Below are 72,089 nucleotides of genomic sequence, written 5' to 3'. Positions count from 1 at the left end.
GAAATGTAAAACTTTAGAGTACATCTCCAACTATTTAAATACACTGTGCTCTGTCCTATGTTCTGTTCATGATGAGTTCGGCAAGATAATACTGTATTGAGGTATTCCAATGGAATTAAGAGGTAACTGGATTGCATCCCATATCAACATTCCAAAAGAGTTAGCGTTAGACAGTTAGTGTAAGAGTTAGTATTAGATAGTTAGTGTAAGAGTTAGCGTTAGATAGTTAGTGTAAGATTTAGTGTTAGTGTAAGAGTTAGGGTTAGATAGTTAGTGTAAGAGTTAGGGTTAGACAGTTAGTGCAAGCCATTAGATAGTTAGAGTAAGTGTTAGAAAGGGGATCTTAGAATTGGTCGAGCGAAGTCGAGAGGCCTCCTGGCGAGGTTCCTCCCCTAGGATCGTACAGACGAGTAATCACTCCACTACAGATGGACACCACACAAGGATAGATTCTTAACGTTTTTATGAACAATTAAGGCAGGTAATCGTAACGGTACAGGTTCAACTGGACCAAGGGGTCCTCTCGGGTTTTAGTCACGGAGGGAAGGGGGTAGCGGGACAGTCTTGGTACCAGCCTGGTACGGGGATACCCTTCGCTCAGCTCTCAATCCTCGAGCCGGGGAGGGTTCCTCCAGGTCGGGCCGCTGCAGCGCCAGCGGGCTCCAAGGATGGTTTCAATGAAGAGGGGCTGCGGCAGCGCCAGCAGGGCTCCAGAAGATGGTTTCAACGAAGATGGGCCGCGGCAGCGCCAGCAGGGCTCCAAAGGTGGTTTCAACGAAGATGGGCCGCGGCAGCGCCAGCAGGGCTCCAGAAGGTGGTTTCAACGAAGATGGGCTGCGGCAGCGCCAGCAGGGCTCCAGAAGAGGGTATCAACGAAGATGGGCCGCGGCAGCGCCAGCAGGACTCCAGAAGATGGTTTCAACGAAGATGGGCCGCAGCAGCGCCAGCAGGGCTCCAGAAGGTGGTTTCAACGAAGATGGGCTGCGGCAGCGCCAGCAGGGCTCCAGAAGATGGTTTCAACGAAGATGGGCCGCAGCAGCGCCAGCAGGGCTCCAGAGGTGGTTTCAACGAAGATGGGCCGTGGCAGCGCCAGCAGGGCTCCAGAAGGTGGTTTCAACGAAGATGGGCCGGGGCAGCAGGGCTCCAAAAGGGGGGTTACGGGTTTCACGTGGATGAGTTCGTCTCGGGGTCTCTCAACTCCAGGATACAACTGCCGACCTGCTCCAGGGCTGCCCCAGATATAGTTCTGGTGTTCTTTGATGTCCGGACCCTCGCACCTGGGGGGTCGGAGGGGCCGGGAAGAGTGTGTCCATCGAAACCCTTCTCCTCATTGTTCCGTCAAGTGGCCGCTTTACCACCTGGTTGGAACTTGGTGCCTCGATGTCGGGGCTTCGCTGGGCCCGCGGCCGAGGTCGGGTTGAGGCCACGGGGCCTGGTCGTGGAGGATCCAAGATGGAGTCGGGGTCTGAGGTGGCGGTCCGGGATAGGGGTCGGACCCGCAGAGTGGGGCGAGTAGGGGTTGCCGAGTTCTAGAGAGGGGGAGAGCCGGCGGTCGCCCGAAGGGCGGCTCTCGTGAGGGTTGGAGGGTGTCGCCCTCGGCCGGAGGACAGTGGTTGATGTCATCCCAGGCCTGTCATGCGGGAGGAGTGGGACCACGCCACGAGGCCTGGTCCAACAGTCAGTGTTAGCGTTAGATAGTTAGTGTAAGAGTTAGGGTTAGATAGTTAGTGTAAGAGTTAGGGTTAGATAGTTAGTAGAAGATTTAGGGTTAGATAGTTAGTGTAAGATGTAGCGTTAGATAGTGTTAGATAGTTTAAGAGATAGGGTTAGATAGTGTTAGGGGTAGATAGTTAGTGTAAGAGTTAGTGTTAGATAGTAAGTGTAAAAGTTAGCATTAGATAGTGTAAGAGTTAGGGTTAGCTAGTGTAAGAGTTAGGGTTAAATAGTGTACAAGTTAGGGTTAGATAGTGTACGAGTTAGGGTTAGATAGTGTAAGGATTAGCGTTAGATACATAGTGTAAGAGTTACCATTAGATAGTTAGTGTAAGAGTTTATGTTAGATATTTACTGTAAGTGTTCGCGTTAGTGTAGTTAGTGTAAGTTTGCGTTAGATAGTTAGTGTAAGAGTTAGGGTTAGATAGTTAATGTAAGAGCTACGGTTAGATAGTAAGTGTAAGAGTTAGGGTTAGACAGTTAGTGTAAGAGTTAGCGTTACATACTTAGTGTAAGAATTAGCGTTAGTTACTGTAAGAGTTTGCGTTAGCGTTAGTGTAAGAGTTAGGGTTAGAAAGATAGTGTAAGAGGTAGTGTTAGATAGTGTAAGTTAGCTTTAGATAGTTAGTGTAAGAGTTAGAGTTAGATAGTGTAAGAGTTAGGGTTAGAAAGATAGTGTAAGAGGTAGTGTTAGATAGTGTAAGTTAGCTTTAGATAGTTAGTGTAAGAGTTAGAGTTAGATAGTTAGTGTAAGTTAGCGTTAATCAATCAATCAGGGTTTTGTAAAGCGTGCTACTCACCTGCGAGGGTCTCAAGGCGCTGGGAGGAGGAGGGTGCAGCTCCGGATCAGTTGAAAAGCCAGGTTTTGAGGCTCTTCCTGAGGTGTGCAGAATAGGGGACCGTCTGATGTTGACTGGGAGGTCGTTCCAGGTCTTTGCAGCGACGTAAAAGGTTCTTCTACCTGCTGGGTTCTGCGGATGCGTGGGGTCACTGTCAGGGCGATGGTTAGCGGAGAGGAGGTTCCTTTTGGGTACGTGGAAGGCGACTCTCTCGTTGAGGTATTTGGTCCGATGTGGTGGAGGGATTTGTAAGCGTGGGTGAGTAGTTTTTTAAAAATAAATATTTTTATTTGCAGTTATATGAAACAAACAAAACAGGCATGTCACATACAATCACCGTCCACTTCCCTCCCACCCTCCATCCTCCTCCCTTCCACCTGCACACGATCTCCTCTTCATCTTGACAGGACTACACCTTGTTTGTGCACAAATCCCTAAAGTGTGGAAATAAAAACCCCCTTCCAATTCCGCCCCGTCCTCAGCCAGTGTGCCTCTCCCACCTTAGTTTACAGACCCCCATCCAGCCCATGGTATCGGCGCCATTTCCCCCAAACTCTGTTGAATTTCTTGGGGCATCCTCTAGCCTTATACGTGACTCTCTCCGCCGCCATATTCAGATCCATGGCCCTTCTCCAGTCATCTAGACCCCGCGGCGTGGGGCCCCCCATGCCCGGCCACATCCCTCTTAGCCACCACTAATGCCAAAACAACAAATATGAGAAGTGGGTGACCCAAGTCCACGTCATTTGTTACTCCCAGCAGCACCAATTTGGGGTCCAACGGCAAATCAACCTCCATCACTTCTCCCAGCTCCCCCAGAACCTCGGCCCAGTATGCCTGTATTATGGGACATGTCCAAACAGTATGGTAGAAGTCTCCCTGCCCCGAGCACATCTTAGACAGTTTGTTCCTCCAGCCCGGCCCATGCGATGTAGCCGCACCCTGTCATTGTACACCCTGTGTAGGATTTTGTGGGTGAGTAGTTTTTAGGTTATTCTCTTCTCGCCGGGGAGCCAGTGGAGGACTCATAAGTGCTGGGCCATGTGCTCTTGCCAAGGGGTTCAGAGGAAGAGTCTGGATGTGGTGTTTTGGATGGTTTGGAGCTTGTGAAGCAGGGTTCTGTTTATTCCAGCATAGAGGGAATTGCCGAAGTTCAGTCTGCTAGTTACAAGTTCATGGGTGACGGTCTTTCTGCTTTTGAGGGGAATCCACTTGAAGGTCTTGCGGAGTATGCAGAGGGAGTTGAAGCGGGTGGAGGTGACGGCATTGATCTGATGGGTCATGGAGAGGCAGGAGTCTAGGATGATGCAGAGATTACGGGCATGGTCTGACGGAGTGGGTGGGTTTCTGAGGGCGGGAGGCCACCAGGTGTTGTCCCAGGCGGTGGAGGAGGGTCCAAGGACAAGGACCTCTGTCTTCTCCGAGTTGAGCTTTAGGCAGCTGTTGTTCTTCCAGGCTGCGATGTCTTTCATTCCTTCCTGGAGTCTGAGTCTGGTGTCTTAGGGGTTCTTCCTGAGGGAGAGGATTAGCTGGATATCATCTGCGTAGGATACTATGCTGAGTCCATGCTGTCTGATGATGGAGGCGAGGAGGGCCATGTAGATGTTGAAGACCTAGGGATGAGCGAGAATCCTTGTGGTACTCTGCAGTTGATCTCTGTGGGTCCAGAGAGGAAGTGTGGAGTCTGATCCTTTGGGTTCTACTGGAGAGAAAGGAGCGGATCCAGTTGAGGGCGGTTCATTGTAAACCGGCGTTGTGGAGTCTAGTTGCGAGAGTGCGGAGAGATTCAGTGTCAAAGCCTGTGGAGAGGTCTAGTAGGATGAGGGCCGCAGTGTGGCCTTGGTCAAGTAGCATGCAGATGTTGCCAGTGGTGGCAAAGAGGGTGGTCTTGTGCTGTGGTTGCTGCGAAATCCGGACTGGGAGGAGTCGGGGATGGCGTTCTCTTCGATTAAGGTGGTCAGTTGGGCATTGATGAATATCTCGGTGATTTTGGCTGTGAAGGGAAGGAGAGAGATGGGCCAGTAGTTCTTAGGTCCGCCAGGTTGGAAAGGGTTTTTTGAGGAGGGGCTTGTCCTCTGCCTGCTTCCAGATGTTGGGGAAGATGCCAGATTCGAAGGAGGCATTAAAGGTCTGGCCTAGCTCAGGTGCTATGGTGGCGGCGGCTCTGTGGTAGATATGCAATAGGTTGGGGAAGTGGGGGCTCCTGAGTAGGTGTTCTTCATGGTCATGGCGGTGTCTTCGTTGGTGGCAGGTGTTCAGGTGGTGATGGTGGGCTGGTTGTTGGTGGTGGGGCGGGGGTTGGTGTCTGGAGTTGGTTCGCTGAAATTGTCATAGAGGGCCTTGATTTTCAGGTGGAAGTAGGAGCTGAGCTTGTTGCAGAGGTCCTGGGATGTTGCGAAGTCTATGGCTTCGCTGGATGGTTTGGTGAATTGCTGTATGTATTTGCGTTACTGGTGTTGGTGTGGATTTTGTTCTTGATGAAGGTCGGCTTGCTGGCTCTTATGCGCTGGTGGTATTCAGTCATGGCATTCCTGTAGGTGTTCTGATCTTGGTGGTTTTCCTGTTCCTCCATAGGTTCTCAAGGCTTCTGCAGGAGCGCCTGACTTTTTGGAGGTGGAAGGTGACCCAGGCGGCTTTCAGGGGGCGTTGTTTGACAGGGTGGCGGAGGGGTGTGAGCTTGTCTGTGCAGCTGGAGATCCAGCTGTGTAGTTCTTTGGCTGCGGAGTTGGCATCGGTTGTGGCAGAGGGGGGTCATGGAGGAGGGTGTGCTGGGGTGTTCCTCTGTGATCTTACTTCAGTTCCTTCATGGCAGGCACGGGGCGGGTTTGGGTGCGGTGGTGGTGTTGAAGTTTAAGTGTACAGAGTGGTGGTCTGCCCGGAGGGGCTGTGTGGCGTGGATGAAGTGGATGTTTGTCCCTGCTGCGAAGATGGGGTCGAGGATGTGTCCATCTCTGTGGGTGGGGGTGGTGACGAGCTGTTTCAGTCTGAGGTTGGCGAGGTGGTCAAGGAGGGTGGTGGAATCAAAGTCGCTGTGGTTGTCGAGGCGGAAGTTCGGATGTCCGATGAGCATGTAGTCCGTGTAGGCCATGGCATGGGGTGTAACACGGTCGGCAATGGTGGTGGCGGAGGAGGCACGAGGCCTGGGTGGTTTGTAGACGAGGGTCCCGTGCAGTGTGGTTCTGGGGCTGGTCTGGAAGCGGAGGTGCTCTTTGTTGGAGAGGGGGGTGCTTGTGCTGGAGATGAAGAGTCAGAGGGAGCTCTTGTGCTCGATTGCGAGTCCTCCTCCTGGTGGGGGAGGTCATTACTCTGGATCTTGTATCCGTCAGGGATGGCAGTGGCGATGTCAGGAGCAGAGGAGACATTGGTCAATGTTTCGGTGAAGAAGGCGATATCTGGCGAGAGGGTGTTGAGCAGGTCCCAGTTCTCTATGGCGGGTCTGTGTATGGACTGCAGTTAGTGTAAGAGTTAGGATTAGAGAGTTAGTGTGAGAGTTAGGGTTAGATAGTTAGTGCAAGAGGTAGGGTTAGATAGTTAGTGTAAGTAAGCGTTATATAGTGTAAGAGTTAGGGTTATATAGTTAGTGTAAGAGTTAGTGTTTGAAATGTTCTAAAATGATAATTTGGAACCTGAGAGCAATATTCTATGTGAGGCCCGGAGGCTCGGATTATGCTTCTCTACCAAAGAGCTATTCAGCATAATGAAGGAACTCTCTAACCCCAGCGCCAACACCAACAACATCCCACCCTCACAAGATCTGTGCGACTCACTGGCCACCTTCTTCCATCGCAAGATCACCGACATCCACGACAGCTTCAACACCGCGACCGCCCCGACCACGGCAGACCTCGCCCCCTCCACGAACACCACCTGCAACAACCGCCTGACCTCCTGGTCCCATGTCAAGGAAGACGCGAAGATCATGAACTCTATCCACTCAGGATCACCGTCTGACCCCTGCCCACACCACGTATTCAACAAAGCCGACACAACCATTGCACCCAAACTACGGAAGATCATCAACATCTCCTTCGAGACAGCGACATTCCCAGAAAGCTGGAAACATGCATGAATCAATGCCCTCCTCAAGAAGCCCAAGGCAGACCCCAAGGACCTAAAGAACTTCCGGCCCATCTCCCTGCTCCCCTTCCCGCCGAAGGTCATTGAGAAAATCGCCAACATGCAACTAGCCCACCACCTCGAGGACAACAACATCTTAGACCCGTCCCAGTCTGGAATCAGACGTAACCACAGCACCAAAACCACACTCATCACCACCACAGACGACATCAGGCACCAACTAGACAACGGCGAAACATCAGCCCTCATCCTCCTGGACCTATCAGCCGCCTTCGACATGGTCTGCCACCGCACACTAAAGACACGCCTGCAAGAAGTCAGAATCCAGGAAAAGGCCCTGGACTGGACCACATCCTTCCTCTCCGGCAGAACACAGAGAGTCCGCTTTCCACCCCTCCGATCCGAAGCCACCAACATCATCTGCGGCGTACCCCAGAGCTCATCGAGAAGCCCAACCCTGTATAACATAGACAGTGCCACCCTCGCACAAGTAGCCCGCCAGTATGACCTGAACATCATCTCCTACACCGACGACACCCAGCTCATCCTCTCCCTCACCAAAGACCCGCACACCGCCAAAACAAACCTCCACCTGGGAATGAAGGTCGTCACTGAATGGATGAAGAGCAGTCGTCTGAAACTCAACTCGGACAAGACAGAGGTCTTCATCCTCGGACTAACCCCCTCTGCCTGGGATGACTCCTGGTGGCCGACCACACTGGGAATGGCACCGTCACCCACAGACCACGCACGCAACCTAAGATTCATCCTCGACTCCTCCCTCTCCATGTCGTAGCAGGTCTGTCAGGATTCCCCGGCCGCTGGTAGATCACTGCCTGCAGTTCGAGTCCATAACGGGGTTCGAAAACTACAATACCCATGATTCCTAGCGCGGCGCGTTGGGATGACGCTATGCGACCGGAAATTGGATAACACGGCACTCGCGGAGAGACGCGCTGCCGATTATTCCTCCTGGCGAGCAAGAGTGGATTGCTCGAGTTACCAGTACTTGGCTGTGCTTTTGATGTGGGCTGAGGTAAACTCACGCCGTCTGTCCGTGGGATCATTTGGATTACTTTGGAGGGGCTTAGGAAGCACCCGTGGTGTTCTTAGCAGGGTGCTCGCTTCTTGGAGATTTCGAGTGGGGCTCTGTTAACTCACGTGTCGCCTCGAACGTTGTGCCACATAACCCTGGATTACGTTGGAGGGGCTTAGGAAGCGCCTGCAGCTCGTGTTGGAAGCCTCGGATCAGGTTTACTCCGTGGAGGTGCTTGTTTTGTGTACATTCTTTCAAACAACCTTTTCCTCTGTCCTGAAACCAGATAGGGGTTGGTTTCTGTTCCTGCCGGACACCTAGGTTTTGGGTGCCCTTTGACATGTGAGGAAGTTTTGTCCATGCTTTAACCTTGCAGAGACGTATCTGCAGTGAAGCAGAGTTCTACTCCATTTGTTTTGTGCTGGGCTGCTTTTCTTTTGTTGGCTGATAAAGGAACGTAAAGTACAGTCTCCATTATAGGTGGTGTATGAATCGTGAAGGGTGTTTGACTCCTATGCGCATACTGTTCTGACCCCTGATTGTGCTGATCATTATTCCACCTCGGAGGGGAGTATATGAAACTATTGGTGTTGTTACCCAGTACGTTCCGAGAAACTACCTGGAGAAGAGTAATAGGTGATCATAACATTGGTCCTTTGGCTTCCAGGTCTTCCTCGTTCCCATTTGGGTAGGTGTCCCTCCATATCCTATTCACTTGAAATACTGTCACCAGAGGTGGGATGGAAGTTGCATATTTATGTTCTTATTTGTTTATTTAAGTAGGAAAACCTGGGGAATGAGAAGAAGCCTATTCTATTACTCTCTGCTTCAGTATTCCTGTTTGATATTACAGGTGAGGAAAGGCTTAGCATATTGTGTAAATAGGTTATCAGCCTAGGGTGACAGCTCCACTTATCCCATGCTTTATATATTTTCAGGTCTTTAGTTCCAGCCGCCCAGCTGTTCCCCTCCGGACCTATTTTTCCCCCGCTTGATCTCCTTAATAGTCTGTGAGCCTGATAGCCAGACTTGGGATGATCTAGAGGAGGGCCCCCTTTATAGCATCAATCCAATCCCGAGGATCAACAACGAAAGACCTGACAAGGTCAACGCCGGATAACTGAAATAATATCGAGGGACAAAATATCGGCTTGCAAAAATATCGTGGACAAAATATCGACAGTCAAAATATCGAGTTTGTATCTACAAACAGGTAAGTACAAAAATATTGAGTACAAAATATCGTTTACAATAATATAGTTGTAAAAAATATCGACTTTATTAAAAACAGTGTTAAATTAAATTAATATTAAAATTTAATTACTAAAATATACTTAAAAATACTTACATTAACTTATAATAATTAAATAATAAATGAAAGTAATACATTTTTTTTTACAATATTATTTGTTAAAACATATATATATAGTAACATACTATAATTAAATAAGATACTGAAAACTGACCCTGAACCCTAAAAATACCCCTTTACCCAAAAACCCCAAACTGACCCTGAACCCTAAAAATACCCCTTTACCCAAAAACCCCAAACTGACCCTGAACCCTAAAAATACCCCTTTACCCAAAAACCCCAAACTGACCCTGAACCCTAAAAATACCCCTTTACCCAAAAACTGAAAACTGACCCTGAACCCTAAAAATACCCCTTTACTCAAAAACTGAAAACTGACCCTGAACCCTAAAAATACCCCATTACCCAAAAACTGAAAACTGACCCTGAACCCTAAAAATACCCCTTTACCCAAAAACTGAAAACTGACCCTGAACCCTAAAAATACCCCTTTACCCAAAAACTGAAAACTGACCCTGAACCCTAAAAATACCCCTTTACTCAAAAACTGAAAACTGACCCTGAACCCTAAAAATACCCCTTTACCCAAAAACTGAAAACTGACCCTGAACCCTAAAAATACTCCTTTACCCAAAATTAATTAATATTATTTAATTACCAATTAATTATTAATTAACAATAACAATAAAGTAAATATATTAGCACATTAGCTGTAATTAATTTAATTCAATAATTAATATTATTTTTCCCAAATAATTAATTAACAATAACTAAAAATTATATATATAAATAAATTACTCTAATTAATGTAATTAACTAATTAATATTATTTAATTACCAATTAATTACTAATTATAAATATGTACAAAATTATATTAATTAATTAACTAATTAATATTAATTAATTACCAATTAATTAATAATTAAAAAAAATTACAAACATATATTAATTAATTAATTATTATTAAATTACTCCCCACCCTTATCCCCTATTAACCCAACATCCCGCTACTAAACATTAACTACAATTTATATTACTATTAATAAAAAATTGTTATTTTTTTAACCTTTTTTCTACATATTATTGAAATTTTTTACTTTGACTATTTATATATATTTTGTCGATATTTTTGTACTCGATATTTTTTTAACATTATTTTAATCGATATTTTGACCAACGATATTTTTGTGATCGATATTTTATTATTATCAATATTTTTAACTCGATATTTTGTCCATTCGATATTTTGGAGTCGATATTTTGTCTGTGCACCGTCAACGCCATCTCCTCCTCCTGCTACAACACCCTCCACATGCTTCGCAGGATCTACAAGTGCATCCCGTCCGAAACCAGAACAGTGACCCAAGCCCTCTTCAGCAGCAGGTTAGACTACGGCAACGCACTCTACGCAGGAATCCGGCCAAACACCTACAACGACTGCAACGCATCCAAAACGCAATCGCCCGCCTGATCCTCAAAATCCCTCGTCGCAGCCACATCACCCCCCACCTATGAAACCTGCACTGGCTCCCCGTCGACAAAAGAATCACCTTCAAGCTCCTCACCCACGCACACAAAGCACTCCACAACACCAGACTAGCCTACCTGAACAGCAGACTCAGCTTCTACACCCCCACCCACCACCTCCGCTCCGCCAGCCTCGCCCTCGCCGCCGTCCCCCTGCCTCCAACAAACAACTTCTGGTGGCAGATCCTTCTCCTTCCTCGCCGCCAAGACCTGGAACACACTCCCATACCATCTGCGGCAGACCCAAGACCTGCTCACCTTCAGAAAGCTCCTAAAGACCTGGCTCTTCACCCCTCAGCGCCTTGAGGCCCTCACGGGTAAGTAGTGCGCTTTACAAGTATTCTGATTGATTGATGCGTTGATCTTTTTCTTTTTTTTTACTGAATTTTCACAGCTGCCAATCATAATGCAGTAATCTCAAAAGTCAGATGTATATACTATATATTAGTAACCACAGCCTACCAATCACTGCCCTTTATTCTCCTCAAATATGGCCAGCACCATCTTGACTGCCTCTTTTTTGCTACTCAGCAGCCAAAATGAATGCAGAAGTATTTGAGTGCAGACGTTATTGTAGGACTGCACCCCTTTTTGACATGGTCACCCCTACTTCATCTAGTATTTGATGCGATTTTGACTGGAAGTGCATTGGGTTCCTGCTAACCAGGTTCCCATTGCCAGATCTCTTTCCCAAAACTGTTCAATTGTTTCCACAAATGGCAATACCTTTAGCACCCTCTGTAAGTCCTTAGTAAATGGTACCCCGGTACCTAGGGCAAGGAGGCTAAAGAGGGTACCTAAGGGCTGCAGCATAGATTGTGCCATCCTAAGGGACTCCTCAGCAAAAACATACGCACTGCCACAGCAGGCTGCATGTCTTGGTGCAGACAAAAGTGAAAACACCACATCGCTCACCTCCCTGTCTGCCATGCCAGCATACACTGCATGCAGTGTGGATAAGTCTCCCCTACAGCAAGACTTACAGCCCTAAGGCAGGGAGCACTATGCTACATGTGTGGACATATCTGTATGAGCAGATATGGCGCTGTGTTGGTCAGTTCCATTACCGCCTGTAAAAGTGAAAAGGGAAGCCGTTTTAAGTGCATGTGCAGAACACTGGGGAAAACGAGTTCCCCAACTACATGATAGTATCAAACATCTCGTATTAATAAGCCCACGCTGATTCCAGTGGTGATTTATTAATACATGCACCCGGAGGGCACCTTAGAAAACCTACCAACTACCAGTGTGCTACGCTGACTGGTCCTAGCCAGCCTGCCACCGCAGACAAGGTTCTGGCACCCAAGAGTGACGGCCTTTCTCTCAGTAGGACTGAAACAAAGCCCGCTCAGGCAGAGGGTGTTTACAACCCCTCCCACAGGATGACTTGTGAATTAGCATTCCAAGTCAGGGAGCTTCAAAGAGCCCACCGTCTTTGGGAACCTGGCTCCGCTCACAGGAGAGGATGCAGATTCCCCTTGGCCAGGGTCTGCTCGGCGCCTGGACAAGGTGGGAAAATTAGTAGTCAGACAGGTGTGTTCACCTTCAGGATAGTTCCACCCCTAAGATGGGCTACCTGAGTGAACGTGAAATCTCAGAGTCATCTTTGTGATGACAGAATTAGGAACTCTGGGACAGAGTTATGCCCACTTCTCTCAGGACTCTTTGGCTACTACCCATCACTCCCCTAAATCTAGTATTTAGGGGAGTTCCTGGCACCATGAAATCAGATCCTGATGACCTGAAACAAGAAGACGGTTGTGAAGATTCGCAAGAAGGAACAGAAGACACTAACTTACTTGGTGCCAACCGGATTGCTGTCCTGGACAACTGCGACAAAGACCACTTGTTCTGCAGCTGCTGTGTCTGCAGAAGCCTGAGAGAAGTGCCAGCACTTCACCCACAAAGGAGTAGTTTCTGTCCTGTAACTCCAGTTCTGTAGTAGGGGTATCTCTGTTATAGTCATAATCTAGTGAATAGTCCCGCCCATGTGCGTGGACCCCGGCAATCAAAAATAATCTCTTAAGTTGTCAAAATAATGCAGAAACTGCAAGACACTTAAGAGAGAATTTAAAGACAAATAATGCAGCCTATATCCACAGGCTACACTGTCCAGTACTTCAACTAGAAATTCCACCAAAAATCACCACACACAGCCCAGCCTGCTAGTTTCTACCATAGAGAAACCTGCCTCCCCCAGTCAAAGACTCAGGAATGATAGAGAGGAAGGTAGGGACAGACAAGCCCCATAGGCTGCCATTATGTGGCTTAAATAGGATACTGTGCCTTTAAGAGAACTTTCCAGACTTCTCCCAGTATCCCAGAATGCATAGCAGGTCCAACTTACTTTCAGTTCTTTTTGAAGGCGTATAAAACGCCAGACCTGCAGCATTGTTTACATGAAGAATTCTCCACCGGGGAGGAGGGAGGGCGCTTATGACTATAACAGAGATACCCCTACTACAGAACTGGAGTTACAGGACAGAAACTACTCCTTCTGTAGTAGGGGATCTCTGTGTATAGTCATAATCTAGTGAATAGAATGGCAAGCCCATCCCCACAACAAAGCGGCGGTGGAGAGTAAATACATAATGCCACTATTGTACGAACAAATTCCGCAGCGAAGCCTGTCCAACCTGAGCGTCTGCCCTGGCGTCAGTGTCCAGGCAGTAATGCTTAGCAAAGGTATGAACCGACTTCCAAGTGGCTGCCTTGCAGATTTCAGCAATCGGCACATTACGGAGCAGAGCCGTCGTGGCAGCCTTGCCCCTGGTGGAATGAGCCTTAGGCTTACCTCCTAAGGTCTTATTAGCCTTCTGATAACACAATTGTATGCAGGACACAATCCACCTAGAGATGGACTGCTTGGAGGTCGCAAGACCTGTCCTGACCGATCCATAATTGATAAACAACTGGTCAGACCTACGAATATCTTTGGTTTTATCCAGATAAAATTTCAACACCCTCCTAACATCCAGGGAATGGAGAGACCTCTCCGCTGGGGATGAAGGGTTCTGAAAAAACGTAGGCAAAGTTATAGTCTGGTTGAAATGAAAATCAGAAATAACCTTGGGAAGAAATTTAGGGTGAGTACGCATAACAACCTTAGCAGCATGAAATACAGTATAAGGTTCATTACAACACAACGCCTGAATTTCACTCACCCTGCGGGCCGATGTAATGGCCACGAGGAACGCCGCCTTCCAGGACAGGTGCTGCAACGAAGCCTTATGAATAGGTTCAAAAGGTTCCTTCATCAATCTGGACAGCACCACATTCAATTCCCATGAAGGCGAGGGAAGCCTGACAGGAGGGAATACTTTCTTCAATCCTTCCAGAAAATCTTTGATCACAGGGATCTGGAAAAAGGAAGTCTGTGAAGGGCATTTCCTGTAGGCAGTCAATGCAGCCAGATGAACCTTAATGGAATGCACATTAAGGCCAGACTGCGCCAAATGTAAAAGGTAAGGAAGGATGACATCTTCCTTACAGGTCGTAGGATCATGGTTCTTAGACTGGCACCAGATACAAAACCTCTTCCACTTGTAAGCATATGAAGTCCGAGTGGAAGGTCTCTTAGACTCCTTCAGTATGTCCATGCAATCATCGGGCAGATTCAGATGGCCATATTGCACTATCTCAGGAGCCATGCCGCCAAACTCAAAGACGAGAGGTTGGGGTGTAACATCCGTCCCCCGAACTTCGCGAGAAGGTCCGGCCTGCACGGCAACCGAATGTGAGGAAGGAGAGACCGGTGAAGTAGGTCCGTGAACCACCACTGCCTGGGCCACTCCGGGGCGATGAGTATCATCCGAGCCCTGGACCGGGCCAGCTTGATGAGCACCGCCGGAATCAGGGGAATGGGAGGAAAGGCGTACAGAAAGTTGTTCGTCCAGTCGATCCATAACGCATTCCCCAGCGTCCCTTGCTGGAAGTACCTGGAGGCGAAGTCTCTGCACTTGCTGTTTTCGGCGGTGGCGAACAAATCTACGTCTGGAGTTCCCCACCTTGCGAAGACTTCTCCTAGTACTTCGTCGTTTATGACCCATTCGTGGTTTTCCTGAAGCAGTCTGCTCAGTGCGTCTGCCTGAACATTCTGCACACCTGGTAGATTGGTGGCCGTTATCGTCAGTCCTCTGGCCAGGAGCCAGTGCCAGATCGCCTGCGCCTCCTGTGACAGAGTGCGCGATCTCGACCCCCCCTGCTTGTTGAGGTAATACATCGTGGTGGTATTGTCCGTCTGTACAAGCAGAGAGTTGGTCCGGAAGGACGGAAGAAAGGCCTTCAGCGCCAAGTGAACAGCTCTGAGTTCCAGGAAATTGATGTGATACATGGCCTCCATCGGTGACCACGTGCCTTGAATCTGAGTCCCGGAGTGCGCTCCCCATCCCAGAAGAGACGCATCCGTCACGACAGTCTGCGTGGGAATGTCCTTGTGAAAGGGAACCCCTCTGAGGAGATTCTCCGCCGAACACCACCACTTCAGGGACTGAAGAGCATGCAGCGACAGGCGAATCTTGTCGTCCCAAGATCCTTTCCTCTGATCCCACTGGTCCTCCAAGCACTCCTGCAACGGTCTCATGTGCAGCCGTGCGTGTGGCGTCAGGAAGATACAAGAGGCCATCGATCCCAGTAGAGAAGACACCGTCCTCACTGTTGTAGAAGGAGTCGTCATAAGAGCCTGAGCCTTCCGAAGGAGTGATAATCGTCGCTCTTCCGAAGGAGACACACTTGCTGACAGCGTATTGATGGAGGCTCCCAAGTACTGTATGCATTGGACCGGAGTCGGGACAGACTTGGCCATGTTGATGTGCAACCCCAGCTTGTTCAAGAGAACGCACGTCTTCTGGAAGTGTGCTCGCGCTTCCGAGAAGGAGGATGCCTTGATCAGCTAATCGTCCAAGTAAGGGTAGACGAACACCTTGTTCTTCCTCAGGTGTGCCGCCACCACCGCCATGCACTTCGAGAATGTCCTTGGCGCAGACTTCAGTCCGAATGGGAGTACTGTGTATTGATAGTGATTGGTGCCGACTTGGAACCGCAGGAACTTCCTGTGTTTGTGTGCAATGGGCACATGGAAGTAAGCATCCTGTAGGTCTATAGCGCACAGCCAGTCTCCCTGTTGCAACTGAGGGTAGATCTGGTGCAACGACAGCATGCGGAACTTTTCTCTGCGAATCCACTTGTTTGCCTGTCGCAAATCCAGAATGGGCCTGAACTCGTTCTTGTCCTTCTTGCGAACCAGAAAGAACCGGGAGTACAGACCTCTTCCTCTCTGAGACAGAGGTACGTCTTCTATCGCCCTTTTCCTCAACAGGATATCCGCTTCCGCCTGAAGCTCGCGCAGCTGAAACTGCGAGCCGACCGGGGGAATCGCTGGAGGAGGGCTGGTGAACCGAAGACTGTATCCATTGCAAACAATATTCAGCACCCACTTGTCCTGAGTAATTTTTCTCCACTCTGCCAGAAAAAGTTGGATGCTTCCCCCTACCGGAGTGGGTAACGGATCCGGGGGAAGTAAGTTCCTAGGGCCTAGACCCCGCCTGGCCCTTGGGCGCCGGAGCCGACTGCTGGCCTCCTCTGCCCTTCTGCCGCTTCTGGAACGGCTTCCGGAACGGCTGCTGCTGCTGCGAGTGCCCCGAAGCCTGTCCCCGTCCACGGCCTTGTCCTCCGAACCGCCGTTGGAAAGGGCGGTACTGTTTCTTGGTCTCCTTGGGCTTTTCCAGGCCCACAGCCGTCAGTGTTTCGGCCTCCGCCTTCATGCGGGCCATTTCATCATCTGCGTGCTTCCCGAAGAGGGTCTCCCCGGAAAACGGCAGATTGGCCACCCTCTGCTGTGCGTCCGGTTTCAGGGACGTCAGCCGGAGCCATGCGTGGCGCCGCTGGTTGATCCCGTGGCAGAACCCGTGAGCAGCCAACAGGGAAGAGTCCGCAGCCGCGCTGATTATCTGGTTGGCTACCAGCATCCCCTCACTCAGGACTTCCATGAAGTCTTCACGCTGCTCCCGAGGTAAATGCTCCGCAAAGCGCTCGAGGGAGTCCCAGAGGGCGCGGTCGTAACGCCCCAACAGAGCCGTGGCACTCGCCGCTTTCATGGATGTCGCGGAAGTCCCACAGATTTTTCGCCCCGCCGAGTCCATCCACCTAGACTCCTTGTCCGGGGGAACCGTGGAGGTCGGAGTGGTGGCATGCTGCTTGCGGGCCGCCGTGACGATGACGGAGTCAGGCGGAGGCTCCGCTCTCAAAAAGGCCGGATCCGAGTCGGGAGCCCGGTATTTCTTCAGCAATCTGGACGGGGCCGCTCTCGTCACCGCCGGGGTGAGAAACAGCGCCATAGCCGGTTCTTCCAGGCCCGGCACCAAGGGCAGGAGGGGACGAGACATGTGCCTCTGGTGTAGAGTCTCGAAAATGACGGACGTCTTCGGAGTAGGCACTGTGAGTGTAATGCCTAGCTTCGCCGCGCCCCTCAACAGGACGTCCTGAAAGGCAACCAGGTCATCTATCGGGGACACTCTGGTGTCCGGCGACCCCGATAGCGTAGGTGAGTAGTCCCTGGTCCCAGATGATCTCGTGCGAGAGCGAGATTCGCGCCTCCTATGGCGGTGTCTCGACTTCGTGGAAGATCTGCGCCTCGAGTGAGAACGAGACCTGTCAGCTCTAGGGCGCTCCTTCGGTTTGCGAGGAGGGGTCTTCCGTGGTTCCTCACGGGGCCTCTTCGGATCCTCCCGGGGCTTCGGTTTCGGGGTCCCCTTGGGAGGAGCAGGCAGGGACGGCAGTGAAGTGGACCTCGGCGGAGGGACCACCGGATGCGGGGTGGGACCATGCGGAGGGACCGGAGGTGGAGCAGGATCCCCTGCAGGAAGTGGTGGCAAGGGCGGAGGGTCCTCCTTAGGTACGGGTGGAGGAGTAGGAGTCCTGGGTCGAGACGGAGTGTACACTTCCGAGTACACCGAGCCCGGTGACCCTTTAGGTGACGGGTGCGGAGATCCATCCCCATCCGCAGGCGACCGCTTCCTCTTGCGTCCACTGGAAGCGGCGTGACTCCTGGGGCTAGAGCCCCCTCTGTGTCGTTTTGGAGAGGGTGACCTACTCCTTGACGCTGACCGCAGTCTGCTGGACGCAGAACGACGCTTCTCCGGCGTCGAATGGCGCTTCCTGGACTCCGGCGTCGAACGTCGTCCCCTCGACGTCGACCCTCTCATCCTCGGCGTCGAACGTAGACTCCTCGACGTCGATCTCCTCTTGCGCGACCTCTCACGTCGCCCTCTCGACATCGGGCGGTCCGCCCTCGACGTCGACCGCCGTCGTCTTGATGTCCTCGACGTCGACCGCCGTCGTCGCCTTGATGTCCTCGACGTCGAGGAGCCCCTCGACGTCGATCGGCGGTGTCGCCTCGACGACGACCGACGGTGACGCCTCGACGGCGAGCGTCGGTGCCGCTTCGACGGCGAGCGTCGATACACGTCCCTGCGCCTTCGGCGTCGGTATGAAGACCTTGACGAAGACGATGACGTCGACGGCGGCTTCGACGTCGGCTTCTCCTTCGCCGTCGAGCCGTCACGCCGTCTCGACCCGGAGCCCCGGGGAGACGGGGAGCACGCCGTCGTCATCCCTCTCGACGCCGTCGTCGAAGCCCTCGACGTCGACGGAGAATGGGATCGTTGGCTGGACTTCCTGCCCCCGGGGAGCCCCCCAGGGGCCTCAGCAGAGGCAGAGGGATCCCTCCCAGGCTGCCCAGACCCACCTGCAGCGCGTTGACGCCTATCCTCCAGGCCAGCCAGCCTGATCTTCCATCTGTCCCTGAGGGTCCTAGCAGAAAGTTGCTGGCAGATAACACACTCCTCAGGGCCATGATCTTCTGGAAGGCACACGATGCAGACATCATGGGGGTCGCTTTTGGCCTTCTTCCTCTCACATGCTGGGCACTTAACAAAAAGGCCAGGCATTTCGGAGCCCCAAAACGCCTAAAAAACAGCACAAAAGTGAGAAGTGAACACCAAGCAGTAACTGCAACACTTTTAAAGTCAAAAAGTGCAAAAACGAATTCAATAAACCCTTGAAAAACGGAGAGCTCAATGCCAGGGTCCTGTAAGCAGGAGCCGGAAAAAAGAACTGAAAGTAAGTTGGACCTGCTATGCATTCTGGGATACTGGGAGAAGTCTGGAAAGTTCTCTTAAAGGCACAGTATCCTATTTAAGCCACATAATGGCAGCCTATGGGGCTTGTCTGTCCCTACCTTCCTCTCTATCATTCCTGAGTCTTTGACTGGGGGAGGCAGGTTTCTCTATGGTAGAAACTAGCAGGCTGGGCTGTGTGTGGTGATTTTTGGTGGAATTTCTAGTTGAAGTACTGGACAGTGTAGCCTGTGGATATAGGCTGCATTATTTGTCTTTAAATTCTCTCTTAAGTGTCTTGCAGTTTCTGCATTATTTTGACAACTTAAGAGATTATTTTTGATTGCCGGGGTCCACGCACATGGGCGGGACTATTCACTAGATTATGACTATACACAGAGATCCCCTACTACAGAACCAGGATCGCCCATGGAGCAGCAGAGCTGCTTCCCTGCAGCCTGCAGGCAGCCAAACAGGACTGAGAGGACTCCGGACACCAAAAACCCAACACAGCATGCACCGTTGGCAAAGAGGACCAAAGGTGTCCCTGAGTATCATAAGAGCAGAGTCCACCTGCTGATTCAGCCTGACTGGCCTCCCAGTCCAAACCCGAAGCATTTGTTCAACCAGACCGATCCCCGTAGATTAACATTGGGCACCAGATGCTGAATTGCACCACTGCACCCAGCCGCCCTAGTGCCCCTGAGGGTGACCTGTTGGTGCTGCCTTGGACCTTGCCCCATACTCACCTTAAGACCAAGAGAGTGATCAGGTGAGTTGCTGTAAAGACTTTGTATGCAGCATTTGTTTTTCTTCCATAGGATAGCATTGACGCTTATGAAAATTGCACTGTTACCTGATCGTATTGATTCTGGTGCCTAAATATATATATCAAGGGTTATATATCTCCTTATTGAGTCGTGTGTACCATTTATTGACTCTGTGCGTGTAACGCAGATGTCTGACACTCCTCTCTGCTAAGCCTAAGGCTGCTCGACCTCACTACTCCCTAGAAGAGCACCTTGAATATTGCTAAAGCAAACCCCGTCCACTCATTAGGGAACCCCTGTGCTCCATGCACAGTATACCTCTTTTTGGTTTTCTTTATAAAGAGCCAGTTTCCCACAGTTATCATTCATATATCTGTTTGTGGTCAGATCTTCTTATATACGCTTATGTACGGTGTATTTGCTTCTTGATTGATTCTTTTATTTGATTGTTAATGTAATTGAAAGAGAAGCTGCTACACTTGTCTGCCGAGTGATGCAATCGGTGGGTAATTGTCACAGCGTTTTCATCTGTGGAGCAGTAGATTTGGGTCAGACTGCACACTCTCTGGTCGGAGGAGCGCAGCCCTCTACTTCCTACTTTGATGCGCGCGCCCCAGTGTGCCCTCTCTGATTGGAGGAGCGCAGCCCTCTACTGCCTGCTTTGATGCGCGCGCCCTTTTGTGCCCACTCCACTTTGCACGAGCGATAAGCCCATGGCCGAGCTGTGATAATTAGACCCACAAGACACGTTCAATATCACCTCATACACTGATCGAGGGACACGGAGGGCCTCATATACCAAGAACTGGCATCCAGCAGCATCGCAAGTCTTTTTTGGTGCCCTGCTCTGCACCAATCGAAAGGGCAGGAATGCACCGTACAGGACACAGTGCATTACTGGCCTTTCAGGCGCACATTTTGCAGCCGAGCACCAACACAAACACACTTGCACCATGGTGCACTGGGGTCTATGTCTGCTGAAGAACGTGGCACACATGAAAAGAGGAATGAAAGAGGAGAAATGAAAACATTTCTCCTCATTATGCCGCTTTGGGGAGGTGTAAGGTGTAAGGTTTTGGCATTGCCCCAGGTTTGCAGGAGTGTCTAGATCTGGGGCGGTGTCAAAATAAATGGGTGTTTCATGGGAAAACCCACAGCAACACCCATGGAACGCCTCCTTGATGCAGAGTAAGCCAACGCAGCGCTTTGAGCTGCCTAGCCTCACTCCATATCTATGAAGCGCTTTGCGTCGCCTTGTAGATGTGATTCAGAGGCCGACACCACCCGAGCTTTAAAAAAACGTGATGCTCCAGCTGGGCAGGACTCTTGGAAATGAGGCCAGAGTTTGCATCAGCAAGAGTAAAACTATGTGTCTACAGAGAGTAGCTGACAAGTACTAGGGTACTCGGCCCCTGATGCCCTTACCACTGAGAAGGACTACAATAATTCAATTAAGGGGGGACCACCCAGAGCGAGACCTCCCTCCATGCTTATTTTTCAGGGTATAGATCATTCCATGTCAAATAACATTTGGGTGGGGGGAAAAGTGAGGTATTTCTTTAACAACTGGGACATGTTGTCTCAAGACACCTGGATACTAGACAAGGTAACAGATTTCAAGTTGGAGCTTTACAGCTCTTCAGCTGAGTGGCGTTTATACAACTATTACAGTGTTCAGGTTAGACAAAGAAGGTAATCCCATCTAGGACCCGGATATTGTGGTTGAATTGTTTGAAACTGAGCATACTCAAATACGAGGCAGTAAGATGGTGCTGGCCATACCTGAGCATAATGGGCAATGATTTGTGGACTGTGGTTACTGACATCATGGGAAATGTAGTTTTTAAGTGTACTGTTGATTGGTTGCTGTGTAAATTCAGTAAGAGAAAAAGAAGCATTATTCCCACCAATATGTGCTTAATAAATTTTTTAATTGTTGACGTGATAGATCAAATAAAATTTCTCTCAACACTTATATACAGATACATAAACATTAGGTCTGGGCGGTGAACTCAACCCGTTCGTAGACTTTGTGGAGTCTTTCCATACTCCGCAGAGCACTCGGAGTTCAGAAAAACGTTTCCTTGCTTGTGCTCACCAATGTTAAATTGAAGAGCGTGAGCAAGGAAAATCCAGCACTAGACCATCTCCCAGCCAGATTTCTCAACGCGGCTGCCCGGGGATGGGCACTCGCACTCATGTTGAGAAACCTTCCATTCGCACTGAGGAAGCTGCCGCTCTAGTAGAACTTCTACTCAAGCGGCGGAAAGATGCAGCGCCCTCTTGCACTGTGCGTGGTGCTGTTCGCACTGATTTTACTGCGCGGGACAAACATCTGGCGCCAAAAAATCACTGTGTTTTAGTAAATGAATTTTGAGTCTAATATGCTAGTAAGTTGTACTTTTAGAGCCTATGTAAGCCGAATAAAGTTTTATGTCTGGCTGATATGCCGTAAATGTGCCAACGCAGCTGTAACAATCTTGTGACCCGCTGACTTGCTCTTGACAATAAACCAGTATCACAGCTTCAGCTGAGGCCCCCAATTCCTAGTCTCATCATTCACTTTGCACCCAGGGCGTCTCATCATTGCACGCACATACATGCCACCACTGCGACTTAGTTCATTCCTAGAGACCCACACGTCACTGCAGATCCAGGGCTTGCTACCAGCCACAGCAAGCTCCAGCACTCTCCCAAATAGGATAGGATATAGGTTTATAGAGCGCGCGATTGCCGTGGCGTCTTGGCGCTAGTGTATGTAGAAAGGTAGTATGGCCTGTGTTACCGGGGGACTATGTGGAAGTGAACAGCCATGTTTTCAAGTCCTTCCTAAAGACCTGCTGATTAGATTGAAATCTCATGGCCATAGGCATTTTGTTCCATAACTTTGATGCACAACTTGAAAAGTCCTGCCAGCCCATCTTGCCCGTCTAATTTTAGCAATCTGGATAAGGCCCAAATTAGCAGATTTAAGGGCACTTGGGGGGTATAAGGTAGGTGTGTCTCTTGTGGAATTCAAGCCTGTAACGCTACTGCCATTACACGCTGCAGCAGGGGCTCTCTTACCAGCGTTTCTGCCCGCCCGCCCGCCTCCCGCTCACCGGACCTGCTCTGGGAAGCCTCCAACACCGAGCGGAGCGCGGAGCAGGGCTAATAGAACTACAAACCCCAGCTGCCCCAGCGGCATTTGCCGCGTCAGTTTCGCGCCAGGAGGCGTAGAAATACGGCGACATCCCGGTCGAGGGGGTGTCTCTTGTGGAATTCAAGCCTGTAACGCTACTGCCATTGCACGCTGCAGCAGGGGCTCTCTTACCAGCGTTTCTGCCCGCCCGCCCGCCTCCCGCTCACCGGACCTGCTCTGGGAAGCCTCCAACACCAACCGGAGCGCGGAGCAGGGCTAATAGAACTACAAACCCCAGCTGCCCCAGCGGCATTTGCCGCGTCAGTTTCGCGCCATGAGGCGTAGAAATACGGCGACATCCCCGTCTCGCGGAACGCCCGGAGCAAAGCCCGGGCAAAGGGCGGGCCCTCTGTGGCCCTCAGTGGCCGAGGTAGGCTGGGCTGGGCCTGGTTATTTTCGTTTATCACATTTGCTTTTGCTAATGAGTTTGCCTGATTGAGGATGATCCATTTATAGACATTAATACACCTCTCTTCCTATTACTATTACCGGACAGCCATTGTCGCCTCTTCAGGATTACATATTTTTTACTTTTTTATGAAATCTTAAACATTTCTTGTGTTCATTCCTCTGGAAGTTGACCACTTTGATACACTTTAATTCGTGGAAAAACCATACTGAAGATGTCAAAAATTTTACGCTCAGGAAGGGTAGTGGGAGAAAAATCTGGCACCAAATCTGTCATTACCCGCAAAAGAAATAAATCTGTGAACAATCCCCCGTTGAAGGGTCAATGCCAACTCTTTGAATTTTGGGACCTATCCTCTGCAAAAAAATCTAAATTTGCTGTTACAGAAGCTTCTGGGACCAAAATCCAGGATGCTCATACGCCAGGTATTACAGACCCTCGACCTCCTCCTGCGCAGCCCGCGGTCTTACAAACAGTGGCTGCGGGGTCTCCCTCTCCGGATTTATCTGAAGGGAAGGTGGTGGTCGTAGGTGAACCTGTGAACCTACCCCCTATGCCTCAAACTCCTCTGAATGATAGGCCGGGGGGCGACTTGTCTGCATTATCTATCGACCTGGAACTCTGTGGACGCTATGTAAGCACAGCTAAAGTGGAGACTCTGGATCAGTTTAAGTCCTCGGGGGTGCTACCCCATCTGGGTTACTGTTGTATAGTAGCACCCCTTCGTTAAATGATCAGGAAATGTCTGACCTGTTAAATGTTTCCAGGAGCCCTGATCTTAATTTTTCTGGTATCCATAGCCCAGTGGCAGCATGTGAAAAACCAATTTCAGAGTCTATGATCGCTCTGGAACAACTCTTAGCCTCAATCTTATTTCTTTTGGGGAAATTTGTAGGCAGCTCGGACTGTATCTTGGAATCAGTCACCCAAATACTAAAGACACTGCTGCAAAAGTCGCCAGATATGAGGAGTGTTTCCCCCTCTAGAACTGAACACAGCTTGCCTAAGGGGCAAATAAGTGAACCCAGAGGGGAGTTTGATATGAAGGTTGCAACAGCTGTTTTGGAATCACACAGCGCTATGCCATTAACTGCAGTCCCCAACTGTATTAAGAACTCAGTTCTGGAGATCGTGGAAGAAGACAAATCTTTGCCTGGTCCCAAAGTGGTCCAGGAGTTATTTCCTATTTTCATGTCTGAGAACGGAAAAGATCCCCCGGACGATAAACAGGAGGTAAAGGTAAAAAATGGTAAACATAAAAATAATAAAGGGAACAAAAGGAAACCAATCCGAAAATACAGGAAGAAAAAGCAGCGTCGGATAATTTTCCAAAATACTTCAGTGGCAAGGGAGAACGAGGAAATTGATGTGGATCCCTCCTCTACCTCCTTAAAAGTAGACATGGAATTGAACTTATCCACGCGACCTCTTTAAAGGGGGAAAGCGATCGCAGTCCACCAACGCCTCTGGAAGTTATACCTCAAATGGGGGGTTCTCTTCCATGTTCTTCTTCACGGTCTGCGACAGGAGCTCCAATCTTATATCCATCTGGGGTCCTTAACCCTTTGGCCCCTCCTTTCACCGTAGCTCTAGAGCCTGAAGATCGTTGCCTTCCTGTACAGCCTCAAAAAAACTCTAAGGCTCCTGTAGACGTGCTTGTGTTAGACTTTTTACCTTTATTTGATACTGATCTATTGTTAAACAGAGCCTGGCTCCTCAAACGTTTTAGTGAGATTGAAAGTCTCTACCATATTCAATCTAGGGACATTGAGTTGGTATCTCTGTTGGGTGGAGCTAGGGTATTGAGTATAAGGGTGAAATTCTATTCTCCTTCTATAGTAAATTTGATACTAGAGCAAGCCGAGAACTTTCAACGTATAGGTATTGACATCCTCCCTATTTCTAACCCTGGCAACACAAATCCTTTGTTTGAAAAGGTGTTTGGGGGTGATGAGCAAAATGGGGTAGCCTCTCCTCTTAGAGACCTAAAAATTTGGGTCTCCAGGGGAAAACGTTCAGTCTCGCACGTGAAGCCACTCCCGCTAACTCAAAATTCCTCTCTTATAGAGGATAATAACCAGTGGAATTGGCTCCATAGTGCCCTATCTACAAAAACGAAGGATAACCCCAAATTGTTCCATCATCTTTAACACCTCATTAAAAATAATCTCCTGGAATGCGGCTGGGATCCACAGTAGCCCAGAGAAATTTGCCTTCTTATTTTCCCTGGGTGCTAATGTAATGTGTATTCAGGAAACTTGGTGCATTAATATGTTAGCGCCATTAAAGGATTTTTATGTCCTGGAAGTGCCTGCCGCTCCTTCCAAGAAAGGTCATGCCAGGGGGGGGATTGCTTGCCTACTGTCAAATAAATTGCAATGGAGATTCTCCCACTATATCGATCCAAGTAAACTTTTCCACGCTATAACCATAGAAAATCTGTTTTATAATGGTATAAAGTCTCCTATCGTAATTCTTAATGTGTATATACCCCCAGAGGAGTGTTTTAACGTTAGTCTGCAGCAGGTTTTTCGATATATCGAACAGATCAAAAATGTCCCATCTCCTCCGGAAATCTTGCTTGTAGGAGACTTGAACTGTAAAATCTCCAATGCCAGTCTGAAACTCTTCAGGAATAAAGTTAAGGAAGAGGTGCATTTTGTCCCCCAAACGCTTTTTCCTGATAACCTAGTGACAAACAAAAGAGGGAAGATTTTGCTAAAAGAACTAGCGGCCGTTGACGGCCTTATTTTAAATGGAAGATTTCCGTCTGACGTGCCTGCTAAATTTACTCATAAATCCCCTTTTGGGTCGTCTATCTTGGACTATGCAATTGCAGATTATGGTTTGTTTCCGTACATTCAGGACCTTAAGATTATACCCACATCCCTTAGCGACCATAGTATACTGCTCTTAACTATGTCCTTAAATTCCACGACCACTGCGTCTTGGTCGCTTAATGCCAGTGACGCTACCTTCCATGCTTCCTCTGGAAGGTGTTTTTGGAATCCTTCCGCTCTTAATGGGGTACAGGACTTCCTGTCTGACACCCTAATGGTAATAAATGAGTGGAATGGGAACGAATTAGTTTATTTTGAAGAATTTATGCGAAATATTACAGTTTACGCAAAAAAAACTGTACTCCCTAGAAAAGGGGAAGTGGTCCCTAGTATATTGCGCACCTTGAATAGGGAAATAAATAAACTAGTCCGTGAACAATATTTAGATAGAGTCTTGGAACGTGGAAAAGAAATTGCAAGGTTAAGAAGAAAGAGATGTAGACTTAAGCAAAAAATTAAAAAGGAAAGGGAAGACAATGTTTGGATTAATCTGAGGGAATCTGTCGTCCATGGTAGAATTAGAGAGTTTTGGGCAATAATCGGGAAGGGGTGTGGTACGCGACGAAGTCCCTCCCCCATCCCTATAGCGGAAGAGATATGGACTTCTTATATCCGCGATCTCTATGCAGGGAACGGGATTCCAGGTGATGATATTCTCATAAATGCTGCACCTGAAGGTCCTGTCAATTACCCCACAGAAAAAGAAATTGAGATGGCAATAAAAAATATGCGTCCTTCTGGGGCAATGGGCCCGGATGAACTCCCCATGACGGTCCTTAAACAAGACCCTTTAAGGTGGAGTAAAATCCTGTATCCCCTGTTTAGAGCCTGTTTTTTGTCCAAAACTGTACCTGCATCTTGGAGGGGAAGCATCTTGGTCCCCATTTTCAAGAAGGGTACAAGGGATAGCCCCAGCAATTATCGCTTGATTGCGCTCCTCGACTCCATCGGAAAGGTCTTTGCGAAATGTCTTCTTGGCTCCCTTTCCGATTGGGTCGAGGAGGGCAATGTCTTGCCGTTTGAACAGACCGGCTTCCGCAGGGACCACGGTACGCTAGACAATCTCACCGCTCTCCAGGTGGTCACAGATAAATATGTCCAGGTGAGAGGAGGGGTAGTGTATGCCGCCTTTATTGATTTCTCCACGGCGTTCGACAAAGTAGATCGCGGAACGCTGTGGAGAAAATTGGCGTCGCTTGGTGTCCCTACCCTTCTGTTGGAGTTGGTTCGGTCTCTTCATACAGAGACCTGGTGTAGGGTCTTATTGGGGGGCGAAAGGGGGCTTTCTGCACAAATTCCATCTTTGAATGGCCTTAAACAAGGCTGTTTATTGGCTCCCCTTTTGTTCTCCTTATACACGGCTGACCTTCCCGCCGCATTGTCCGCTAGTGAGGGTATTGCCCCGGTGGTGGGGGGGACCCCAATATCCTGCCTGATGTATGCCGATGATGTCCTTATCCTCGACTTGACCCCCAAGGGCCTTGCAAATCGGCTACATGCTCTTCACGCTTTTGCTGTAGACAATTGCATGAAGATTAACATTACCAAAAGTAAAGTGATGTGCATAGCCGGTAAGAAGAAGTGCCGTTCTGTAAATTATGGTTGGGCTATTGGGGGCCAAAGATTGGAGGTGGTAAATTCCTACACATTTCTGGGAAAAATCATCACGGCTAGCTTGAGTGAGAAGCTCCATATAGAGCATTGTTCCCGCAAGGCTCTTGCCCATGGCAATGGTTTAAACTCTCTATACCAGGCAACGGGAAAAAGGCACTTTTCAAGTCTTCTGGAAGTTTTTAGATCAAAAATCCCCGCAACTATCTTGTATGGTATTGAGCTCATAGAGGTGAAAAACTGGGACTTTTGCCACAAGATTGAGGGGAAACTCCTAAGATCTCTTTCTTCCTTAAATACTGCGTGCTCTCTGGCCGCTTGCAGGCTTGACTTTGGACTCAGGAGCAGCTGGGTACAGGGTCTATGTGCCATAATAAGATGGGTGGCCTGTTTGGCTAGAGCAGGAGTAGGGACTATGCGAGCTCTCCTCAGAAGTGAACTATTGGGTAATTTTAAAGAGTTTTCTAAACTTGTAAGTAACTTTAGAAGGGCTGTCGCCCTTCTTAAGTTAGATGAAAGCGTTCTGTTTTCTTATTCTCCCTTACAGTTAAAACTCGTTTTAAAGGAGGCCTCGTGGGATCTTTGTTTTTATTCTGATAAAAAGTTAGTTGGTGAAAAAAGGAATGAGGAATCTCTCCTTAATTCCTATGTGATGAAGCGGCCACAACCCTATGTCATATGGAACCTACCGCATGGTATTCGTAGATTTTGGTTTCTGTTACGTTATGATTTAATTCCACTAAATCTACTGTTATCCAAATGGTATGGCTCCTCTGCATTGTGCAATTTATGTAAATTGAGCACCCAGGACTGTATGCATGTTCTTTTGATTTGCCCTATGCTCCGTAAATTGCGCATCCAATGGTTAAAAGTTATTTGTCTCCGCCTTGGCATTGTCACTTTAAATGGCTTTCTTCACGCACTTTATTGCCCTCCTAACGAAATGTTCTGTTTCCATATTTTTAACTTTTTTAAAGGTTTTTTAGCTATTTATTAATATATACCTGGAGATGCTTTGTCTGTCCGACCTTTTGTAGATTATTTTGTGCATGTCTATTTTGGATTCAATCTTGTTCCTCAAACGGCTTGATTTTCTTTGTATTTGTCCTGTTGTTTTATATTGTATATTTTATGTGGCCCTCTTTTGAGAGCCAAAACATAATAAATAAATTACAATTACAAATTATAAGGTAGGAACATTTTTGGGAGATCTTCAGCACCTCCACCATAAAGTGCTTTGTGCACCAGGCATAAGGCCTTAAATTCCACCTGCTGCTGGATGGGAAGCCAGTGCAGTGACTTAATTCCTGCCGAGGTTGATTGTCCTTTAGAAATGTTTAGAAGTAATCTTGCTGCAGTGTTCTGTAGAGACTACAGTTTTCTCAGCTGGGTCTTATCAATGTCCAAAAAAGGGCATTGCAATAGTCCAGTTTAGACAGGAAGAGCGCCACCACCAGCGTCTTTTGCAATTCTTGTGAGAGAAAAGGGAGGATTTTTCTCAAGGTTTTTAGTGAAAAGAAGCAGGAGGAAGTGAGACTGTTTACCTGGGCAGAAAAATTAAACTGGTCATCGAAGATGACTCAGAGGTTCCTGACCTTGGGGACAGGACACGGGCCTTCCCCGGCCTCAACCGGCCACTAGGAGTCATTCCACACGCAGCGACCAGGGCCACACTCTATCACCTCCGTTTTGCCAGTGTTCATTTTCAGGCAGCTATGGTTCATCCAGGTTATGATCTCAGTGAGACAAGCATGAAACCTGGTGGCTGTGGCCTCAGGCTGATTGAAGATAACAAGCTGAGAATCATCAACATACGAGACAGGGCAAATCCATGCCTCCTGATAAGTCTAACCCAAGGAGAGACGTAGATGTTAAACATTGTCGGGGATAGGGGTGGGACATCGGCACTGGTGTCTGAGTGACCCCAGAGGAGCCTCGCACCAGGCATCTGTCTGTCCCTTGCTTCATGGTCACTGATGACCACGGGTGGATCTTGTAGGGGACACAGCGTTCCCCAGAATGCTTCACGACTCCATACACTAGTGCTGTTGCTTCCATATAATAGTTTAGAGGCATGCTTTGTGCGCTCACAGATGCCACAGGGTCCAGAGTAATCGGACTATTTTAAGCCAATCAATACGTTCAGTGAAGGAAAAGGCCCAAGGGACAAAGGTGTTCCCAAAGCAATTACACTATTAAACGTCAAAAGTTGTCTTCTGAAACATCAACAGTGCAAATTGTACTTGTAATGCTTGCACAACTCTAATAAACACAGTGATGGAGCGAACTACACCCTGGAATGCCTCACATCTGAGGGGCTGGTGGTGGGAGGGCTGCAGGGGGGCGTAAGTTCCTACCCACCCTCTTACGGGACAGAGTAATCACCAAGATAGAAAACAGACACTCTGAACGTCCTGATGAGTTTGAAGTATCTCCCGTCTCATCGCCACATGAACAGGCAGGCAGATTGGTTTATTAGCAAAGTTTTATTGCGTAAAATAAGACATTCTTGGCAAACAGCTCCCTGCGGTAGTGTCCTTTGTCTAGTTGTCAATCTCCCCCTCACACTAGAACAGGATAACAACTGACCCCACAAAACACATTACAGAATGAGATGAAATACTCCTCACAGGGTCTACATTAGCTAATCTGCTTTGTTTTTTAATGCATGTGAAAGTTAGTTTTGGGGTATTTAATTCTCACCAGAATAGCGGCCAAACTCCGGCCGACTTCTACCATATGGTCTGGTTTTGCCCAGGCCTTGACCCATTCTGGTCCGAGGTGGAATCTGAGCTCACACAGACCTTGGGTCGCCAGGTTCCACACGATCCCTTACGTCTTCTCCTGTGTATATTTGAAGGTTTGGACGGCTCTAGAGCGGACAAACATTTTCTGGTAACGGCGGCCTCTGTGGCTAAATGAGATATTGCAGCGGCCTGGGCCCAGCCCAACCCCCCTACCCTGTGAAAGTGGCACCAGGGAGTGGATTGGTGCGTGTCCCAGGAGGAACATGGCTGTCCCACGAGGTGCCAAATGGCTGAACCTACTGTTTTAAATTGCCAGCTTTGGCTGTCCCATGTAACGGGGTGCTGCTTTCCAGCTTGGGTGGCTTGCATAAATACTCCTACTCTAACAGTGGGTTAATTTACTGTCTGTTGGAGACGGAATTGGCTTTACTGTGTATGATGTCTTTTTTTTTCTTTTCAAAATGATAATAAAATTGATTATCAAATAAAAAGAAAATTCTCACCAGAACAAACCATCTCAAAACATTACGAATTGTGTAACGGTCTCGGCAGTTGAAACTGCAGAACAATATGGTTGGTGCCTCCTTTGTAAGTTGTTAGACTCTGGACAGCCACGAATCCTCTTTTGATCTCTCAGTCTGGATGGGTTGTACAGAATATTTACACAGCCGGTCTGAAGATACTGATAGGGAGTAGAAGTTCCTGCTTTAGTGATGAAAAGAGTTTATATTTTTTGTCCTCAAGTGGTTATTGATTCCCATTTCTTCTCCTAGTTCCTTTTCCCATGTGCTCAGGTCTTTCAATAATTTTTTGTTGAATCCCAGAAGTTATGTCTATCAGGATAGTTTATGATCTACAGTTGGTAACATGTCCTCAACATTGCACACATTTCATGGGAGTCTGACAGGTTTAATTCGCAGTGAAGCAGCCTCTGTGAAGTTCATTGCCTGGTGAAGTGACGTTAGTGACGTTGAAGAAGCTACATTCTGTTTGGAGACGTTGCGAACGTTAGAGTTTGTCCTTTAACTCAAAGCTCTTCTGACATTCAGAGGAAAGGGAGGACCTCAGCCCGGACGGATTGTTAGATGTCATGGGAGGTCTAACTTCAGCTGTAGATTCTTAGATGATGTAAAGGATCACATTTCTTTTTTTAAATGAAGGTTTTTTGGCAGTGCTTCGAGAAGGCTTCCATCTTGTATGTGTTACTTGAGGTTGCTGAGCACCACCTTTTGTTTACAGCAGTTTCCATATCCTGTACGGCGTCATGGCCGTCGCCTGTGTGTTCTTTGATGGCGTACAAGGCTTGCCTTAAGATCAAAGCTCTTGCTACACACAGTGCAGTGATAAAGCCTCTGTCCTGTGTGTATGCTTTGATGCCGTACAAGGGTCCCCTTCCGTGAAAACCTCTTCTCACACACAGTGCAGTTATAAGGCCTCTCTCCTGTGTGTATGCTTTGATGGCGTACAAGGGATGCCTTAAGAGTAAAGCCCTTGGTACACACAGTGCAGTGATAAGGCCTCTCTCCGGTGTGTGTTCTTCGATGCAGTACAAGGGATACCTTATAAGCAAAGCGCTTGGAACACTCAATGCAGTGATAAGGCTGCTCTCCTGTGTGTGTTCTTCGATGCAGTACAAGGTGTGCCTTCCGGGAAAAGGGTTTGGAACACACAGTGCAGTGATAAGGTCTCTCTCCTGTGTGTACGCTTTGATGTTGTAGAAGATTTCCCTTCCGAGTAAAACTTTTCTCACAGACATTGCAGTGAAAGGGCCGCTCTCCTTTGTGAGTTTTTTCATGTGTTGCCTTATCAGCAAACCTCATTTCATGCTCAGTGTAGGGATACCGATCTGTGTGTGTTTGTTCGTGCAGTAAAAGATGCGTCTTTCCAGTAAATGCCTTCTTACACTCAGCACAGGCATAAGCTCTTAGGCTGGTGCTTATTCTTTTCTGCCTTGCAAGTAGTGTTTTATTGTTAAAATTCTGTCTTCTGCCTATTCCTTGGTGTTTTCTTTCATTTATTTTATAAGCAAAATTCTTCCTTCCTCCAGAAGCTTTACGTTTCTCTTTCCCATTCATACTTTCTGTCGTCGGCTGCTGTGCTGCAGAATGAAATGAACACTGAGAATTATACATGGGAAATATTTCTTGAAAGAAATGCACGGTTATAATATGAGAAAGGTGGACAGTAATATCTAGGAAGGAAGGAAAATGTTACTACCTGTAAACAATCATTTGCTGCTTGTAGTTCTACAGTTCACATGTGGTGACCTCTCATGGGTTGGGTTCTGACTACTAAAAAAAATGTAATTTAAAGATTGAGTTTTGATCTGGAGAATGACTTGTAATCCATAGCAGAAAGGCATAATGCATCAGCGCGCAGACTCCAATTAAACTCCTTGTTTTGTTTTCTCCATCGGAGTACAACTGCTTATATGTGTAAAATAAAAAAAATAAACTGCTTATTCTGAGCAACCTATATACTTTCCAACCATACAGCAAGTGGGTGATGCATGTGAGCCTACAACATGACAAGCTGACAGTATTTGCAAGAGAGTAACATTTTCCATTTGCAGCAAGCTGTGGCACATCACAGGTTGTGCAATAACTTAAAAGAATCGGTAAGGTCCAGAATGCCGCAGCCAGGCTCATTCAAGGGACACCAAGCCAAAAACATATGACCCAACACCTACGAAGCATCCACTTGCTCCCCGTCGAGAAGAGGATCACCTTCAAACTCCTCACCCGCACCTACAAATCGCTCAACATCGGACCCACATACCTCAACTACCAAATATGTTGATGTCACCAGAGAAATATTTTATGAAAGGATGCACAGAACCACATGTTTCTGCTTTACAAATATCTACTAGAGGTATGTTGGGTAGAAAAGACATGGTTGCATCATTATCACACGTGGACTCAGCCTGTGGTATTTCTATGTGGTGTCTCTGCTAGGCCTGGGCGGTAAATTCAGTTCCACTTGCGAAATTTGAGGAATTTGGGTAATTTCACGTTCTGCGGAGAAAGTGGAATTGCCAAAACCTCCGCGATCCCCGGCTTCGTAGAATTGTTTGCTTGTTCACGCTTTCAAAATATGTGTTTGCAAGATATTTCCCCCCGAGCATGCAAACAGCGTTCGCAAACAGGAAAAAAGCATTGTGAACGAGCGGAAGAAGCAATTCCGCGTGTTCGCAGAATTCTGCGTGCTCACGGAAATTTTTTACGCTGAGCTTTGTGTAACACGACTACGCAAATTCCGCCCACCCCTTGTCTCCGCACGAGTAGAAAACCATATGCCAAATTGTGCCGGTGCAAAAAAATGTCTTATTTTTCATACATTTTCAATTCTGATAATGTAGAGCAAGAGTGCATGTTTAACACTGGATGCATATTTAACTTTGTCTTTGTAAACTTGCAGGAACTGTTCCTCTACTGATGGGTCGTGTCATTTTCTAACTGTTTGAGGAAGTGACTGCTACTAGGTAGACAACTATCTACATTAAGGCTTGCAGTGATGTTGTGGCTTAAAAGGTGGACTTGTTACTCTTGATAAGACAACATTAAAATCTTAACTGGATTCCAGGGGTGCTATGGTGGGATAACCATTCTCAACTCTCCCATGAACATTTTCGCAAGAGTTTTTTCAAAAGTATTCAAACGTTAGTGTAGGCTAGGCCAGCTTCTTTATGTATGTATCTATATGTTATTTCTACATTGCAAACCTAGCCTAAAGCTGGGGCCAAAGATGAGCATAAATTATTTTTAAAGAAGGAAGTCCTCAGCTCTTTCCTAAACGGGAGCAATGTCGGGCGGTCCTGATGGATACAGGGATGTTGTTCCAGATCATGAGTTCATAGATGGAAAAGGCCTGCCAACTTGTTTTTTTCTTTGTTACAGTTCTAAGTCTGCAGTCCGATGGAGTTCTCCAACCTCACATTTATTGCACTTGAAAATAAGAGCTGAACTTAAGGACAACGAGAATGATGAACAAGTGATAAGAAAGAGGTAAAGGCTACAAAAGAGGAAATTTTAAAGGGAAAAGCAAGACTACTGTCCTGGAAGAGTCTTAAACTTTGTAAGATGATACGAATAAGTAAGGAGAGCAGTCAAAATTTGATTGACACAAAGACAACATGAGCTTCTGACAGAGGAATCAAGCTCAGAAGGTGACTCAGATGACTCTGTTAGCAACTACCTAGAAAAAAACGACTTGGCAGACAAGGACGGACAATGGAATATCATAAAAAAGGAAAACAAAAGCAAGAGGCACAAACAGAGGAAGAGAAAGACTGGATAGAGCAAATGGAAGACAAAAAGATAAAACCCCATAGGAAGAGAAAGGTGATAGAGCAAGGCGAGATATGATTATTAAATCATCACAACATTAACTGACAATGGATGAACTAAATATCCAGAACCTTGGTTTATATTTCTGCCCCAGTAGGGACTTACATTGCAGTTCATGTAGAATTTACATATTTCCGTTTCTAAGATATCAACATAAAATCAGACCCAAGCCAATGCATGAGAATAGGGGAGCCCAATACAGAAAACATGACTTGTGTTCAAGAGACGCTGATACTTCATGACATTGGCTGGTCTGGATAATAGAAATATATGTGCTACGAAATAGCGGGAAGCGCGGCTTGGAAATGAGGCACAGATAGATCAGGGAAGCCTAACTCGCTTCAAAAACCATGCTACATATAACTCCTCCTTGCCTAATGATAATCTGGATGTCTTTAGTGACTTGGTCGCCAAAGACTTGTTCAAATAAATTGTTCACCAGTCAAGGCAAGAAGGGAAGAATCAGATCCAACTTGAGTAATGGACAAAGGGAGGCCATTAACACATTCCGTAATGACAACATAAGTACCAATGTCATCTGATAAGGGGCAAAAATGTGGTTTTAATGATTGTTTGCAATTATGAACAAAAGGCTTTTCAATAATTATTAAATACGGATTGTTGTGAAATGGGAATGGCAACATTTTCATTTGTGTAAAACACTACCCTCTACTCTACTCTACCATGCTTTTACCTTCTAACAAATGTATGCAAGAACAAGCGGGCGTATAGTGCCCTCCAACAATCGCTCACTGGAAAACACAGCAATAAACTAAAACCATGTATTGCTGATTCTTGTGGAGAGCCTCCCATCATATTGTAGAGATAGAGAGAATTTTCTACAAAAGATATACACAGGAGACAATCATATTTGACAATTACCTAGGATGTGATCTTGATAATTATGCATACATCATACGCAAGGTCTAAGAGCATAAGAACACGCTTTTTGCAAAAGACAAATATCTCCACATGACTATACATGGATGCTTAGGACCATGACTTTTGCCTAAATAACAATATTTTCATATTTAAGATAGATATTACAAACAAATCTCAGGAACAGCAATGAGCGCCTGCTCTCCGAGCTCTGCAAATTTATTTGTGGTCTGGTAGAAGGAACAGGTGTGTCTTGTAGCTCCCACTAATCCGTAGGACCTGCGCGTTTGTTGGACAATATAAACTTTGGATGAGGTGCCTAGACTGGCTCCGGGCACCTCCGCAGGATGAGTTGACCTAGAGACCAGCTAGCTCACAGTGCCATCATAAGTCTCCCTGACCTTACCAGGAAGCGAATGGTTTCTGGCAACCTCAGAACGTGACAACCCTGACCCCTCAGGGATCGTGGAAACAGAACAGAACCTTTCTCTCAGTCACTCAACCTTACTACAGAAAAATATACAGAGAATACACAGTGGGACGTTTTCAATACATTTATTGAACCAACGTTATTCTTGTATAGAATACATAAGCTGCAATAATCAGTAGTCCGAAGCAGCTGACAGTGATTACAAGCACGTAAATAGTAGATATAGTTCTATCATGGATGCTAAAACAGTGTATATATGCAGGCATATAAGCAAGGCAGTAATCAGGCGGACTCCTACTATGCACTTCCTACTCTGCGTGTACCTAGAGTGTGTGTGGGTGGGAAGCCAAGAATCCCCACTAAGAGACGATCCCACCCCATTACCTGACAGGAAAGAATGCAGGCCCCGTATTGGTTATAAACTGAACTCCCCCTCACGGAGATGCCAAACGTCTGCATAGTGAAGTCTCAGCCTGCACTGACCCTCAACGTCGTCAGCTGTAGCGCCTCCTCTACTAATCTATTGGGATGCTCATTATTTATAATAGAAAGCATCTTTGTGATGTACGTATAGATCAGTCTATGTACTAGATATGTAGATAGCCCTGTTACCCTGTGGATGAAGATACGACATTTGAACATAGCGCGGCAAGAGGCCTTGTACATGGTGTTCGAGGCATCGTGATAATGTTGTGCGAAGCTAGATGTGTAAACAAAGTAGTTTCAGAGAAACAAATCCAACATTGTCGTGCATGGAAATATTTCTAAAAGGTCACAGCAGAAATGTTCCTGTAAAAAATAGGACAATATATGAAATGAGCTTCTTCACTACATGGGCTTAACCCGGGCACATAACAGGTGGTCTGGACATCACAACATGAAAACATGACAAACCATGCGCTGATTTGGATCAGGGATATAGATGACCTTTCCCTGCTGTGGGACGGAAGTAGGGAAATGTCTAAAAGATTAATCCAGAGACAAAAACTGATCTCAACCTAAAATTCACTCATTAGATCAGAAATAAATCTATAAATGACCTGGCTATCCATACTGAGCTAGAGAAGCACACATGGTCAAAAGCCTACATAGAAAGGAAAAAGCAGGGCATTGAGAATAGCGTGCATCCACAGAAACTGATAGAAAGTATCCCTTATGGTGAAATGCTACGGACCCGTCGAAAAAGGGAAAGCCAAGAAGTGTATGAGAAGGAAGAAAAAAGTAAGCGGCCAGCAGCCAAGCGAGAACCCAGAACATGAATAAACTACTTTCAAATCAGAGACACCAAAGGAGAGACCTGATATTACCGTAAGGTTCATCACTACAAACAATACGAGGTACACAGCAGCAAGACAAATTCTAAACATTGGAAAATATTAAAAGCTGATCAGGTGATTGGACACGATATTACCTCACATCGCTCCATCACGTATCGTGAAGCCCTATCCTTAAATGACCAACAAGTCCATAGCTATATAGATAATCCAATGAGAGAAAGGGTCCATCTAACCTTAAAGGTTTCAGAAAATGAGGAAAACGTATGGCTTGCAAATCTGGTGTCAAAATAAAGGAGGTTATTCTGCAGAACAGGAAGGAAAGCAATCAATTCATAACCTGTAGCACAGATTTCTGTGTATATATACGTGAAAGAATGCACACACAGAAAACAATATGTGGCAAACTTGATGTTCCTCATTGGCAAGTGATGGAGCACATGAGAGGCATCAAACACCCGGGCTTAAATTCACCAGTGTCTGGAGATTTTGTAGAATGCCATGATATCATTGTAGACGCGCTCGGTTTCTTTGGCCTTATATCAGAGGAGGTGATCAAGAGAAGAAATTGAAAAGAATGGATTTAAGATATTATTCAGAGTTGGGTATCAAGGAAGTGAAGGGCCTGAATAAAGATGAGAAATTACACGGGCACATAGGATGCTTACTGATGTCGAATCTGCACACTTTCCCACTACTGACAATCTCTGGAACACATGTTAAAAAAAAGCCACCATTTCCATGCAAGATTAAAAATAAAGAATTTCTTTACATTTCTCAGTGCTCTATTTAGGGTAAGGGGGTATACCTCACAATCATACTGGATTGAAAATGCCCACCAAGAAGGCGGCAGAAGTTGGACTTAAAATCAGTGATACTTCCGCGATCCCCTGCGGCTACAAAATCACACGCAAATACAGCGTCGACCGACCAGGAGAAGGCAAAGCCATCATCCTCAAGAACACCCACCAACTGACCACTTACTCGAATGACTCAACGACTACCATGGAACACCTCCCCTTCCAGATCCAGAGCAACCCCAACACCACACTCTGTGGCGTCCTAGTCTACAAGACCCCCAGCCCCCACCCTTCAGTGATGCCATCGAAGACCTCATCCCACCCCAGGCTCTACCATCCACCGATTACATCCTACTCGGAGACCTCAACTTCCACTTGGACAACCCCAGTGACCAAAATACCGACTCCTGACTGGAGAACCTCGCCAATATTGGACTCAATCAGCTAGTCACCACATTGATCAATACAACCAGACACACGCTAGTCCTCGTCTTCTCCGTCAGCGAGAACATCACCTACAGCCACACCACCGAACTCCTCTGGACCAACCTGCACTGTGTGCACGTAGCCATTACCACCGTTCACCACCACCCTCCCCCCACTCTGCCCCATATGTTGTAGCTGGAACAAGGCCACCAAATAACTTCTCGTCAACTTTCTCAGCATGACCACACCACCAGCAGACGCCAACATTGCAGCACACAACCTTCACCAATGGATCTCCAACTGAGCCGACACACCAGCACCCCTCAAGAAGACACCAGGCAGGCAAAACTTCAAGAAAGTCATCTGGTTCACTTCAGCCCTCCACAAGTCCAAACGTACCAGCAGACAACTCAATAAGAGATAGAGGAACAACAAAATCCCAGAAACCCAAGCAACCTTCAAAACCGCTGTCAACGCACACCACCTTCTCCTTAAAACCACAAAAAAACGGCCATCAAAGACAGAATCGGGGGGCGTGGCTACGCAAGCGGCGATGGCGGTTGCAGCCTGATAGAGCTCCCGCCGGCCCGCCATTGATCCGACGATTTATCCTGGTCCCCGAGCCCCTGTCCCACAGCCAAAACGGGGCAAAGATTACCGGAGGTGCCAGTGACTGTCCGGTGTGTTCGGTGGCGATCCTGCGCTTCCGAGCGGAGCTGGGCGGCAGGGTGCGAGGTGCGGTCTGGTGGACTGCAGAGCAGCCGGGGCCTCGATTTTGGAGCAACCGAGGAGCGGGTTGCGGCCGGGAGACGGCGACGGCGCCCCGCCTGCCCTGGGGCGGAGGGACTGCTGGCAAATCATCCTTCCGAGGCCTGGCTGAGCCTGAGGGCAGTGTGGACGTAGCACACAGACCGGAGCGGCAGGGGCGGCCTGGTGGCCCGGGCGCAGCCGGGACCTCGATTTTCGCGGCCTGGAGTCAGAGGCCGGCAGCATAGAGGGGAGACGGACGCCCTGGAGAGCCCCATCGGCGGCCGAGGTGAATACGCAGCATTCCGGTGGCAACTGTGAGTAGTGGGGGCCCCCACCTTTCCCCCCCCCCCGGGCCCACGGGCCAGAAGGGACAACATCGCTGTGGCGCGTGGCGCAGTGGGTCCACGCTTAGACTAGACGAGCAATACCAGTCACGGCGAGCCACGATCATTGACGGCTGGTGTGGGGGCAGTGACTGAGGTCCACACGGCGCTATATCCAACAATAAGCCGACCCGGAGTGCCCTATCTAAGATTTCCAAGGGCCAGCAGCAGTCAAGTGGCCCTAATACCTCTGCCATCATGACCAGGGGGGTAACAGCTCCACTAAGCAAGTCACCATCGATAAATTCACCGGGCCTAGTGGGGGCCCCGGGCCGTCAGGGGGTGGCCCGCCTGGAGGGGGGCCGGATAACGCGGCCCTTATGGCGGCCATAACCCAGTCACGAGACATGCTGGACGCCAAGATAGGGGCCGTCGGCGCGGATGTGACATTACTGCGCCAGGACCTGAGGAACGCAGTGGCGCGGATCACGGAGGCAGAATCCAGGGTGTCAGTGGTGGAGGACGACGTGAATAACCTTAAAAAGAGGATGGCGGCGATGGAAACTGCGCAGCGGATTACGGCGCTCCGTGTGGAAGATGCAGAAGGGCGGGCGCGCCGCAACAACCTCCGCTTCCTTGGATTTCCAGAGAGCTGTGGGAAGGGTGGCATGGAACTGTTCCTTACACAGTGGCTAGAATCATGGATGCCCCCGGGGACACTGTCTGCATGCTTCATTATTGAAAGGGCGCACCGTGCCCTGACACAGAAACCACCCGAGGGTGAGCGACCTAGGGCGGTGATCGCACGACTGCTGAACTACCACGACAGGGACGCCATCTTGAGAGAAGCTAGAAATAAAGAAACCCTCTTATGTGAAAATCAGAAGATCTTGATCTTCCCTGACTACACCAAACTCGTCCAACAACAGCGCCACTCCTTCATGGCAGCCAAGGCGAAGTTGAGGGGCCTTAAGCTACAGTATTCCCTGCTGTATCCGGCGCGCTTGAGAGTGATCTTCCAATCACGGACACTATTCTTTGATACGCCGGAAGACCTGTTCAGATGGACCGATGAAACGGTACAGGTCAGACCGAATCCGCAACCAGGGCTCAATCCGGGCTCCCCTGAGGGCTCGCCTCGGCCACAGCGAGACCGATCATCTCGACATGGACGAACCAAACGCTCCAAGTCACGCAAGCGAGCGGCCTCGGCCGATGACACGCAACACACTGCTAGAACAGAAGAATCCGAACAATCTAGCACAGATCATTGAAGTCTTCGGGGCCTTGGCTCCCTATTCTGCTACTAATGCTGCGAATCCCAGATGGACGTACCTGGTCGCCTGAGGTCCGCTGGATTGCTGGCTGTATCGCGGCCTTGTAACAGTACTGCTAATGTCTACTGAGGGTGGATGAGGCTGTGGGGGGGGGTTCGGGGACTGCATAATGGTGGCTGCCACTCTCCCGTTGTGAGAGGGACACTGAGGGGAGGGGGCGAGTTCACTGTTCCTCTTTGGGATGTTGGGATCCATTGGTATGAGTGGGCCTGAGCCCGCTGTTTCGGTCTCGGGACTACTCATACCGCGACAGATACTTCATAGTTCATTGAGGTATAGGGTGGGGGGTGGTGGGAGACGGGCGGTCAGGGTTGTGGCTGCTGAGTTGGGGTCTGGGACTGTTGGGGACTGTGGGGCCAGGGGGTTGGTGATGTTCTTTGGGGTAGATAGTACAGTGCATGTGTGTGTCGTAATGCTGATTCGTGTGGCGCGTGGTGGGTGGTGCTGGAGTGGGGGGCTTCAGTGGTGGACTCCGAAGGACTATGGCTGATTCGACTCATCGGACTCCAGAGGACTCTATGCGAGTGGTTACGTGGAATGTCAGGGGGTTACTAGACAAAATCAAGCGTGGGGCAGTTTTGCGATGGGGCAAGAGAGCAGCGGCAGATGTGTTATTGCTCCAAGAAACTCATATGATGGGCACAAAGGCACTGGGCCTGCAGAGGTTTGGTTACCAACAAGTTTTCCATGCAGGGTTTACCCGGGGATCCAGGGGGGTGGCCATATTGATACACCGTAGAATAGCATATGTCCATGAGAAACAATGGATAGATCCACAAGGTCGCTACGTGTTTGTGAAAGGCAAGGTGGGCACGGAACCTATAGTGTTTGGGAGTGTGTATGCCCCCCCCCCCCTGCAATGGGCTCTGGCTGAGAGGTTGTTCTCTGTGTGGGACGATATATCCGAGTCGGTGGCAGTAATTGGGGGAGATTGGAATGACGTAATGGATGTATGTATGGATCGCCGGAGGCGCCTGGAGACGGCTGAAACTCCTTCCCCTTCCCCTCCACCCACTAGACTGCATGCAATGAGTGAGGGGCTGGGCTGGGTGGATGCTTGGCGTCATATGCACCCGGTGACCCGTGAATATACCTATTTATCGGCGGTGCATGGATCATTCTCGCGCATAGACTATGTGTTTTTACCTCGTGAATGCCTAAATAGGGTGAAGAGCGCGGACATCTTGCCGAGAGGCCTATCTGACCATTCCCCAGTTTCAGTTAACGTAGACCTCCTGCGGAAACGGCAACCATTCAGGTGGAGGATGTCCTCGTGGCATCTGCTACAGCCAGCCTATACTAAACATTTGCGAGAAACCATAGATCACTACTGGCGGGAGAACCTGACAGAAGGGGCGGACGTGGAGGTGGTATGGGAGGCGATGAAACCTACCGTGCGTGGGGTAGATATCGCGTGGTGCTCGGAGGCCCGTAGGCGGCGCCGGGAACAAACTGCGGTGGCGGCTGAGCGAGTGGCGACCCTAGAACAGGACCGCCGCGAGGGTGGAGATGAGATTGGGCTCAGGCTGCTCTTACAAGCACAGCAAACATACGCGTCCCTCTTGATGGATGAAGCCAGACAGGCGTGGCTGGCCACAAGAAGTAGAGTGTATCAGTGGGGGGACAAGTCGTGCTCCATGCTCCATCGCTTGTGCCAACACAACTTTCAACCCCTCGTGCTGCCGGGCATTATAGACGGTAATGGGGAGGTCCTGACTGACCCTAACGAGTTGGCAGCGAGCTTTGCCTCATACTTCGAAGCCCAATACGCCTCATGTGACCGAGTGCCTGAGGGCGAATTGGACCGGTTTTTCGCGGACTTACCGCCCGTACGGGTATCTGACGAGACCAAGGTGATCTTGGATGCACCCCTCACAGCGGAAGAGCTGGGAGACGCTCTGGGGCAGCTCAATGCGGGTAAGGCTCCTGGCCCTAATGGCTACCCGTGTGAATTTTTTAAGAAATTCCACGTACAGCTAGGGCCACACTATCGCCGAGTTCTTGAGGTGGCGAGGACGCGGGGCGCGTTGCCCCCCGATTGGCGCCATGCCGAAATAGTAGTATTTCAGAAGCCTGGTAGACCCCCGGGCAGCCACGACTCGTACAGGCCTATTTCCCTAATCAACATAGAGGCCAAAATATTGGCCAAGGCCCTAGCGAACCGCCTGGCTCCGTATATTACGGATCTAGTCCATTCGGATCAGGCAGGCTTCATGCCCCACAGGGCAACAAGACACAATATTAGACGGGCACAGGCGGCACTAGACGCTGTTGGAGCCTTGGGGGACCAGGCGGCAATGCTATTGGCCGATATCAACAAGGCCTTTGATTCGGTCAGCTGGTCGTACAGCGGCGGCTGGTCCATGGGGGCGTTTGGGCGCCGCCCCCCCTGTTTTCTCGCCGTGCGAGAAGGCAAACAAAGGTAGTTATTACCAATGATAATAACTACCATTTGTTTCTGCCTTGCCTTCGCGCACGGCGAGAAGAGAAAGCAGAAGTTTGGTTCCTGTGTGGGCGGTGTTACGCGAGGGCAGGGGGGAGCGGCTTGCCCACTGTTGGTAATACTGTCTGTTTGGGCTGCCTGAGAGGCTACCCAAACATACAGTATTTACAGTGTAGGCAAGCCGCTCCCCCCTGCCCTCGCGTAACCCCTCCCACTCTCCCTGCTCTCTGTATGCTGCTGTGCTGCAGCATACAGAGAGAAATGACGTCAGTAGGGGGCAGCCGGCCGAACCTATCACAGCGCTGTGCTGTGGTGGAGGGGAGGGGAGGGAGGCTGCCTGCAGCCTTCCTGCTGCGTCACGACGAGTCGAGCACCATGGAAATTTCAAACAGGACGGCGCCGCGGGAGTCAGGACTTGAAGGCGGGAAGCGGAGCCTAAGGTAAGTTAACTGTTTCGGCCTGGTTGATTTATAAATTATATGTACAAGAGAATTTTAAAGTGTTTTGTGCACGATTGAATTATAGATTTTGTTTAGTTAATTAGAGAGGGCGTTATTAAAGGTGTGTTTCCGTTTTACCGTCCCTCCGGGCAGACCACTATCACGATGCCTGGAGTGCGCAAATAAAAAGAAGGAACAATCCTGCGTTTTGTGTGACATTGTCTTTACTTCTTCCCGGTGATGGAGGTGTGGGGCTCGAGATGTACAAGAAGTGCCTAAAATGTTTAACTTGGAAGTTTCAGTTACAAGTAATTTAACGGGGGGCGGGGTTCTGATCACTTATTCACCTGCCGAACCTCCGTGAACAAGCAGGGCCTGAAATGTCCCTTTTAATACCCCGGTTTGTATTTTCGGCTTGATAGCAGCACAAAGGACCCTATGAAATGCAAGCTGCAGAGACCACATTCCATGTCCGCTGGAGCGCCCACGGCAGCGCCAGGGTTGATTGTACACTGATTGCTCTATTTGTGCCACTCGTGTTTCCTCGGGGCACCAAAACACACAGGTGTTGAGGGAATACTATCAGGGATCGTGCATGGACCTAGGTGACAGTTACAATTTATTCGTACTCAAACTAATGATATCGGAAGAATGAGTTTGTCCTGCATGGATTCGAACAGGTTACCAGCTAATTACACTCACATTTTAGCAGCGAATATTTAACTTACTGAGCTACTATGACTGCATAGATGGTTTAAATTAATTTGTAATACGGTTGTTGTGGGTTTCCTATAGTGCTACTTGACTCATGCATGCAGCTTAAATAACAGAAAACAGTGTTATGTCAGCTTTAACTCACAACAAATAAGATGCTTTTGTTTAGCTAGTTTTCTGAATGACATTGAACAGCTTTTGTATGCTTAAATAAATGAATATATGTTTGTCAAAGGACGACACCGATTTAGAATAAGGATCGTTGTTCTCTTGAGCAGTGCATCTCCCAGATACATCACTGCCATTGTACTTACTATTACAAGTGTTTGGACGGAAGCTCCTCAGTTTAGAAAACTATGCTTATCCTATCTACGTCAGGCTGTGAATAGTTGCTGAATTCTTGTCATAGCCGCTCCATAGTATTGCATATAACTGTGGCCTAAAAAGAATTCGCAATGTGTCAATTATCTGCCTGGCTGAGAATAGACCCATATACTGAAGCAGTCCAAAAGAAAGAAAAGCATTTATGTAGCAAAGCTCAATGCAGAATTCAATAAACTATTACCAGATTATCTGGAGGATTTATTTGAATGAATATGAAGGTTACGTCTTCAATATGTTCTTTATAAATGATATTAACCCCCCCCCCAATTATTTTACGCCCTACCACTTTCAAATGTCACCAGCCGCCACTGTGGTCGTACCTATTTACACTGCTGTCGTGGCTCAACCTGGGCCCGGTTTTTCGGTCCTATGTCAAACTACTTTATACAGACATCACGGCATCAGTGCGAGTCGCCGGGGCGGTGTCAGAGACGTTCCGCATTGGCCGAGGGACTAGGCAGGGGTGCCCTCTTTCCCCCTATCTTTTTGCCTTAGCAATGGAACCCCTGGCTGCCAGAGTTCGCAGTGATGCGTTGATACGGGGCTTTGAATGGAATACCACACTATCGGATAAAATTGCATTATACGCGGACGATGTCCTCTTTTTCCTCACCGATTTACAGCACTCCGGCCCACGTGTCCTGGAGGTCATGCAACTATTTGGGGAAGTGTCGGGTCTCTACCTCAACGTACGTAAATCCACCCTGTGGGTACTTCATGGGGACGCTGTGACGGATCCCTGGGCTTCGGACCTGCAAGTGGCCACAGTTGGTCTGAAATACCTCGGGGTGTTCCTTTCAAACTCGGTGGACACGGCATGGGAACGTAATCTGCTGCCCGTCTGGGAACGGGTCCAGACGGATATCAAAACTTGGACTAGAATGCCCCTCTCAATTTTTGGCAGGTCGGCTATCTTTAAGATGGTTGCACTGCCGCGCCTACTCTACCAACTACAGAACCATCCGTATCCTATCCCACCCCAATGGTTTCGACAGGTTGACTCAGTGCTGGGCCGCTTCCTTTGGGCTGGCGGTGCTGCCAGGGTAGCGCTGCGCACCTGCTTTCTGTCCACGTACTGTGGGGGTCTAGCCACCTCGGATATACGGTCATACTACCAAGCCGCTCATCTCCTCGTTCTAAATGAATGGTGGTATGGTGACGGTGGAGATCCGGCCTACGCCCTGGAACGTGCTTTAATGGGGGATAACTCGCTCCACACTATCCTATACTCACCCCGGCTGCGTCGGCCGTTGCCGAGAGTCACTAAACTTGTATTTACGGTGTGGCGGCAAGCCCTGCGTCGCATGGGCTGGTGGGGTAGACTGACCGCGGAAACGCCGCTATGGCGCAACGGTTTACTACCAGAACTTTCTAAGTTATCAGGCTTCGATGGCTGGGACTCAATAGGCATTTCGCAGCTCAGCCATGTGATGTCCGGGACGACTCTCAAGTCCTTTCAGGCTCTTAGTGCTGAATTTGATATGCACCAATCTCAATTTTATCGCTATTTACAACTGCGACATGCATTGACGCCCAGCATAACTAATCTTGACTCGCTCCCGGAGTTCAGCCCGATCGAGGCGAAGGTGTTCATGGGTGACCTTGGAGACAAAAAAGTATCGCGCATTTACCAGACCGTGGTCACACACTGCTCTTCCACTCTTCTTCGGCTGAAGGCGAACTGGGAGGCCGATATTGGACCGCTAGATGAAGATGATTGGCGGGAGGCATTAGAATCCCCGAGGGGGGCGGCTATAGCAATACGGTTTCGCCTCATACAGTTCAAGATTTTACACAGGGCTTATTATACTCGGGAGCGTCTGTGGAGAGCGGGCCTGATTGAATCCCCGGAGTGTCTGAGATGTGGGGCGGAGGTGGGTACATTGCTCCATACAGTGTGGTCGTGCTCAAAACTTGCTGGCTTTTGGAGGGGTGTATGGGGCTGTCTGTCGGAGGTGTTGGGCTGGACCCTCCCCCGTACCCACCGCCTGGGCCTACTACACATCCTGGAAGGGGTTGGTGGTAATATCTATAAGCGTCACCTGCTCCTCCTGGGGCTGATGGTAGCCAAAAGAGACATGGCCCGAGCATGGAAGGAGGTGAGGCCCCCCCCCCTGACTGCATGGAAGGCAGGCTTAGATTTTTGTATGGGTCTGGAGAGGCCAATCTTCGAGGCACGAGGATGCCCTCGTAAACATCTCAAGATATGGAAGAGATGGGCGGACTACAGAGGTTTGACACTAGATCCCCCGGAGGAACCAGAGGAGGACCTATAGCCCTGTATGCTCCTATGAAGCCCACTCCCTCACACACACTTGATGCGCCAAGAGTTTCCATCCATATGGTTCCCACACACATGCACGGGGTTAGGGAGGGTTGAGGGAGGGTTCGGGGAGTTGGGTGGGTAGATTCTTGAAAAAATGAAGATGGGGTTGATGTTTTCGTGTACCATTGATTCTGCTGGTTCATTGCTTTGACACTCAGATTTATTTGCAATTGTAACTACAATGCCTGGTGGTATCGTCCTGATTGTGGGATGCCACTTTAATTCATATGCTCCTCTTTATCAATAAAATTGTTGTGAAAAAAAAAAAGACAGAATCAACGCCCACGCACAGAACAGCACAGAAGTCTTTGCCATCGTCAAGGAGTTCGCTCGGCCCAACAGCGAGACCATAGACTTCTCACCCTCCCTAAGACCTCTGCAACAAACTCAGCACATTCTTCCACCATAAGATGAGGCAGATCTACGACAGCTTTGACACCCAAGACCCTGCTACAACGCCTGCCACCACCGCACACAACAAGGTCTTACCCCAACATATCATGCTCAACTGGACTCCACTCACCACAGATGACACACTCAAGACCATAAAGAGCATCCACTCCAGAGCCCCACCGGATCCTTTCCGTACCACATCTTACATTGAGCAGTCGCAGCATCATCAGCTGCTCCATCAAAACTGCCACCTTCCCTGCTGCCTGAAAACATGCCAAGATCAACCCCTGCTGAAGAAGCCGTCTGTCGACCCAACAGACCTCAAGTGTCACGTTTCCCCGACCACTGGTAAACACTGACTGCCCAAATACGCGCTCAAGGGACTAGAAACTACAAATCCCATGATCCTTGGGGCGGCGCGCTGTAGTGACGCGTCGCGCAAAAAAGGCATTTAGCGTGCATTCAGGCAGAACACGCTGCCGATTATTTGTTCTTGTGAAAGTTAGTTCTTGTCTGGAGGATCGGTGAATTACACTGCACGTTGGATTACTTGGCAGAGGCTTAGGAAGCGCCTACCTGGATTGACTGGTTTGTTCAATCCCAAGGGTAGGAACGCTTCCCTTTGGATATCTTGGCAGAGGCTTAGGAAGCGCCTAGCTACAGGTACGAGTGGGGCTTACATCGAGGGTATGTGAGTCGGGAGTCCAGTGGATTATTGGCTGGGGCTTAAGAAGCGCCTACATCGTACGCCGTCTGTTTTCAGGTCGTCATATTTCTTGGTTCAAGGTGGTGCTTACTGAGTTCAAGGTTCCGGTGTCCTGTTCATTTCCCTGCACCCTATTGAAATATTACTTTGTGAATCTGTGAAAGTATTGAACGCTAGTAGTGACTACTTACCAGATTTTTCTTCCTGACTATTGTGGATCCTTATGGTGGGGAAAAGAATTGTACTATTGGATCTTCCTTTTGTCCTGAGCTGCTGATATTATTTGTTTGTTAGAACTTTCGTTTTCAAATACTTTGTGGAGGAAACCAAATGTGTTAGCGACACTCCAGGTGACAGAAGTATGTACACCTATAAGACATTACATCGTGCATGAAGGAATGCACAAGCTATTGCATACAATAACATTACTTAAGGAGTCTAGAGGTATAGAATTGGTGGTCTTCGGTTTCCAGAGGATCGTTTGGTATTCCTTCTCCCTTCAGGGGTAGGTGTATATTCTAGTTAAAACATACCAAGAAGAGATACTCTGTGGTGGGGGTATTTCGATACTTAGAGGTTGTTATTTCTCATTACAGTAACCTTGGGGGATGAGGAGTTATCCATTTCCTTACCTCTTATATCTCAGCACTCCTGAATGATTATACAGGTGAGGAAAGAGTAACATAGTTAGTTGTGGTTCAATCTAGTAACCCAACACCACTTATTCCGTGCTTTGTATATTTCAGATTTCCGGTTCCAGCAGCCCAGCAGTTCCCCTCCGGACCTTCTTTTTTCCCCCGCTTGATCTCCTTAACAGTCTGTGTACTAATAGTGTCAGACTTGGGATGATCTAGAGGTGGGCCCCTTTATAGCATCGGTACAATCCTGGGGATACATCACAGCGGAACCTGACATCAAGTACCTCAGACCTATCTCCCTAGTCCCCCCCTTGCCAAGGTCATCGAAAGGCCATCAATGCCCACTCTCCAAGTTCATTGAAGCAAACTATGTCCTGAACAACTCCCAATCCGGCTTCCAAAGCAATTATAGCACCGAGACCGGACTCCTCGCTGCCATCGACGACATCCGCTCCCTCCGCGACTGGGGCGAAACCGCCACCCTCATCCTACTGGACCTCTCGGCCACCTTCGACAACATCTCCCACCGCACCTAATCAAAAGATTTCAGGACGCTGGTATCCACGACAAATGCAGAAAGAACAATTGATGGACAGAATGCAGAACAATGTCATACATTCACCCCAGTTCAGAGATCTGGGCCTTAAATCCATCGTTTTTTTGCTCACCATGCGATTCCAGTTTGGACTCAGCCATATGCAAATCAGCCTTGACCCTGCGCCCAATGGGAACAGTCCAGCCCGAACTGCCAGGCCAGGTCCTCCCTGGACTGGAAACAAGCATCCTAGGACTGGTTTCGGGGTTTCACCCCTCGTCAGCCAGGATAGCTTGACTCCAGTGGCATTGAGAGCACGGGACCCACGTCTGGGCAAATCCAAAAAGACAAATGCAAAAAGAACAATTGATGGACAGAATCCATAACAAAGTCATACATTCACCCCAGTTCAGAAATCTGGGCCTAAATCCATAGTTTTTGCTCACCATGCCATTTCAGTTTGGACCCAGCCATACGCAAATTAGTCTTGACCCTGCGCCCAATGGGAACAGTCCGGTATCAACGACAAGGCACAGGACTGTATCCACTCCTTCCTGACCGGCCGAACACAGAGTGTCAGAGTATCCTGTTCCTCTCAGAACCTACAAAGATCAGCCGTGGAATGCCCCAGGGCTCCTCCCTGAGCCCCACCCTCTTCAACGTCTACATCGCCCCCCCTCATGGCCATCGTCAGAAACCACAGACTCAACATCGTCTCCTAAGCCAACAACCAATCCAGCTGATCCTCTCCCTCACCAACGAATCTACAGCCGCCTGATTCAACTTTCATAGCAGAACGAAGGTCGTTGCTACCTGGATGAAAGACAGCTGCCTCAAGCTCAACTCAGACAAGACCGAAGTACTCATCCTGTGACCCGCCCCTCAGCCTGGGACGACTCCTGGTGGTCCGTCGCACTAGGAACCCCTCCCACCCCTACAGACTATGCACACAACCTCGGCATCATACTCGATTCCTCGCTCACAAAGAACCACCATATCAACGCTGTATCCTCATCCTGCTTCAAACGACATTCAGCTGGATCCCCATAGAACCTAGAAAGACAGTCAGACATGCACTCATCACCAGCAGACTTGACTACGGTAATGCACTGTACGTAGGCGTCACCTAGAAACAGTTCACGAAAATACAGAACGTCCAAAACGCCACAGCCAGACTGGTCCTAAACATCCCCTGCTGCAGCCATATATCAGCACCTCAGACAACGCCACTAGCTACCAATCATCAAGAGAATCCCCTTCAAGCCCCTCACACATGCCTACAAAGCTCTCCACGACATAGGACCAGCATACCTGAACCACAGTCTAACATTACACATACCCGCCAGACGACTTCACTCCGTTCAACCTGCCCTGGCCACCGTCCCACGGATCCACAAGACCAAAGCCAGAGGAAGAGCCGTCTCCTACCTCAGGCAATCCCTGTCGCTGCTCCAATTCAGGAAGGACTTCAGGACCCGGCTTTTCAACGGAACCTCCACGCCCAGAGGGATCAGAAGCCCCCCCCCTCCGCTCAGCGCCTTAAGACCCTCAGGGGTGAGGAGCTGCTCTATACAAACTCCGGATTAATTGAGCGATGCCTGCTTTTCAGAATAGAGCCCACTGGGTCTGTGAAACCGAATAAATCAGAGGATCTGATCCAGTATGAATACTGTGTACACGTGGCCAATATGGGATTGTAGGAAATCAAATGCCCACTGGGGTTCTCGCTCTGGTATTACCGCAATGACTTGCATTGTATAATTATACCCTCACTGTCGAGTCCCAAGCGATATATTCATAGATAGGGTTCTACTCTTCTGCAATGGAACAGAGCATCGAATAATACATTGCGATACTTGCTGCCATAGTTCTCATTTCACCCCCTCCCCTCTAGTTTGCTAAGCTGTTAAGGGGCAGGCTCTATTGCTTGGACACATTATGATCCACCACAAAAGAATGACATAATCTGATGGACCCACATGCATTTACATAGTAGAAACAAATTGCTGGATGCTATAGAAACAATAATTTAATTATACATTTGTGATCGGTCGAGTTTAAGTCCCATTTCTATGTTAAGTGATGACAGAACCAAAGCTGATACCGAATACCATGAAAATGAATGTAAAGCTCTAAACACTCTATCAATGAACAAAGATGATTATAATGAACCTGTTTTCAGTATGGTGCATTGGTGCACAAAACAAATGCATCCTAAAAATGATTGTGATTGATGATGTGAAAAGGAGTAGGCAATGAGTATTGATTGTTTATCGCGGACCAAAAGATGCAGATCTATGGAGATTAGGGCACTTCACTTGAGGTAGAGAAAGGCTTGTTGTTAAGCCACGACGCATCACTACGACACTTGCTGAACACAAATTAGGCGTCCAGGAGTACTGGCTTGGACCTCTTTTGTGGGGAGTTGAGTAAATACGAGTTACGAGTCTGCACACACACAGCGCAGTGGCAGTAGTTATAGTTAGGTCTGAGTTTCCATAGGAAGTGTGTTTTCGTATCACTAATAACTTAAGTCCCGTTTGACTTAAGGTTAAAAGTAACATTATAGTTAGGTGTTGAAATACTACAAAAACGAATGTTAAATAACCAAAACACTAATATTTACCAACTACAACCCAAACTAGAACTTGAGCCCCCGCCATGCACTGCTTATGACCTCATATATTACATCACATCTGACAATAGTGATGACATCACTGATGACACCATACAGACATTATGACACCGTACCATTGAGTGTGTTGACATTAAGTAATTCAACATGCTTGACAATTTTCTATTATCAACTAAAAGACTTCGGATTGATCCAAATTTTAAGTCCAGAGGTTGACAAGTATACGTTTGCTTCTGTAGGGCTCCATGGGCTCAACGCTAAGTAGATTAGTCAAATACACTGCACACGTTCTGGAGGTGGGCATCACAGCTGCAACCTTAGGGTCAAGCCTACAGCACTAGAATGAGATAAAACTCCTCTAAGTGGGACACCCCTACATTTTATATTATTCAATAATCTGTAATGCCTGAAAATCTTTAGTTAAGTTCTACAAATAAATATGCACAGCTTATAAAATGTCTCTGGACCACTGTATCACAACTACTTAACTTTGGCCAGAAATCCAGATTGTTAATAAATTGTCAACAGCGACTTTGGCCTTTTTCACAGATTTTCTTTTGAATGGGCTTAAAGCCACAATCTACTTTCAAATATACCTCTGTAACCCACTTCAGGTGCACTCAGCTGTTACCTTTTTCACCATGGAGTAATTCTTCCATCTGAACTTTAGTGATTTGAAAAGCATGCACAATATAGTTTTTAAAATTCGTATTTACACTTGTCTCCTGGGCTTACACTATTTTCATGCTATTGACTTCCACATGTACATTGAGTAACGTTATGCTGCATATGACTATGATGTCATCAGTGATGTCATCAGTAATGCTGTTTGAGAGCTCAAAAGTGATCTCATCAATGATGTAATTTAACATATCATGATTGATGTAATATGTGACGGTATAAGCAGAGTATGGTGGGGGCACAGATAATAGTTAGCTCAGTAAATTATACCTGGCGAACTTCAGGTTTGTTTTTCGTTCCTTTTTACCTTGTTTCGACACCTAACTAAGACAGAGAGAATGAGAGAGATAGGTTCGGGGTGATTCGTCAAGCAGGGACCAAGAAAAGGTGACTGGGGAGGGGTGGTCCCAAAGCACTTTTTCTCCATGCAAATTCCCATAGGATTTTCAACAGGACTACAGCCCAAACCGCTGAACGGAATTACACCACATTTGGCAGAAATCTAGATCTTGGTCCAGGAAGAGTTCTTTCTAATTTGGTGTAAACGTGTTGAGTAGTTTTGGAGTTCTTTAAGAAAAAAGATTTATGTATATATTGGGAGCGGATCCACGCGCCAACAGCAATGCTGCGATTGTCTGGCTGGAACCTTACCAAAAAGTTGCAGCCGCCATTTTGTGAATTGGGATATGGGTTTCGGGGTGGGGCAATAAAGTGTAAATAGGATATGAGGGATCAGGATAGAGGTATCCTGACCCCATGGGACTAATGTAGGGGTCTGTGGGGGGCCCCTCTTGGGAAGGAAATTGCCCAAAACATTGTATTTTTGCCGCAGGACGATCCACCACGCCGCTCAGCGCGCACCCCCGCGTGAATCGGTGGAGATCCGCGGATCCAGAGCCTAATTAAAACAAGCGTTGGCACAGACAATAGGCATTGCTGTTTGGACCAATAGTCTTTACTAATGCTGGGCAGCATTGACTAAAAAAAGTTACTTAAAAAAAATGGATCTTCACATTTTATTTTCTCTTCGCTCAACAGGAAAAGCTTTGAAACAGCTGTTTGGGGTATTAAAAATAATTCATTTTCAGGCAAGCAAATCAGACTTTGCAACCCCTCCTTTTATTGCATTTTCACTAAATTGCTACTTTCCTAATTATTTTAAAATAAAGTGCTAAATCCACAAACCAAGAATTATAAATAGGCCTTGATTTTGACAGGAGGATATTCTTCTCGTTTGCTGGAACTAACCTGTTGGACTTGGCCCTGCTTGGTCATCCCAATTTTTTTTGCCTTTCCCCTAGCACTTTCGCTATGATGGAATTGGTGGGTTCAGGATGTTGGCCACTTTGGCGCTGGTTACCAGTGCAAAGTGTGTGTGCTTTCTGCCTTACATAGTTATAGTAGGAACTCCCCCCCACCTTTAGGAGACATCTCCCCCCATGGTAGATAATTTATATGCCATGCATGGTGTGAGAGGAAAATAATAAATGCTGTGTAATAGTGTACGCACCTTTATTTTCACCATTGCAGAAATGTCACTTTTAAAATGAAATGAAAATGAAAATAAGATTTGTAAAGTGCTACAGCTGCCCTCAGGCGTCCAGGCGCTAAGACTAAAAGAGTGCCATCAGATGAAAAAGCAAGGGTTCTAGTTACTGAAACAAAAAAGTTTTAAGCTGCTTCCGGAAGCTGGATAGATTAGGGCTGTTTCTCATGTGCAGAGGGAGGGTGTTCCATAGCTTTGATACATTATAAGAAAAGGAACGGCCTCCTGCTCTGAAGATTCTAGGAGTCTTAGCCAGAAATGCAGACGAGGAGCGAAGCACTTTATTGGGCAAATGAGGGGAGATCAGGGAACGATTGATTTCTGGGCCCATTTTCCAGAGAGCCTGATGAGCAACGCACAGAGATTTAAACTTTACTCTGTCCCTGACTGGCAGCCAGTGCAATGTTCTTAGCCCAGCTTTTATTGAAGTTTTCGTGGGACTCCAAGTAATGCACGAGCCGCACAATTTTGAGTGCGCTGAAGTTTTTGTAGGGTGTAGTCCGGTGCTCCAAGATAAAGGGCGTTACTAAAATCCAGGCGAGATTGAACGAGGCCCTGTATAAGTATCTGCCTGGCCTCAAACGGAAGAAGGGGAAAGATTTTTTATATCACCCTAAGGAGGCCAAAGCAGATGGCCGCCACCTTGGTAGCCTGTATATTGAAGTTCAGCGACTTGTCTAGCCATACCCCCAGACTTTTGATTTTATATCTGGGGGCAGGGACCGCACTCATGCTCACGGGCCATAACAGCCCCAAAGTGGAAGGGGCTGCCGTGCCCAAGAGCATGAGCTCGGTCTTGTCGTCATTGAGCTCCTCACCTCACCAGCTCCTCACCTCCTCCAGACACACTGCTAGATTTGGTGGTGACTGGAGGCCACTCTTCTGCACAAGGGAAACCCCCAGCTGGGTGTCGTCCGCATAGGAAATGATGTTAATACCATGCGGACGAACAATCCCAGCCAGCGGCCTCATAGACCTGGAAGGTTCTATCAGTTAGAAAAGACTTGAACCAAACCAGGGCTTCTCCGGACACTCCTAGGTCGGCGAGACGGTTCATCAGAATTTTATGAGGTACCGTATCAAAAGCGGCACTCAGATGGAGGAGGATCACTGCCACTGACCCCCCCCCCCGATCCAAGATCCGCCTCGCCTCCTCTGTCACAGCCAATATAGCAGTCTCTGTCCCATGTTTGGGGCGAAAGCCCATCTGGGAAGCATCGAGGAGATGATTTTCCTCGAGGAACTTCGTCAAGATGGTATTAATGTGCTTCTCCAAGATCTTAGTTGCCCATGGGAGCAGAGAGATCGAGCGGTAGTTACTGGGGTTAGCTGGGTCAAGAGCAGGTTTTTTCAGCAAGGCCCGTACCATTGCATGCTTCCATGCCACAGGTACCGTCCCACTCAGAATGGAGGAGTTCAACAACTCCATGAGAGTAGGGAGAATAGTTTTGCTGGCCAACACCAGTGGGCCCGGAGGAGCAGGGTCGCACGGAGAACCAGTTTTTATTTGTTGTGCTAGAGACTCCAGAGTTTCCAAATTCAACAAGGGGAAGGAATCTATCTTATTTTGAGGGGGAATTACTATATCCAGGGCCGAATCAGAGCATTGGGGGGGGGGGGGGGGGTAGTTCAATGATTTGGTCTGGAAAGGAGAGGTAAATTTTATTAACTTTCTGAAAGAAAAAGTCCACCAGCTCGTTGCATCTAGAAGAGGAGTTACTGTTGTCTGCCGCGAGCGGGGTGGGGGGGGGTTGTCAAAGAATTAACTATCCGATATATTTCTTTGGGCTTAGATTTAGCCATTATTATTTTATCATTATAATAGGCTGCTTCTGAGGTTTTTATTGCAAGTTTATAGTTCCTAATAGCATCCCTGTAAGTGGCTTTATCAGTGGGGTCATAGGTCATGCGCCATCTCGTCTCAAATCTTTTGCAGGAGCGCTTTTTATCCATAAGTTCTTCTGTGTACCACGGTGCTGATTTACTCAGTCTCTTTGACCCAGATAAGTACGAAGGAAGAATCAAATCTAATGAGGAGGTGATCCAGTTATTGTATTCGTTATTATTAGCGATGGGTCATGGGAGAGTAGAGGTCTAGTGGTACTAAGGACCTTCGTCCAACTGTCTTCGGAGAGTTTGGACCACTTTCGGATTTTCCAGGATGTGAACATGGATGGTGGAGGTTTACTTGTGGTCCAAGTGAAGGCTATCAAAAAGTGGTCCGACCATGGTAGGCAGCTGATAGTGCCCACTTTGAGTTGATCGCAGTTACTAAAGATTGGGTGTTATAGATGACATTTTTCATGCGTTGGATAGGGAACTAATTGCTCTAATTGGATGGCGGCTAAACTCGACATCATCTCTAGAGCCGAGGGGTCCGAAAGACTATCAAAATGAACATTAAAATCTCCAAGTAAAGTAAAATTTGAGGGAGAGGTAACCAAATCGGAGGCCACCGACAAGAGAGATGTGTTAAATTGACCGATGGTTCCAGGGGCGCGATAAATAAGAATGCCAGTGAAACTGGTGTTAGGGGAAAACTCGATCACGAAAGGCAGACTTTCGCAATCCTCAATCTCCTCCGTCAGGCAGCGGCAAACATAGCTGTCTTTATAAATAATCGCAAGCCCACCACCTTTACCCTGAGGTCGATCTGACCGCACTATCTGGTAACTAGGAATAATCCACCAGATCCAGTCTTGACTCAGCCAAGTTTCGGTCAAAAAGATCACATCCGGAGTATGTTCATCTGTGAGCAAGGAGATATCTAAACAATGCTTAGGAAGAGACCTACAGTTGAGCAGAAACAACCTCAGACCTGGTGGTAGTAGTAATGGATGCAATTTCTGTCTGCTTGTGCCGCCTGCCTGAGTTGGGTTGGCTGTCTAGTGTTTGAAGTGACAAGGTGCTCTACACTTTCCCCACAGTGGCAGAAGAGGCTGGAACTGCCAGGGACCTTCTATAAGCTTCCAGCTCTTTCTGGTAGATGGGAAGATATATGTAGAGCAGTAGAGATGCCATGTGCTCAGACTGAGTGTGGACTGGAATGAGAGGGGACACTCTGCCAGGATGTACCGCCGCAAGAGCCTGTGTGCTGGCCCCTGAGCCCATCTGTACCGCTCTGCTGCCCACAAGGCCAGTGAGAGCCTTTGCTGGAGTGAAGACTGCTAAGTAAGGAGGAGTGCCACTTTATGGGAGAGGACTGCTTCGAGGAGCTGCTGTCCTGTACGGATGAGTGCCCACTGTCTGCTGATCTTGCCCAGCCTGGCCTGCCTGCTCTGCTGTCCTAGCACCTCATGAGCGCTATACTTTGACTGCCTGCACTCAAGGAGGTGAGGAGCGTGGGCGCTACTCCCACGGGTGGGACCCCATACTGTGAGTCACCTAGCGCCTGGTGAGTGCCATATTCGAAGTGACTGTGCTGCTCTGCCTGCACTCCAGTGTCTGGTGGGGACTGTTTTCCTGACTACCAGAAGAGTTACGCGATCTTCTGTCCCTGAAGCTTCTAGTGGGGCCTAGTGCCTTGCAAGCGCTATATTCAAGGTGCCAGGGGAAGAGGAGCTGACGCCTGCAGTGCTGTGCTGTCAGAGTGCTATATTTCAATTCCCCTTCGCATTGACTGTGCTCTGCTTGCTGCCAAGGCGCTACAACTGTGCTCAGGAGAAGAGGAGCGGACGTCTGCAGCGCCGGGATTCTAAAGCGCTACGAGGGGATCTCACTGTGTTGGATTCCCCCCTGCCTGCTTGGTTGACAGTGGGCAGCTGCAACGTATTGGGGGCATTGTACTCCTCAGGAAAAGAGAGAGGAGTGAGAGACACTCCTGTCCTGCCCCAGTGCTTTGCGCACTTTGCTTTTGCTGTTTTTGCAGCCAGCCCTGACTTTGCGGGATATAGGGCATTTGAGCCCCGGAGAGAGGCCAGTTGGCCAGGGGCCAGTTTCAGAGTGTTGTGCCCCCGATTGGGGCGAACTGTGTTTATGCTGGCGAGGCCTATTGCCCCATAAGATTTCTTGCATAATATTGTTGCATAATGCATTTGTACCTAGGATGATAACAAATGCTTTTCCCTCCGGTTTGCAGTGCTGATTTTGGGCCACTGGTAATTTGAGAGCCCCCGAGTAGGGGCTCCCAAGGCGCAGTAGCGCCAGAAGCGAATCTGAAACTTTGGGGCAGCTATTCCAGGTGTATTTACATAAAGTGTACTGTTAACACCATCGCTGCTGATGATATCCTTCTCCTGTGCTGGGCCATAATAAAAACGGGTGTGGTGAGCACCGAAGGGGTTAATGTTGCTCATGCCTAATGCATGTGGTTATATCGCTAATGGTTTCTTTCCCCCCTAATGCTTACAGGATGTTTGGGGGTTACTAGGGATGCACCATTATGCTAATGTTCTGTCCGAATGTGCGCCATGATGAAATGCTTCATGTGTATGCCCCATTCTAATATGATTAAGCCCCATGTACCGCAGGAGGTGCCTTATGCATCTGCTAATGCCTAAGGTGATGTTGCCTAGCGTTTTTACCCTAATGAGAATGCTTCATGCCTACTATGTTTATGCCCACAGGTTGATGCCTAATGCATGCTTTTCCCACCTAATAGGTTATTCATACTGTGTGTAGACCTAATGCATTAATGCTGGCAATGCTTTTACCCTAATGCTAGCTTGTGGGGGTCCTGCGTAAAGTGCCAAATCTATGGTGATTTAATGCTCCCATGGTTTAGTATGAGTATGGTGTGCCTAATGATGTGCAGAATATGCTCACCCCTTATGCCTAATGTATTCGTGTTTTCAGGTCCACTGTGACGGTAGGCCTAAGGTGTTGATTCAGGCTTTATGCCTGACCACTGTGTATTTTATGCCTAGTGCTAATGGTTTCTTTTCCCCTAAGGCTGCAATGCTGGTGTTCGGAAACTATGCCTAACATGCGGTAACCATTCCAGGCTACGGCAACCATGATTTATGCCTAAAGTTATGCGTAATGTGTTTTCATGATTAATGCCTTTATGCTACTGTTTTTCCCTAATGCCTACGTGGCTGGTTTCATGTTTAGGCCTACCTTGACAAATGCTTAAAGTGATTTATGCCAAGTGCATGTCTACTTACCAGGAGGTACGGCCGGTGAGACGTTATTGCTTATGGATTTTCAGTTATCCTTGGACTTGTGATGGTTCTGGCAGCGGCCCGATTGGCGCTGCCCTGTATATAGTCCCCCTGTGAATTATTCCCGGTGCAGGCTGGCACAGTTTATCTGCACCTGTGATTCCTTTCTGATGTGTTTATTTTACAATACACATACTGTTTTTCACCTAACCTGGTGTGGAGTCTCTTTTTGTAGTGTGCCTTGTGTGTCGCCTGTGTGTGCTGCGATGATGCTTTATACATTTCCTCCGGAGTTTGACCCGCTCTGCACCACACTACCTGTTTCTAACATAACCCCAGCGTGTTTTTGTTTGTGAGACGTGAAGTTGCTGCATGGGAGTGCTGTTTAACTGCAAGGAAATATTTTTGTGGTTTGTTTTTGGTTCTGGCACGCCACGGCCATAAATGAAAGATAAACAGAGAGGCAGAGACTGGGATCGTGTCCTTCACCACAAAACGTTGTGCATGAAGAGGGGGTTAACGCCTAATTAACGTGGCCCTCTCCCCGTGTAGGTAATTCAAGCCGAGTCACTCATGAGAATACCAGAGACGAGTATTGGCCCAAGAAATCTGTAAACGGTGAAAGAAAAATAAAGGCAGACACCAAGAAAATATCCTCATGAAGGAAAAGAAAATATGCGGCTTACTTTGGTGCAGTACAACCACCCCTTGACTGCCTCCCTTTACCTCAATATGCTTTCCCCTGCTAGCTTGATGCCCACACTTCAGCTTGTTCACTCACCGTCCTAGCTGCAGCTCTCATGAGCTGCGGCGGCGTTTTCACACCTCCTAGGGGAGGTGGGGATCCACCAATCCTCGCTCCACTCCTCTCCTTCGTCCGGGTTATCATTGCCGTCGTCGTCCCGTTTTCTCAACGTTTCTTCCCTCTTCTCTCCTCTGGCATCCTGCTAATACAACTCGATGCACACTCCGCGTCTTCCGTCTCCGCCTTTTCTTTTCTTGTCGGCCTTCCTGATTGGTCCTTCTCCGTAAAGCCAACTCCTTCTTCCTACAAGGAGGAGATCGGGAGCAACGGGTGAACCCTTGCTGTCCCCTGGCTTTCCGTGGTATCTCCGGTTTCCAGGACCGGTAACGGGGGTTCAGGCCCCTACTTTCAGGGTCCTCCTCACAGGAATGTATCTATTTTTTCAAAATGTACTGAAAATGTTGCAGTGATTGCGGAACCACTTCACAACCTTTTCACAAAGAATGATTGAGGGATTTGGGGACAGGAAGGTGCATTTGCCGAGATTAGGGGAAACTGCTCAATGCAGCACTTCTGAGTCCATATCTACCAGGCAATGAGTGCTCTATCACTGATGATACTGGTAGCATTGGCAATGGCGCTGTAGTGACTCAAGGTAAAGGAAATGAGGAATGTGAAATGGCATCACACACACTGCACCTCACATTGACTGTGAGGATGTGGAATGTACTGCAGCAAGTATTTGTTGGCCGGGTAAAGACGGTCTGTGTGTGTGTGTGTGGGGGCAAAAGTAGAGAAAGACATTGGATGAAGATTCTATTTTTTTTAAGTGATTCATTTCATGAGGAAAGAATGGCCAAAAGAAAAACGATTTGTTGTGAAAACTGCAGACCAATAGCAAATGTCAAAAACAAAAGCCCACAGCAGAAGACCAAGGTTTAGCACATTAACTTCCTCTGTTTCATAAGTAGTTGTGGTGCAACCACTCTCAACATCCACTGCCAAGGATGTCTGTTATACGTAAGAATTACAAAAATATTTAGAGGTGCACTCAATAGTATAATTAGCAAGAAAAGTTCATGAAATTTATAGATCTTCTGTTCCTTCTTTATTGGTTTCTTTATTTCTTTCTTTATAAAATACAGAGGCACAGCCAATAGCAAATGTCATACTGTCAGAGGTGAGACATTTAGCTGTGATATCGAAAAACAAACTACTGACAATGCAATACTGGTCGCCTGCCATCGACAGGGATGTGGAAAAATTCATTAGAGAGAGTTACCAGTTGTTTGCAAAATGATAAAACACTTATATACATAGTTCTTCTTATGACAGAAGTGGGTTTTCCTGACAGTACGGGACCATGAATGTAATGATTTTTTTAGGTCTGTTTCAGATGCTTCCTGTGCATCAGAAATTTGCCATTGTGTTTGAAGACTGCATGTCAAATTGGTTGCAAGTACGGTTTGTACGTGTCAGAGAGGGTTTTCTGCGTGAATTGGTTTCGGATAATGGTGTATAATTGGTCTTGAGGGAGATGAAGCAGTATTTGAATGGAACTGGTATCAAGCATAAATGTGCTAGTCTTCATCACCCACAGAGTAATGGCCAAGCAGAGAGGATGAACAGATTGGTCAATCAGGGTCTTTTCATGGCCGGTATCAAAGTGGAAGATGCTGTCAGGGCTATGCTTACAGCTTATCGCAACGCACTGCACTGCACCATTTTGTGCAGAGAGACAGAAACTTGCATGATTTGGACTTCATACTATGCACTGAAGTGTTTAAAGAGGGGCTAAGACAGAATAGCTATCTAAAGAAGGAAGAAAGATGAATTGACCTTCAAAAGATGCATGTGATATTGTAAAGCTATTGTTCGCATAAACATGATCACAGAGGCAATAATAAACTTATGCAATCATAGTACTCTGGAATGACTGGGGGAATCAGATGCCGAATTTCCACAGTAATTCCACAAATCTCAGTGCCAAATTTCCACAGTAATTCCATATATCTCAGAGAAATCACCATTTACTTCACCCACCCTTCAGCAGAGTTTCTTTTATTGCTGATATTGCTGACTTGGAGGGAGGAAAAAGTGAGGGAAATGTAATAGGAGACATTATGGAGACACAGCTGAGGCCTTATAATGGGGCCCATATTAGATAAAATAAACATAAGATAATATATCACCCTATCATGTATACTGTAATACAACTAACCCGGCTTGATATTCAGACCACCTTGTACTGTGCACCTAACCCTACAGACCACACTTAATCTTGAAACCTCTTTGAACTTGTACATTGTTCTACACGATGTAGTATGATATAATACAGCCCGCCCTCTCAGACCTGCAGGCCCCCCAAGTCTATGTACATGTACCTACACACCACAGAAATAGACCACTTCTTACCGAAGGCTCTGGGGTGCAGCGGACCTTACCCCACCCATCCCACCACTACAGACCTGACTTACAGATCACCTTTCCTCTTCACACTGACTTCCTCCCCTTTTATGCGGCAGACCCTGGCTGCCCCAGAAATCCTCCTACAATCTGTGCACTCACACATCACATAGACCCAGCCCGATCTCAAAATTGCTTTAGTCTGCACTAGCAACAAAAAAGGGCAATGTTACTCTCGGTGAATAACACCTCACTTTCATCTCACACTTAAGAGATGGTGAGTATAGCGGTGCTTGGATTGAAATCACAGATTCTGCCACATAATTCCTCAGCGGTCCTGAGCCCGGAATGGGGCGTCTCATGCACGGACCATATTTCAGGTCATTTTTCATGTGCAGAGTCCCAATTCTAGCCTATCACTGAACGGGAAGGCGAAACTCCTTTGCAAAAATAAAGGAGATACCAGGTACATAACCGCTTCTGGTGTACTCAAGGCCCCTGCCAACAAAGATACCACTCCACACAACTCAGATTTGGCCCCCCTGCAAGTCTTACTAAAAATCTGGGCAGATCCACTTTGGAGATATTTTATGTTCCAGGCCCTCAGAACTGTACAAGTTACTCGCCATTCTGCATGTTAATTCAGTACGAAACAAATACCTGGGATGGCTTTGAGCAGCAATCCATCTGCGTCTGTATTTCCTCTCTCCAATGGGTCGCTAGCGATAGCTCCATCAGTATCAGGAGCATTCTGTGCCAGGAATGATGAGACTCCAGATGGGCCCTGCGCATCAGCACATGTTGGTTGTAGGTCAGAGTTCTCATCTCGGTTCTCAGGGTGCAGTGGTTCTTGCTTGTAGTTCTGATCGTAGTCCTCAGGACTCAGTGGTTCTAGCTTATAGCCGCGATCTGGACTGAGTGCCTCAAGGTGCATTGGTTCGGTCTTGCAGTTCTGATGTGGTTCATGTGCACCAGAGAGCACCTGCAGGCATGTGTTGAGCTGCAGACTCTGGTCTTCTTGAAATGCTGGTTGTCTGCAGAGGTTTTGCCGTTGACCCTCACCCTTAAACCACAAAAACTCTTGCTTTAGGAGTTCACTTGGTCCCTCCCCATCTGGGAGCACTGGTTGTCTGAACTGGTTTTGCTGTAGCTCATGTCCCTTGTGAAACAGTGGCTGCGGGCAGACGTTCTGTTGTGCGCCCCAACTATCTGCATACAATGGTTCTTTCTTTACGTGTTCCTCTGGTTCTTGTTGCATGCAGTGGTCTTGCTGTGGTTCATGGCCATCAAACACTGGTGGAGGACCTGGGATAACTTGAGCATCTGAAGGAGGGCACCTGAAGCCAGTAGAGTCCTGCGGTGGTCCAGGGCCATCCAGAGACAGAGGTTGGAGGCACTGGCTCTGCTGTGGTCCAGGGCCAGTCGGAGACAGAGGTTGGGGGCACTGGCTCTGCTGTGGTTCATGCCCATGAGGAGACAGAGGTTGAAGACACTGATTCGGCTGTGGATCACGACCAGGTGAAGATGTAGATTGAATGCATTGGTTCACCTCCTTGGCCCTGACTGAAAGATTGATCGGAGGGGACCTTCTGAGAGGACAATCTCTAACCATCACCGGACTGACCCTCCCTAAAGACACTGCCCCATTTTCAAGGTGATCTAGACCCTTTGCTATCCAGATTTGCTCCATAAGCCCAGCGACTCTTGACGGCACGTCCTCTAGGGTATTCTGCAAGTTATCCACTTTGGCTTCCAACTGCTCCAACATAGATAAATGGATCATGTTAGGCAGGTTCCCCGATAGTGGTTCCATCTCACAGTCTCTCTGAGCATCAGTTTGGGATCTTGAAGAAGGCCCACTATGGATAGGAGAAGATGGGAGTGTGGATCTTACAGGTTCAGGTGAACACTGCACTTCTCCTTTTTGTCTTGGAACCGGCCTTTTCTCCATTCTGAAATTCTGATGTTCAAGTCCTCAGGTGTCTGTGAAGGGGAAGAAAATAGAAAAGACAACACATTATCACAGGACAATTAGGGCAAAATACTCCTTCCTATATCACCACAGCTAAGGCTCGAAAGAACTAAATTGTCTCAAGAGCTGGAGAGGATCTACCCTGCTCAAGGTCAGGCTGTCCCCGAGGACATCAGGAGTTACCCTGCTACACATCTAAACCCCACTCAGTGCTGCCCTCACGTGATATGGTGAGATTTCATGCAGGTCCACTCTGCCCTGCCAGAGACGACTCCCTACCCAGAGCTGATCTGTTAAGCTTCAAAATGTATCAGTATGACCTCAACAAACCTAACCCTATAATTTAACAGACTTATTACATTTTTGTAATTCTTTAATTTTTTTAAATTAAAATGTGGTAAGCATTACCATAATAGATATTCCCTATGAAATTGAGCCTTGAGAAATAATAGATTTAAAGTCCCAGATAAAAATACACATTTTCTGGTCAGGAATTGAGCTACCTAGGTCACGTAATCTCTGCTAATGGGCGAGATTGAGGACCCATGAGTCACTCTGAAATTGCATGCAATGTGTTGGATGGAAAGTTTCCCAATCTGGAGATACACGTTCAGCCTGTAAAGAATGATATGAACCTCTTTAGGGTCTAGTACCCGATGCCCAAAGCCTCAACATGGTTCACCAAGTTGGAGTACTCAACTGTGCGAAGACAGCAGAGACATCTAATGAGAACAAAGCATTGGCTCCTGCTTCCATTTCTGCTCATCCATAATCGGTAGAGGCACTGTCTCTGTATTGTTTGATGGCCGAAATCATGCCCTAGTGTCCTTGAGAAAGTGGTTTTGGTACAAACCTTTCCACCAGCTAAGAGCAAAAGAAAGTAACAATATCGGTGATAACTTTTTAAAAAACAAGGAATCTGCTCCTGGCTTCCAGAACAAGGGATTCGCTGTGGTGTCTTTAAGAGCGGCAGGAACCATACCACTAACAACTAAGTGGGGAGTAATGGCAGAAGTACTGGTCCAACTTAGAGATTCAGTTGTTTGAAATTTATTACAGGATTGACGTTGTTCAGCTAACCAGATCTAGTCACCTCAAAAGGAGGTTGCAGAAGGCTCAGGGTATAAAGTGGAGAACTCCCTGTGTCAAATAATACTAGGTGCTGAAGTGGTCTCTACCGGGGGAAGGTACGTGAATCAATCTCCCCATTAAGGTTTTAATTTTGTTGTACAACAACAACAAGAAAAATAAGGGCTCAAAGGACACTCCTATACCCCATTCTAAATATAGTTAACAACAGAGGAGTGACTAAGTAAATAAAAAAGAAGATTTAAAGTGAAGTGAAATGTGGAAAAAATAATAATTTTTTATATATTACCCTCACTCACCCAACTATTGGGTGACATGCTTCATCATTGGGTAGTTTTCACCGGACAGGTAAAAGACCTGTCTGGTGTGCTGCGACACCTGCAGTTGCAGTGGAGCTGGATTGAATAAAAATCAGTGAAAACAAGTGTGAACGTGATCAAGTTAAAAAGGTGCGGACGCTGATTCAAACCAAACTTTGATAAAGATCAGCGTGAGCATCTAAATATAAAAGATGAGAAGGACAATATGGACCTTAAGTTTGAGTCGAATTGTCCAAATCACTAGGTCGACATGTTTCTGCTCTTGGAGGCCAGGTCGGCCGAGCTTTCATCAGGACCAAAAAACAAACTGGACACTGGGCGGTATGCACTCACTAAGGCGCACCCTGACCTCAGTGTTATCTTAAGTGTTATTTAACTCCCGGTTCTTAATACCGGTTACACCTGGAATTCCCAGGTGATAGGGATCTGTGGAGAAAAGAAAGAGAGAAGAACCCAATGATGAAGCATGTCACCCAATAGTTGGGTGAGTGAGGGTAATATATAAAAAATTATTATTTTTTCCACATTTCACTTCACTTTAAATCTTCTTTTTTTATTTTGTTGTGTCACACAGTTGGTGCAACAGTGTGAGAGTGAATTATAAATTGAACGTTTCTGTGAAGCTGACATACAAAGGGACACGGATGAGTTGGATGACAAGATGAAGTCATTGTAGGAGGCGATAAACAAACAGATTCTCTGAGCGAGAGCAATAACCCCGCCACATAACTTAGTTGGGGAAAATAAATATAATATTTCAGTAAAGGAGGAGGACTTGAGAAGAGGTCCTGAAGGAATAATATCATGATCGAGGAGTATATATGTTCGAAGAAGGGTAAGACAAGTAAACATGTTAGAGAAATGTTGCATACAATCCTCGACTAAAGATGAAAAGGCCTGGGAATGACGAGGCTATGACACTATGAACGGAAGGAGACAACTGCTTATCATCATCGGGAAAGGACCTTTTAACGCACCCTAATAGAAAGACCTGAGATTTCTTAGCTATTGTGCATAAAGGTTTCTATCCTATTAAGGGCACAGATGTAAGGAGTACGCATTTCTCTCTTCGTATTATCCAATGAGTCCCATGCTCAGAAAAAACAGCACCTGCTTTCCAAGTAAAACAGGCACAAGGCGAAGCACTTCCTCTTTATTTGTGCAAAACCCCCTCTCCTTTGTCATTCCTCCACTGGTAAAAATGTTTCTGGTCAGCTTGAAAGGAAAACCCCTTTAGAGTCCCGTCATTCGTTGACCCTGTACCACCGTAGAATCATCCACATTGCTCAAAGTATTTCTTACAATCATCAATAGAATGGGAGCAGATTTGTCAAGATCGTTCAATACTAAAGAAAGGTACCTATCCTCAATGAGCTTCCATTCTCCTTCTTTAGTGGGTGCAGTTTTAGTTGTGCTTAGGGACGGAAAATCCTCACCTCCGTGACATTAATAGAGTTTACTTTTCTTTCTTGACAGCTTGGAAATATGGTTATGTTATGTTACCACAACTTGTAAAGCGCAACAGCTGCCCCAGCGAAGGGGCGTCCCGGCGTTGACAGCAGAGCAACTGACATGTAAGGGTGGAACTGAGGGAAGGACTATGGTGCCGGGAAGAGGTGAGTTTTAATGGCCTTCCTGGAGAATTCAGGAAGGCCATTAAAAGTCACCTCTTCCCGGATGTGACTTGGAAATGCATCCTAGAGGAGGGCTGCTCTGCTGCGAAAAGAGCGGCCTCCAGCGCCGACTTTCTGTGTTTAGGGGACCACTCCCAGGTGTTGACTCTGTGAGCAAAAATGGCATGAGGGAACATAAGGCAAGAGGAGGCTGGCCAAGATGTTAGGGGACGACAGTTTCAAGGCTTTAAAGGCGATGCATAAAAACTTGAATTCAATTCGCCTGGCTACAGGCAACCAGTGAAGGCGCAGGATGGCGTTTGAAACCGGGCAGGACCTGTGTAGACCTAGCAGGGTCCTTGCAGCCACGTTCTGTGCCCTTTGTGGCCTCAGAATTTCAGCCTTATTGGACCCTAGATACAGAGAGCAGGCATAGGCCAGTCTTAACATTACAGACGCCTGAATGATGATCTGTTGTGTGGGTGCATCGAAGAAACCCAACAGGGGTCGAAGCCCCTGAATTAGTCCAAAGCAGGTCCCTGCCACTTCTTGGTTTGGGCTCGGAAGTTGAGAGATGAGTCTATCCACACCCCTAGATTTTTCACAGCCTGCTTGGCTGGGGGGGTGGGGAGAGCACTACCAGCATTCACACTACTGACCATGGTCCTTGCCCACCAGCAGCACCTCCGACTTGCTGGCATTCGACTGGAGACTGTTGGTGGTCATCCATTCAGCAACTGCTGCTAGGTCGCCCTTAAACTTGAGGGCGTCCTGCTCGGTGTTATTAGAGAGCGCCACCACCAACTGTGTATCGTCGGCGTAGGAGACCATGGTCAGTCCTCTGCTCTTAGCTACTGCAGCCAGGGGTTGGACGTAAAAATGTAATAGCAGGGTGCTGAGGGAGGAACCCTGTGGTGTAAAAATGTAAAGCGACATACATGAACATTAGCGGCGCCATCTTGCTTAGCGAGAGCCTCTGCGTGCGCGTAAGCGGCAACCATCTTAGACATCGCAGCCATTTCATACTCTGCTGGTCACCTATGTTTCACCCTGACCCCACTGTCCTCCCCAGCGCCCTGACGAAGCACAGATAAATGTACTGGGGCTGGCCTAACGGTTAGGGCGGTCGACCTCGAATCTGGACAACTGGGTTTGAGTCTCTGCAATGACGCTGAACATCCTGTGATTCTGGGCAAATCACTTAATCTCCCCGTGCCTAACAAAAATGAATGTGTCCTCATGTAATGCAACTGGTGCTATGTAAAGCGTTCTGATACCCGATTAGGGTCAAGTTTGCTGCAAGATAACGATCACCTGTTAGATCTGGGTGGGGGACGCCTGCTGCTGGGTTTGAGTGGGAACCTGCATGGGGCGGGAATTCCGAGGATGTTTAACCAACCAATAAACTGATGCAAATGTGTATAAAAGACCGAGCCACGGAGATGCAGTTAGAGCACCTCCCGAAGACATTCCGGTTTCCGAGTTGATGTGTTCTCCTCTGGAGAAATAAACCTGTTTCTTGCCTTCCAGTTTTCAGCGCCTGCCTCGTTATTTGAGTAGATAAAAGAAAGTGAATCAGAAGTGTTTCCGCCGAGCAGCATTGGTAACCTTAAGAGAAATTGTTGCTTTTCACAATGGCAGCCCTTGTTTGATGAGGTGTTCACCTGAGGCATATGCAGGGACTGCTACCACAAACGACCTCTCATGAAGAAAAGAGGCAAGCCACTCCAGTGCCGGACCAGTGATTCTTGCCTTCTCCAGGCGGCGCAGAAGTATGGCATGGGACACCATGTCAAATGAGGCGCACAGATCCAGCAGGAACAGCGCCGACGTTTGACCAGCGTCTAGTGCGGACCAGAGATGTTCTGTCACAGCTAGCAGAGCAGACTCCATGCTCTGACCTGGTCGGAAGCTGTTCTGAGAGAGGTCCAGCATGTTATTCCTGGTCAGAAAGTCAGATAGGAGGGAGTTAACAAAGGCCTCAGTGATCTTTGCCACCCAGGGGATGAAGGAAATAGGACGATAGTTCTCTGGCTTGGCAGGGTCGAGGGAAGGTTTTTTAAACAGGGGTATCACTTTGGCCTGTTTCCATGCCCTGGGCACAGTGGCTGTGGCAAGTGACCCGTTTATCACCTGACCCATGGAGGATAAGATAGTAGGAAGCACTTTCCTGAATTGGTCTGGTTTGAGCGGGTCTGCTGGAGGTCCAGACTTGACTTTATTACACAGTGTTCGTAGCTGGTCGGCGGGGATAATCGGAAAGATGTCTAAGGTATTCGCCTTTTTAGGGCCCCGTGCCGCTTGCTTGCTACTATGTGTTGTTGGGAAGGACCTATAGATGTTATCCACCTTCCTAACAACGAAGGTGGCAAGGTCCTCACACTGCTCATTGAACTTGATGGTTGGCCCAGCGGCAGTCTGCTGGGATTGAAGGCAAGAGAGTATTGAGAACACGCTCTTTGCAGGGTTATCACTTTCGCAGATTTTATTTAATGTATGTGTATGTATGTATGTGTCTTGTAAATGGCACTGCTGCCCTGAGGTGTCGTGGCCCTGTAGACCGCTGGGGAACCCGTCCCGGCTATCCCTGTGAGATGGTCCCTTCTGGGTATCTCCAAGGTGAAACCAGGCATCCCCGGCGAATGTGGGGGGCCGTTGTAGAGATGAGGCAAGCTAATGCCCAGAGTTGCCGAGTGTGATCCCTGGTTAGAGTAGGCACCAAGGCGAGAATTATCGAGTCCGCTGACCCTGGTCCACGACCCTGCCGCATCAGGAATTGAACCCTGGTCCCAGGCCGTTGTCTGCTTCCGGGTCTGCCGCCTCTAACCAGTGAGCCACACCACTCCACTTTATTGGCGTAAAATGCCGCTCGGGCCAATTGAATGGCCTTGTGGTACCTCTTAATTGCCACCCGGTAAATACCTTCACGGCGGGATTGAAATCCCTTCTCCATATATGCTCCAGCCTCTTGCAGCTCTTGCGCATATTGGCCAAGTCGCCTTAGTACCATGGTCTAGTTTTAGTTTTGTGGTTAATATACCATTTTGCAGTGATTAGGCTGTCTAACGGATACCTGATCCAGTCAGAGAATACTCTGTATGCCTTGTTGGCGTCAACCGGCAGCCTCGTCCAGGTAACCGAGAGGCATGCGTCGAATTGTTCCCAGTTCAATTTGTGCCATGGACGTTTGTGGGAGACTGAACGATCCATACTCCGTACCGGGGTTATACCCTGGAGTGACATTTGGACTAGGTAGTGAACTGACCATCCCATGGGGATGGGCGTGTGCACTGTAAGTGAGGGTATGTTCGTAAAAGACTGGGTCTAACAGGTGGCCGGCAATGTGCGTCTGACCCGATACCAATTGCACAAGCTGACAAGCCGCGAGATCAGCTACAAAATTAGCTGTGTCCATGTCATCATAATTATCCAGATGGAGGTTAAAATCCCCAGTGATGGTAAAGTTAGTGGCGTTAACTGCTAATACGTTGACCGTCTCCATGAGGGCAGTCCTGAAGTCAGTGGATGGCCCTGGGGACCGGTATACCAGGAGCCCCGACATCATGTAGTTGGGGTTCAGTGAGATCTTAAAGTGTGCACATTCGCATCCGGTGACACCTGTTTTACATAAGTACATGTGTAGCAAGAATTAAAAATAATCGCAATGCCCCCACCTCTGTACTCCCTATTTAAAGTAAGGATGCAGTAGCCAGAAGGGAGCGCAAGCTCTTGCTCGGCGATCATGGCATCAGAGAGCCACCTCTCGGCAAGAAAGAGCATGTCAGGGGAGGTGTCCTCTAATAGGTGATGGACATCAGCGAAGTGTTTGGCTAAGGAGCGACAGTTCAGATTGAGGATGCTAAGATGCTTACTGGAATGGGGGAGGTAGCAGCATAGGGACGGGGCTAGTACCGTACTGAAGCGGCACTGTATACAGCAGAATGGGCCCTCAATGGCATCCCCATTGGACTGTCTACAATTGCTCACCGAGTTGCTGATTTTTAGGAGGTCATTCAGAGTGTAGAAGAGCCTATCTCTAGTGGGGGAGGCAGCATGTCTGGCGGCGAGCTGGCTTGGACGGGAGCAGACAGCCTTGCCTTTGGCGCGCCATTGGTGTGGCCGCTGAGTGCTTCCGCGACATCGGCCCCTTTTTACTGGGCTTGTGCCGAGTTTTGAGCAACTAGACCGTCTCCTCACCCAAAATGGCAGAGGAGCGTGACACACACACACACACACACACACACACACACACACGTTTAACGTTTGACGGCTACCCAAGGTATAGGCCTTTGATGCCAGCGAACCCCTCACCGAGTGCAACCAAAAGATGGAGACACTGATTCCATCCTTGGCCATAATCCACTGAAACCATTGTGCATTTGTTGCTGGGGGAACAGGCTTGATTGCAGTGAGCAGCTGTTTTGTCCCAGGGAGTCTCACCTCCAATGTTATGGTCTCATTACCTCTTAAACAACTTACTATGCACAAGTTATGCACAATTTAGGATTTCCTGGCAATGCCAGATATTCAACTATCCTAGTGTGCAATTTGGAATTTCTTGACACTGTGAAGGTAACTACTTCCAGTGTGTACACTCTGAACGAAATATCCAGGGCTCTGACATCAGAGACCCATTTACCTAATATAAGACATGACAAA

At 48.0% G+C, this 72,089-nt stretch overlaps 1 protein-coding gene across 1 annotated transcript; it reads right to left on the bottom strand.

Moving 5' to 3' along the window:
- Positions 1–31,439: 31,439 nt before the first annotated feature.
- LOC147665987 (uncharacterized) lies at positions 31,440–64,387 on the bottom strand. The gene is made up of 3 exons (XM_086949344.1): positions 63,986–64,387; positions 63,097–63,937; positions 31,440–32,275 (listed from the first exon to the last, which is right to left on the bottom strand). Exons 1-3 carry the CDS (start codon positions 64,385–64,387, stop codon positions 31,440–31,442), a joined length of 2,079 nt encoding a protein of 692 aa, XP_086805470.1.
- Positions 64,388–72,089: the final 7,702 nt, after the last annotated feature.

Source organism: Lissotriton vulgaris, unplaced genomic scaffold, assembly GCF_964263255.1.
Source record: "Lissotriton vulgaris unplaced genomic scaffold, aLisVul1.2 SCAFFOLD_1095, whole genome shotgun sequence".
Lineage (NCBI taxonomy): Eukaryota > Metazoa > Chordata > Amphibia > Caudata > Salamandridae > Lissotriton > Lissotriton vulgaris.
This window is presented reverse-complemented; position numbering and strand designations above follow the sequence as displayed.

Coding starts and splice junctions, on each gene's coding strand:
- LOC147665987 (XM_086949344.1), bottom strand. CDS start 64,387: ATGGAGAAAAGGCCGGTTCCAAGACAAAAAGGAGAAGTGCAGTGTTCA. Junction 63,938..63,985: donor TTTCAGTCAGGGCCAAGGAG/GTGAACCAATGC, acceptor CGTGATCCACAG/CCGAATCAGTGTCTTCAACC. Junction 32,276..63,096: donor GCTGCTCAAAGCCATCCCAG/GTATTTGTTTCG, acceptor TTCATTCTGCAG/CACAGCAGCCGACGACAGAA.